At 46.4% G+C, this 72,089-nt stretch overlaps 1 protein-coding gene across 1 annotated transcript; it reads right to left on the bottom strand.

Moving 5' to 3' along the window:
• Positions 1-32,201: 32,201 nt before the first annotated feature.
• EIF4EBP1 (eukaryotic translation initiation factor 4E binding protein 1) lies at positions 32,202-52,518 on the bottom strand. Its single transcript, XM_061177329.1, has 3 exons — positions 52,270-52,518; positions 34,854-35,033; positions 32,202-32,646 (listed from the first exon to the last, which is right to left on the bottom strand). The coding sequence occupies exons 1-3, from the start codon at positions 52,412-52,414 to the stop codon at positions 32,615-32,617; spliced, it is 357 nt and encodes a 118-aa protein (XP_061033312.1). The 5' UTR covers positions 52,415-52,518; the 3' UTR covers positions 32,202-32,614.
• Positions 52,519-72,089: the final 19,571 nt, after the last annotated feature.

The raw sequence follows: 72,089 nt of genomic DNA, 5'->3' as shown, positions 1-72,089 counted from the left end.
GGGCAGAAGGTAAACAAGCTGAGGGTGAGAGTAGAAAAGAAGCAAACAGACATCATTTTCATAATTCCCCCAATTTTCCTTTGAAACCTGCCTAATTAGTTCTTCAGCTCTTCATTAACTTTGGTTCCATGTTGGCTTTTCGCGTGGGAATAGACTGAAAGGAGGTAGAGGGAGGGAAGGGGAGGGATGGAGTTTTTCTTCTCTTTGTACCCTCACTACCTGGCCTGGAGCCTGGTCCGCGGGGCTAGAATTTACTTTTATTTTTTAATTAAACACAATTGTTAGTGAGCTTTCACATACAATATCTCAGATGATGGGAAATGCAGTTATTGCCCGTACTGCCCTAGAACTCCTGCTGCATTTAGCGTGGTGGTGCTGCCAGCTTAACCCCAGTAAGAAAGCTGGGCTCCTTAAAGACAAGCGGGCGAGCGGCAGCTGGGATTGAACTCTGAGGCAGTCTGAGCGGTGCTCTTACCAGCCATGCTGTGCTGCTTCCATTGCCAGTGCCTGGAGGTCACAGCTCCCAGCCCCTTGCGAGAGAGCAAAGGAAATGAAAGATGAAATTGACAGACTCAAGAGCTGAACTCTGAGCAATTGCCTCCCCAGAGACTCAGAATTCTCTGTAATTAACATAGCTAGCTGCAAGGAAAGGGATGTGCATTGCTTTTGAAACTCATCTGGTAAACTTGAATTAAACCAGGGAGAGGGCACTGGCTGGCATCCCTGGGGAAATGGGTTTCCAGACTGCTAGACACTGGGGGTGAGCTAAAGTTCAGAGACACCTGGGCACTGACCCTGCTTTATCTGTCCACACCCGTGAGAGTTTGGCCTTGCTGATGAGTTTGGTGCAAGAACCAGGGGAGCCCCATGTTTGCAAACGGTCCTCTAAAGCTGTGGTTCTCTCCTGAATACCTGGAGGGGCTTTAGAAACTATTCATGCCTTGACTTCACTCCCAGAGATACCAATTACACTAATCTGGGATACAGTCTGGGTATCTGTGTTGTTTTCTTCTGTCTTCATTTTTTTTTAATCTTATTTATTTTTGAAGAGAGATTACATGTGTAAGGCATAGATTTTAAAATGTACACAAGGACAGTACAGTAAGTCTCCATCCAAGCCCTGTCCTCAGCCACTCACTTCTCTCAGAGGCAACTTCCAGAGATCATTTTAAAACCGACAAGAAATCATATATATTTATACATAAAATGAAAATGTAGCATGCACTGTTCCCCACTTTGCTTTTGCTCTGTTATCTGTATGCCTTGACCCTCCTTGCTTTTTAAAAAGTTTGCCCTATTGGTAACATCTTGCACTAGTGTGGTACATGTGTTACAATTGATGTGCAAATATTGACATGTTACTATTAGCTAAAGTCCATAGTTTACATTAGGGTTCACTCCTGGTGTTGTACATTTCATGGATTTTAACAAGTGTATTAATGACATGTATCCACCATTCCAGTGTCACACAGAATAGTTCCACTGCTCTAAACACCCCCTCTGCTTCACCTATTCATCATTCCCTTTCCCCTCACCCCTAGCAACCATAGATCTTTTTATTGTCTTCATAATTTCCAAGTATATGAAAATTATACTTGGAATCATACAGTCTGTAGCCTTTTCAGATTGTCTTCTTACACTTAGCAATATACATTTAAGATTCTTCCACACCTTTTCATGGCTTGATAGCTCATTTCTTTGTCTAGTTGAATAATATCCTGTTGTATGGATGTAGAGCAGTTTGTTTGCCCATTCACCTATTGAAGGACATCGTGGTTGCTTCCAAGTTTTGGCAACTATGAAGAAAGCTGTTATAAACATCTGTGTACAGGTTTCTGTGTGGACATAAGTTTTGAACGCATTTGGGTGAATTGCAAGGAGTATGACTGCTGGATTGTGTGCTAAGAGTATGTCTCATTTTGTACGAAACTGCCAAACTGTTTTCCAAAGTGGCTGCACCATGTTGCATTCCCACCAGCAATGAATGAGAGTTCCTGTTGCTCCACATCCTTGCCAGCATTTGATGTTGTCAGGGTTTTGGATTTTGGCCATTCCAGTAGGTATATATGCATCTCATTGTTGTTTTAATTTGCAGCTTCCTCGTGACATAGGACGTTGAGCATCTTTTCATGTTCTTATTTCCCATAAGTACGTAAGTCTTCTTTGGTGAAGTGTGTGTTCAGGTCATTTGCCCATTTTTAAATTGGGTTGCTTGTTTCTTATTGTTGAGTTTTGAAAGTTCTTTGTGTATTTTGGATACTAGCCCATTATCAGATACGTGTTTTGCAAGTATTTTCTCCCAGTCTGTGGCTTGTTGTTTCATTCTCTGAACAGTATCTTTTGCAGAACAGAAGTTTTTCATTTTAATGAAGTCCAACTTATCATTTTTTCTTTTCATGGATTGTGCTTTTGGTATTGTATCTAAAAGTCATCACTGAACCCAAGATCACCTAGATTTTTCTCCTGTGTTGCCTTCTAGGACTTTTACAGTGTTGCATTTTACATTTGGGACGATGATCCATTTTCAGTTAATTTTTGTGAAGGGTACAAGGTCTGTGTCTAGATTCCTTTTTTTAATTTTTTTTTTTTTTGCATGTGTATATCCAGGTGTCCCAACACCATTTATTGAAAAGACTATCCTTCCGCAGCTGAATTACATTTGCTCCTTTGTCAAAGACGTGTTGACTCTATATACCCAGAAACCTGGGTATTTGGGGGTATTTACCTCCCACCCCCAGGTGATTCTAATATGTAGCCAGTGTGTGCATTGTTAATATAAGTTCCTCTGGGAAGGTAATGTAAGCCCTGGATATAAAAGGGCAGCGGCTTAAGAAGAATCCACCTGCTTTCTTAATTCTGAAGGGGAAAGTGTCACCAGCAGCTGCATGTCCTGTTAAAACCCCAGCTCCAAGGAAAAGCCACCCCAAGGTGTGTTGCCTCTGCTCCTACATAAACTGCCTTACTTGCTTTAAGAGGAAGATTCCTAATTAAATAGGTTGGGAACGTATAGTGTGTGTGTGTGTGTGTGTGTGTGTGTGTGTGTGTGTGTCTGCAGCCTCCTCCTTGCAATCCTTAAACACCTGAGATCTGCACGGGGGTTGAGTATGGCCAGGTGCTCTGCAGGGCATGTGGAAAGCTTAGGCTGGGAGCCACAAGAGAAGGAGAGGAGGACAAAACGTGGATGGAGAAGGGAGAGGATGCAAACTCTCCCAGACTAGAGAAAGTCCCCAGGGCTGTTACCAGCTAAGGGCTTCATCAGTTCCTGTCAAATCACCCCCTTGGTAGGGATAACATGCAGAAGCAAGGCCCTGGTGGGGAGAATGAAGTCAGGGCTTCGATCCTGGGAGGTTAGGAAGACAGAGCAGGAAGAACAGGGCTGGGGAAGCAAGGCAGCCTTGATGCTGGTGGCAGAGCTGAGGGTCTGTAGCCGGAGGCCTGGTCCAGCCCTTGGGCCACCCAGGCAGGAAGGAGATTACACAGCGGAGAGGAAGCCAATGCCAGGGACTGGGGGAAACTGGGACCAAGGCAGGAGCCAGGTGGGAACCAAAAAAAAAAGGTTGGTCCCTGGCACCTGGCACACAGCTTTCAGTAAGTGTCTGTGGAAATAATGAGTGAATAAGTGAATGACTTTGAAGATTTAATCACTTTAAATCACCCTTCCTGTGATCATCATCATATAATATCTCTCCTTTATGGGGTTCACATCCGTGCTAAATGGTTGCCTATAGGGTAAATATTATTCCCATATATTATGGGCTGAATCATGCCCCCTCAAAAAGAGATGTTGATGTTCTAACCCCCAGGACCTCAGAATGTGAGCTGATTTGGAAACAAGGTCTTTACAGAGGTCATCAAGTTAAAATGAGGTCATTAAGATGGGCCTTAATCCAATATGATTGGTGTCTTTGTAAAAAGAAGTTTGGTCACAGAAACTGATACACACAGAGGGAAGATGATGTGAAGACCCACAGGCCGCGTGACTGGAGTGAAGCAGCTACAAGACAAGGAACCCCAAGGACAGCTAGCAACCTCCCAGCTGGGAGAGGCGAGGAAGGATTTTCCCTAGAGCCTTCGGAGGGAGCATCGGCCTGACACACCTTGATTTCAGACTTCCAGCCTCCAGAACTGTGAGACAATTCTGTTGTCTTAAACCACCTACTTTTGGGTACTTTGTTACAGCAGCCCACAGAAACTAATACACCATCTTAAGGTGAAAAAAATTGAGGTGGAGTGATATTCTGTAAATCGTCCAGGTTCACCCAGGCAGGAAGGGCCACTATTGCTATTTGAAATACAGTCTTATTTCTCCAAATCTTTCTTCCACTCTACTATGAAAGTGTGTTGTGGATCTCAAGAAAAAGATGTTTCCCAGCCATGTTTAACCAGGCCCATGTAGACCCACTTCATCATTCCCATCATGATTCTGCAGCCTAGCATAAAGAGGCCCTTCTCAGAGGTCAGTACCTCCATAGAGCTTATTCCCATCTGGTGAGCCACTCCTTCCTGCTCATATAAAAGGAGATCTTCAGTACGACACTTGACCCAGTTTCATTTGGGAATGAAGTACAGAATCAGGACATTTACTGTAACAGTCATTCCAAGGGAATATTCTCTTAAAGACAAGGTCAAAATGGGGTTAAACTCAGAACATAAAAACCAAGTCAACAATGTTCCCTGCAAATCACTAGCCTCCAGGGCCACCCCTAGGGGGACAAGCATGGAATTTAGTCCTAAAGAAGGGATTGACAAATACACACTACTATATGTAAAATAGATAACTAATAAGGACCTACTGTATAGCACAGGGAACTCTACTCAATACTCTGTAATGACCTATATGGGAAAAGAACCTTAAAAAAGTGGATATTTGAAAAAAAAAAAAAGTGGATATTTGTATAGGTACAACTGACACTTTGCTGTACAGCAGAAAGTAACACAACATTGTAACTCAACTATACTCCAATAAAAATTTTAAAAATAAATAAATAAATAAATGATAAAATACTCTTAAAGAACAGAAGTAGGGCTGTGTACAGGAGCTCCCCTGAAGTGATGAGGAAGGGGCATGTCTAAAGAGTGAGCTCATGGAAAAGTGTCTTCTTTTCCAAATACAGAAACCAAGAGTGGGGTGAAATGAGGATGGAGTCAGGTGGAGTGGGGATTGGACTGGGACCCCACAAAGGCAAGGGCAGGAGGGTCCTCAGCCGTTCCTGCCAGCTGGTGGGAGTCTGCGCTGGCTTTAACAGCCATGCCCATGCTGGGTGGCTGCCCTGGGGGACAATCCAGGCGGCCACTTCCTCACCATCCAAGAGGACTTCCCTCTGGCAAGAGCTGTAAGCACCTCCTCCCCATCTGTCCTCACTTGCCCTGACTTCCCTGCAGAGGCGAACAGCACTGAGCAGGCAGGCACATAGCAGGCATTCACTGAATGAATGATGGCGTGCAATTTGCAAACCATCTAGAATGCGAAAACCACAAAAGCACCAAAATGGCACATCCATCAACGGAGTCTTCCCAGGCTATGTTCCTTTTCACTTGAAGGTGTGAGCAGACAACCACTGTATCCAAAGGGAAAATGAATGAAAAGTGAGCATCATGTAGAGTTTACTGATCAAGTAAAACATAACCAAGAAAATGGCATGTTGCCGCCTCTATATAAGTGTTATTATACTGCAGGGTGAATGAGCTGCAATGGTCAGTCACGCTCATAGATGACTTCTATTGGTAATGTTCTTACCCAGAACACCAAGTTTCAGAGTTTTGTCTGCTTGCTCTTCTGCATTACTTATAATTGACATCAATGATGACGCGTTTCTCTGTATTTCCCAGCTCTCATTTAATCAAATATCCATAGCATCTTGAAGTAGAACTGGAAAATTAGAAGTGTTCTATTTGAGCGTCTACTTAACACAGAAAATTAAACCCCACAATACACACACACACACACACACACACACACACTGTCATCAAGCAGCTGCCACCAGCTCACTTCCCCCAGGTTAGATGCCCTAGGAGAGAGCCCAGATGTCAGAAACTCCAGGTCTCTGGCTGTGGGTACCTGCTCCCAAGGTCATGCTCACCTACAGGGAGAGGAAATGAAGGGGAGGAGAAATGTTACAGGGAGAAACCTTTGGGGGAAAGTCTTGGATATGAGAAATAAGATGAGATGTTTAGAACTGGGGGCGGGGGAGAGGAAGAAGAAAAGAGATATCTTGATACCCTACTCTTCCTTCTAACCCATCTCTGGCCCCAAACGAACTAAAGCAGATATACATTCCCAGGCAGCCTTGGCAACAGTTAGCTCCGTGGCCAGGAGAATTCTCTCTCCACCTGTCTGAAAATATTATCTTGCTGTTGCCAGATGTTACTCTAACCAGAGACAGAGCAGTCCCAGACTCCAGTGACAGATAAAAGGTTCTTATGAGCAAATACCTGGGAGGCAGAATTTCCTGATGTGAATGAGTTTCTGTCAAAGTGCAAAAAAGATTAGATATCTTTTTGGATAGAGCCAGCCAGATGGCAAAGAATTCAAGCAAGAACAAAACAAAGAGGAAGAAAAGGTCAGGGAGGAAGAACTACAGACATTGGATTTTCTGATTCAGCATTTGGCTAACAATTGATTCTATTTCCAAAGGCAATTTGAATGTTTTTGTTCTGTGAGTTTTCATGTGTTTCTAGCCTCACCACCTTTGTGTCAAAATACCCCCAGCCTGATGGATTCCTTTTCCTTTCTAAGCCATGAGACCCTGTGGATCTATCTGACAGTGTTCCTTGCTGTGTACCTTGTACTGTACTTTGGGCATATTAACCTCCTCTCTTACTAAACCATGAACTCCTTGCAGGCAGGCAGCATCTGTGCCTAGCTTCTGTCTTTTAGATAATTTGGGGTACAGCAGAATGGGCAGGAGGGATCTGTTCTCAGGGATCCCCAGGACCCAGGACCACTCTCAGGTTCCATGATTCTCTAGAAGGACTCACAGAACTCAGAAAAGCAATGATATTCACAGTTGTGGTTTATGATAGCAAAAGGATACAGGTTACAATCAGACAGGTAAAAGACACATAAGGCAGAGCCCAGAAAAGAGACCACACATGACCTTGTAGTTGTCCTCTCCCCATGCATTTACACAGTGTGGAATTCTCCCAGCAAACAATGTGTGACAACACCATGGAGCATTGCCATCTGGGAAGCTCACCTGAGCCTTGGTGTCCAGCATTTTTATTGGGGGTCAGTCATGTAGGCATGGAGGGTCCACAGAGTCGAATTTGGTTTCTTAGTCTCTGGTCACTCCAGAGGTCAGACTGATAAGGTCCCCACCATAAATCACATTGTTAGCATAAAGAATCTGGCCATGGATCAGGGCCCCAGGTAAACAGAGATACCTGAGATCAGGCAGGATATTTCAAGGGTTTAGAGTATATCTCCCAGCAGCTGTCAAGGGGCAGAACTTCTCTGGAATGTGTAGGGTTTGGACAATCTGGACCTGCTGAGTCAACCTTTTATTGTACAGGATCAATGGAAGATAAACTCTTCACCACAGGTTCATGTTCTGACCAATCACAGGGGGTTTCTAAGCAGGCCCACCTAGGCTTACAAATGAGAACCAATTCTGGCTGAGGCTGAAGTCTACCTAAATGAGAACAGAGAGCTTCCTCATGTTGAACTTTCTAAAAGATTCTGTTTAAGAAATGAGCATGTTTGCAAAACAACATCTCTCACCTTTGTTGAAGTTTTTACCTATGAATTTCATGATTCTTGGGCAAACAGTAAAAAGGACTTATGTGAGCCCTATGTTTCTATACGCCAGACATACTTGCTTTCTCTAAATGCAGTGGGATTCTACTGTAATAAGGGTTGAAAACATAAAATGGAATAACCCAGATCAAAAAGAGAATTCAAAATACCTCTGAAAGAAAGTGAGTGGGAGTTAGTGGATGGATAAAGTAAGCCAAGAAAGAGATGGCCAGGATGAGCAGTTCTCAAAGTGTGGGCTGTCGGTAATGTCATTATTATATTTTCATGATAATACTAAGATCCTATTGGCCATTTTCATTTGTTGACATTTGCATTGATGGTCCAAAAGCAATGGTGGGTAAAACTGCAGAGGTCTCATCATGAATCCAGGCAGAGGTACCATATTGTCCCAGAAGTCATTGTATTATTCACTCCCATGCACCTGCAGGAAAAAAGTCAATTTCACCTAAGGATGTTACAACAATTGTTACAGGTTGAAACAGTAAAGTTACTAATTGTATTAATTTTGACTTTTAAGTTTTGGTGTAGAATAGAATATGTATACAGAATTATCTAGAAAGGCTACTAAAATACTCCTCCCTTTTCCAGCTACATATCTGTGTGAAGTCACATTTTCTCTAATACTTCAACCAAGATTGAATGCAGAAGTAGAAATGAAGACCCAGGGGCCTTTTATTAACCCAGACATTAAAGAGATTTGCAGAAAAATGAAACAAAGCCACCCTTCTCACTAAACTGTTTTGATTCGGAAAATGTAGTTATTGTTCATGAAAAAAATATGCTTTTTTCTGTTAACATGCAATGATTTTATTATTGTTATTTTTAAATCAGTGAATACACAATTATTTTTTAAATTTCTCGGTTTTAATTTCTGATTCAGTAAACATTGACAGATACAATCCAGATAAGTAAAAGCTCGCTAGCATGCTCAATAATATTTAAGAATGTAGAGTCCAGAGACCAACATGTTTGAGAACGTCTAGCCTAGATCATGCTTCTGTCTGTCTGTCTGTCAGTCTACCTGGAGATCTTGAGGGCTGAGTCACCTCAAGGGGTAAGACTGAGAAATGAAGCTGAAAGCTGAGGATTAAAGACAGGTCTATATGGGGGATGGTTGTATCCCACCCACTCCTTCCCCATGGAGCACAGACAGATCTTTCTAGAGCCACTGCCTCACTCTGCCCAGGACTATCCTGGATTTTTACTGAAAGTCCCACAATCTGGGAACTCCCTCCCAGATGTGGAAAGTCCTGGTTTTCCATTGCGAGTGCAGGAGATTGGGGGGAATGTATAAAACCCATACAGTGACCCCCAAAATAGGGACTGAAGCGGCACTATCTTTAATGTCAAGTGGACGTGGCAGAGATTATTTGCCTTCATAGATGTTGTCATTGTCATTCACCTCTCCTGACCGCTGATGTTGGTGACCACCATTTGTGGTTCACTCATTAGATCCTCTGTGGTTTCATCCCCGAGCGATGAGATTCCAGCGTGCAATTCGAATGCACTGGAACTTTGACTTTGCCCGTGAAGTAATGGCTGTGCTTTGTATTGGGATAGTGCTTGTTTAACATTTCACACGGTGAATACTGTGATCGTGTTTTCCAAGAGTTCACGTCATCAAAATGCGAACAGTGAACTCACACCCGCATGACCCAGACATCACTGAACGAGACTAAACAGCTGTGTTATTTTAATGACAGACGGAAGGACGCATACAACTGGATCAGGGAAATAAATAACCAAAGCAGGGCACACTGCATGACATGCCAGAAAGAGTTTGGTCACTGTGGAGGAGAGGGCACGAAAGTACTCCTAGAGACTGGACCTCAAACGTCTGGGATGAGACAGGCAAGTACTTCTAAATCCATCCAGTTTTTTGCTTCGCCAAAGACACCAATGCTCAGTCAAAAATAGTGACTGCTGAATTATCTTGAGTACACCATGCAAAAAAGCTCATAGTATTGTATTCTTCTTTTGATTGCTCTATGAAATTGAGTAAAGTAGTAAAATTACATTTTCTGATTAAGAAGATGCAACTGAAATGACCTGTGGGCAAACAAAAGGGAACATTCTGATAAATTTTGTGTTGGCCCCTAATGCTGTAGCACTTCACTCATTCTGTAAAATCTTACCAGGGATTATGCTTTTTACTGTGTATCAAATGAAGCATCAAATTGTAGCAACTAAAAAATTCTCCCCCTAGTTCTTAGGCACTTTGATTTCAAAAATGGAATTTCAGATCATTTTAATCAACAATCCTGTCCAAAAAAAACTCAGCTTCCCTCCTCTAGCTGCGTATTTGGCAGACAACACAAATGTAAATTTTGGCAAATTCCATTTCCTGCGTAAACTTCTTACCAAAGAAAATGAAAGATCTCAGCTGTCAAATGTCCTTCACACTTCGTACAGAACACTGCTTAAAAAAAAAAGATGTGATTTGCTTACCTGTGTGATACTGAGGCTTTCGTAATGAAAAGTTTTTGATCACTTTCCAGGTTCTTCAAAACATGCGGAAGCACTTAGATTTCTGATATTTTGTAAGGAGGTCTCTTCTTGCCTACAAGATGGCTATTTTTGTTGCCAGCCACAGAAATTAAGTTAAAAGATTGTCCTCCCATATAATCATGTTCTCTAAATGTGGGACAAGAGGAACGTGGAAACACAAGAGTGCTTGGAAACACACTGGGGATGAGAATGGAGAAAAGGATTACAGTAAAACAGAAATGTATGTGCTGTTTCTGCAAAACAGTTTGATGATCTGTGAAGAGCCCATAAGCGTCCTAGAAAAGGTGAGACTCACCGCATCTGAGTTGTTTGATGTGAAATGTAGGTAGCAGTAAAAAGTCACACAGAAAAAAAGAAATGACTCATTTTTGGGAAATAAGACTACTTCCAAACTCAAAAATCTGTTACTGGAAAGGAGCAGCCAAGTTAAATAGGAGTTTCTTATTTTGTTTGCTAAAACCATAACTTATTTGAAATCCAGCTTTGATTTCACAAGTTCAAATTACTTCTGTGTTTTTAAAGTATTTTTCCCCCACAGAGAGAGATTTAATTTATGATGACACCCGACGTGCTTCAGAGTGTTTTAAAATGATGGACATTTTGGAGATGGCCAGCCTATATGATGAAATTATAAATGCAAACGACCTGATTAGCAGAGAGCTGGTCCAACAGGAAAAGTCCATAGATACAAAGTGAATGGGAGAGCTGCAAACAAATTCCTACAAGTCTACAAACCTGCTAGTGCTGGTAAGTAAAAATCCTAACTATCCTATGGCCAAATGCCTTTGTTGAGGGGTTATTTAGCTTGAGGCCATCACATTGGCCTGACTCCAGAAATCAGTATAATGTGGGCTTAATAAGAGCACTGCGAGGCAGTGAATTTTGACAGTATTCAGTTTTACTACTACATAAAAGAAAAGAAGGCTTTTTATTTAAAGCTGTAAGCAATTCAAGGAATTCCCAGGTGGTCCAGTGGTTAGGACTCTGCGCTCTCACTACCGAGAGCCCAGGTTCAATCCCTGGTTGGGGAACTAAGATTCCACAAGCCACGTGGCATGGCCAAAAAAAAAAAAAAAATAAGAAAAAGCTGTAAGCAATTCAAAGAAGCATTATTGGAAAAGGAAACAGAAAGAGTAAAAATATCCAACTGTATCAAGGGACGGAAAACATATGTCATTGTCATTTTTATTAAATATAGGTAATAACTACTTAATTATTCCTATTGTGTTTCCCTTTTTTAAAAAAAAACCCTCACATTTAGGCATCTTAGGAATACACAATAATATAGCCTAAAAAATGAAAATATACAATAAATAGTTTCCAAAAAGGGGTAAGATAAATTGTTGTATCAAAAGAGAGAAACATTATAAAAATATAATTACATTTTCTTACACAGTATTTGTTTAATTACTATCAGTTAATTTTAATTATTTATTTATTAGTAATTCTTTTACTATTAAATACTACTAATTGCCACTGTTCTCTAGTCCTACTGTTATTTTAAGTAATAGCATGTATGTAACAGAAAAGTAAATATTACGGAATGACCTAGAGTTGCAAATAAACACCTGTTTTTCGTATTTTTGTGTTAAATTATAACACACTTAGGTATAATTATTTTATATTATACTACTATGGGTTTTGGGGGCCTGTTTTTTGGTTTTGTTTTGTTTTTAGTCTGGTGCAACTGTGTCCCAAATTGAGGCTCTAAAAAAACTGATTACCCTACCATTATCACCAATACCGCACTACCCAAATCTTCCCTATATAAATCAGAGAAATCTGGGGGGAAGTTAGGTTTCTAGTGGGAATACTGATGACCCAGAATAAGGCCTTTTCTCAGGGCTGGAGATGGAGGAGGCCCCCAATCTCCCAGCTGACTCCTCTCTCAGGTGACGTAAAATCTGCCAGTTCACAAGCCCTGCTTTGCCTCATGCAACAGGCCTGGTAAGAATCCCTCCTGGGGGGAGAGGCCTCTCTGGGAACCAGGCTGCTTACACAGCACCAGAGGAAGCCTCCCAGGCTGCACAGTCCTTTTACATTAAATGTGAACAGGAAACCAGAGATCGTCAGGTATACAAAGAGAATCAAGTATCTTCATTCTGAACAAGATGGTCAGAACGGCCATCATTAAACACTCTACAAGTAACAAATGCTGAAAGGGTGTGGAGAAAAGGCAGCCCTCCTACACTGTTGGTGGGAATGTAAATTGGTGCAGCCACTATGGAGAACAGTATGGAGGTTCCTCAAAAAACTAAAAATAGAGCTCCCATATGATCCAACAATCCCACTCCTGGACATATATCCAGACAAAACTATAATTCAAAAAGATACATGCACCTCAACGTTCATAGCAGCACTAGTTACAATAACCAAGACATGGAAACAAACTAAATGTCCATTGACAGAGGAATGGCTAAAGAAGATATCGTACATGTATACAATGGAATACTATTCAGCCTTAAAGAAGAATGAAATAGTGCCATTTGCAGCAACATGGATGGACCTAGAGATTATCATACTAAGTGAAGTAAGTCAGACAGAGGAAGACAAATACCATATGATATCACTTATATGTAAAATCTAAAATATGACAAATATGTACCTATCTATGAAACAGAAACAGACTCACAGACAGAGAACAGACTGGTGGTGGCCACGGGGGAGACCTCTGGGGGAGGGATGAAGTGGGAGGTTGGGGTTAGCAGATGTAAGCTATCATATATGAAATGGGATAAACAGCAAGGGCCTACTGTATGGCACAGGGAACTATATTCACTATGCTATGATAAACCATAATGGGAAAGAATATTAAAAAAAGAATGTATATATATGTATAATGGAATCACTTTGCTGTACTGCAGAAATGAACACAACATTGTAAATCAACTATACGTCAATAAAAATGTTTTTTAATAAAAATTAAAAAAAAAAAAGATTTTAAAAGAGATTTTTTAAAAAGAAGAAGAACCAGAAGAAACAGAAAAAACTCAGGGAGCAAGGAAGCACTTTTAAAGCATCCTATTCAAAAAGATACTTTCCATCCCCAAACAATGAAAACATGCCATTAAAAAATACATAATCAGAAAGTCAGAGACTTTAAGTATGACTGATGAGGGCTGAGAAAGTTCAATAAAAGTACCAGAGAACAAAATAGAAGAAATCTCTCAAAACGCAGAGGAAAAAAATAGAAATACGAATAAAGAGACATGGGGACTAATTCAGGAAGTTCATCTAATAAATGTCTTAGAAAGAGAGCAAGAGTTTAAGAAACAATCAAAGAAGTAATAAAAAGTAAAATTTTCTCCAGATGAAGGTTACAGGGGCCTACTGAGGGTACAACTCAACAAATGAAAAAGACCTAGACCTATTCTTGTGAAATTATAGCGTATGAAGGATAAAGAGAACACCCTGAGAACTTCCACTGAAGAAAAATAAATTACCTGCAAAGAAACAAAAATCAGGTACTCTTCAGCATCACTGGTGACTAGAAGATAACAGAGCGATGCCTTTCGATTTCTAATGGAAATAACTTTAATTCTAAAATGTATCTACCAGGAAATAAGTGACCAACTGTGAAGAGAGAATAAAAGTAATTTGAGATGTTCAAGGACTCAGAAGGTTTATATCCCATGCATTGTTTCTTTGGAAGTTCTGGGAGCTCTCCAGGAAATAAAGGGAAAGGGAGAAGATGGAGATTCAATAAAATAAAAAATATTATGGAGAACTTAGAAAAGGGTTAGGAGGTAACAGTGGAAGGAAGGAAGGAAGGAAGGAAGGGATGGAGGGATGGAGGGAGGGAGGGAGGAAGGGAGGGAGGGAGGAAAGGGGAAAGAAAAAGAGAAAGAAAGAAAAATAGTTAGAAACTTTAGGGAAAAAATCTAAATACAAACATGGTCCAAATAAGAGGTGAGATGAATTATAGCATAATTTGAAGCAATGATCAAATATATATTAAAAAAAAACTGTATCTTGCTTTAACAACATTCTCCTTTGAGTGACAAAGGGATCTGCAGGTAGGGATGTATTTTCTCCCTAGAGACCCCATCACCATTCCAAAGAGACTCACATCACTTAGCCAGAATTTAGTAGCATTTACTTAGAACTGTTTGCTGGTTTTGAACTTTTAGAATCAACTTTTATTGTGGTTACAGGAAAGAAAGAAATGTGATCAACCTGAAGATGGTAAACTTCAGTGTAAGTGACAGAAGGTGGGGAGTGGAAATGGGGAAAGGATGGGGGTAGGAATCCTGATATCTTAATCATAAAAATGGAGTTGAAAGTTGCTGAAACAAGAATTAATGATTAAATGCATTATTCAAAGTTGTAAGGCTAACCAGTAAAAGAACCAAAAACAATCGCACAAATATTAAACAATAGAAGATGTCAGGAGAGAGAAGGTGGAGAACTCATTAGCTAAAACCTCCTAGTGTGCATTAGGTGACAGCATTAACAGTCCACCAAAGTGGTATGAAAATTACTCTCAACTGAAAACATCTCAACCATCAGCAGCCACAGAAAAAAACATTATCTGAACTTCAGCAGCGCCACACAAAAATACAGGTGCCATTGACTCCCCTCCAAGAGTCTCCTGTTTGGGAGAGGACTGACCATTAGCACTGGGAAGTGAAAGCTCAGCTTCCCAATAGCACCAAAAAGTTCAATTAAATCTTCTATACTTTGACACTGAAGCTCTAAACCACACCCCTCTTTTGTTAAGTTGGTTATAAAGGTTTACCTCTGTCTATTCAGTGAGTTACTCACTGCTGAGTACTCCCACATGCATAGTAAACTTTTCTCCTGTTGATCTGTCTATTGCCAGTTAATTTGCAGGCCCTCATGTAATAGACCTAAATGGATAGAGGAAAAGTTTTCCCCCCAATAGTTTTGGTAATAAGGATGGGGATGGTTGGGACTCCCCCAGCCCACAGCTCAGCTATTAGGGGCTCTGACAAGCCAGCACAGGTAAGAGTAAGCTTTCTTACCAATCAGACTCCCAGATCCCTGCTCAAGGTCTGGTCAAGGGAAGGCAAGAAGAGCCTCTGTTTCTCTCTCTATTTTTAAAGGGGGATTTTCTAAAATTTAGATTTACAGGATAAAATTTTTGCTTAAAACTAGTTCTTTGGATATTTGATTCTTAGAGTTGGACCAGCCCCTCCCACATATAGCCATTCTCTCTGCCTTGCATGTTACCACTTTGTATTGTCCCGACTAAAAGTGTTTTGTGTCCTTCGAGCTTGGCTTTGGAAGCCAGAGTGTTCTTTCTGGCTTTTCCCTGCTAAGGGGCACAAACTGTTGGGTCTATGTCTAGAGATAGCCAATTGCCAGTTTGAGGGCCCGAGCTTTCTTACTGACTGTCCAGCTCCCCTGTGATTGTCTAAATTCAAATTCTTTTCTATCAAATTGCCTTTGTGGTGCTGAGAATTGCCATCTCAGTATCACCCATCTGGTATCATGGATTGGTGGGTCCATGACTGAAGGCAATTGATAGGGTCAGCAATTCTCAGTTACACCCCCAGAATCTACCATTGAAATTAAAATAGAGGATCAGGAATTGGATTTTTTTCAGTTGATACTGGGGCAACTTTCTTTACCATCTGCTCTAAAAACGCTTGCAATCACAATCCCTTCCTCTTTGCCTATGAGATGTAATCTCCTACCACCCGGAACTATCTTCTCAGGGTCTCCTCTGAGTAAGTGCCAATTACTGCCCTCCCCGCTTCTTGAACTCCTGCTGACTATATGCTCAGCCACTCCAGCACCAGCTGTTTCCTTTCTTATTGACGTGACTTACTGAGGATAATTTAGAATTTCAATGGCTTCTTTGAGAAAACTTAATATCTCTCAAACTGGATCCTCTAACACCTTTCTCTTCTCATTCTGCCCTTAAAATCCCTATAGTCACTTAAGCTTTAGGCTTCCTGCTCCATCAAGGGCGCTCAAGGGACTCAGGGACCCCCAAAAGCAGCCACCCCAAACTAAAGAGGCTAATCGCAAATAGACTGAATATTTCATCCACTCAGATGAGCTTGGGAAGACACCTAGACAGCTGTGTGACGCCTCCTCAGCCCCTTCTCCAAAATTTAGTCCACAGCCTCCTTAAGATTACGTATCAGGGCAAATGAAAATCTTAAGAATCTCCGCTACAAATATTCGTTAAAAAGCTTTAGCCCTCATATTGAGCAGCAAACCTTAACTTCTTCCATCTGCCAGAAGCACAACTTGGATAAAAATATAAAGAGATGCAAAGGTGAGAATGAATTCTGATATAAACCAGTGAGTTTTGTGTTACTGTTTATGCCTAACTCGGCTAAACTTTTAGAATGAAAGCCAAAGATCTCTACTTGCATCTGTTTGTATGTTTATGTAATTATGTTTATGAGGTATTTTCCTACCTCCAGATGGTACGCCAAATTAATTTATAAAATCTTTTAAAGGAGCTGTATTCTAATTGGCTTAGAGAAAAATAAGCACTTATATAAATAAAATATTCCTAAAATTCTCAGAAATATAGAAATTAGTCCAAATGCTTTTCAAGTTCATATGATTTGGGCAAATAAGTCTAGTTCGATATAATTGATTTAATAAAAACAGGTATTTCTTCAGAGTTGTCAGCATTAAATACAGTCCAAGCAAACATCTTTATTCTACCTGGGTTAATTAGTCAAATAAGCTTATAGTATATCTACTGTATGTTTAAGATTATAAAATTTATAGATTTGAATTTAATCAAATTGAGTCATTGTTCCAACACACTTTATTTGAAAAATAATTATGTTTTTTCATATCTGCCTAAAAATAGTTTCCAAAACCTTTTTGGTGACTTGCAAACTTAGAGTTATACTTCATGAAGTAACAGATATTCATTAAAGATATGAATCATTTCTAAATAAGAAACTACTAAAACATTTATTCTAAGTTTCTATACTTTTAAAAGAAACTAGAGATATTTGGATTAGTTATTTTTTAAAAGAAACTAGAGATATTTGGATTTGTTAATAAACATGTTCTTTTCCCACACTGAAATTGTTGTTTTTTTCCTTTAAAGAAGCATATATCTATAGAAATTGTGAAATGGTATATATATTCATAAAATTTGCTAATCGCTATAAAATGCTGACACATGACAGACAATTCACAATGGTCTACTTCCTAGTTTTCTCTGCATAATAAAGGTTACTCATAGTTAAAACTTATAATTAATATATGTAAATGAAACTACTAGAAATAATAAGAGTGGAGAGAAACAATTTTGTATGAAGGAATGTAAGATGTATCTTTGTTAAGGGAAAAAGAAAGTAATTTTGTCCTAAAGTAATTGTTTAGAGGTTGTTTAAAGGTTGTTTCACAATGAGAAAGACAAAAGAATAGGACAAAAACCTGAATGGACATAGAAAGCTATAAAAAGTATGCGGGGGAAAAAAAGTGCTCAAGCTGGCTTAGATCAAATAGATTTATCTGTGAGGGTTTAAAATGAGCTTTAATATCAGTAGGTTAGGGACTTCCCTAGTGGCACAGTGGTAAAGAATCCACCTGCCAGTGCAGGGGACACGGGTTTGAGCCCTGGTCCGGGAAGATGCCACATGCCGCGGAGTAACTAAGCCCGAGTGGCACAACTACTGAGCCTGCGCTCTGGAGCCCACAAGCCACAACTACTGAGCCCATGCGCCGCAACTACTGAAGCCCACGCACCTAGAGCTCGTGCTCCGCAACAAGAGAAGCCACCACAATGAAAAGCCCGCGCACCGCAACGAAGAGTAGCCCCCGCTCGCCGCAACTAGAGAAAGCTCACGCCACGCACAGCAACGAAGACCCAACACAGCCAAAAATAAATAAATAAATAAAATTTATGAAAAAATAATATCAGTAGGTTACTGATGTAAAACTAGACTTTTCTGTCTCTTAAAATGACTAAAATTCTTGGGTTATTAATCTGCTCTTCATGAAAGATTATAAAAGGTTTTTCTTTAGCTCTTAAAATAATCTATCTAGGAAACAGATTCTGTGACTAATCAGAATAATCTCCTATGTTGTCTTTATCATGTTCTCAATAATTTAAGAGAAACAAATTTTCTTATTAGTTAAAGAGCTAAGGTTTTTTCTTGATCAAAACTGTTACCTCCTATATTTACCTTTAAAATATTTTATCATCACTTTGGTTAAATAAATAACAAAGTATTTTTTCACAGTGACCTATGATCTTATTTAATCAAGTGTTCAAACTTTTTGACATTTTTGACAACTTTTGATATTTTGCCTTCCCCCAAAGCAAATTCTAAATGAAATCTTTATCTCAAGCTGACTTAGAGATTTCCCAGAGGGAATCTGTAAAATCTCAAGGGATTTGTTTCACTTTCTAAAAAAAAGAAATGTTAGAACATAATTAGGTTTACTTGATAAGTTTAATTGTATAAAAAGCATTGTCAAATAAGAAGAGATACTGAACCTTCCCTAGGTTATTTTTATATGGGTAAATGTTGTAAATGTAAATATTTCAGGAATTATATGCAATTCCTAGAAATTTGTCAATGACCTTGCTGTTCATGACAGGTCCTTATGCTGTTTTGCCTGATAGCAGAAAACAATGGTATAATGCTATCAGTCATAATTCCAGAAACTATTGAAAATGTTGTATGTCACAGAAACAACCAAATTTCTTAGTCAGTTGCATTATGTTTATAATGAACTCTCATTAGATCATAAACCACGCCCTTTCTAAGTTTTTCGTCATTCACAGATAGTTATGGGTTTACCCTTGTTCTTCTCTGAAAGCACTTGCAATCAGCTACAGACCAAAGTGAAACTTCAGCAAAAATAAACTGTCTCAGAAACCCAGGAAGAAGACAATGCCCTGTCTGGGGTACAGGTTTTTGATAGCATTATTTAATTCACTTTGAGATCATACCACTGGACCAAGTCAGGTTTTACAAGAACTCTAGTGGAAAAGCCAATGAGTTCATGAAACTGCTAACCCAAGAACAAGCAGAACAAGAACTAATTACATGGGAGTGAATGAAGTCATGGAGAATAATTATGATTTTTTATGGATTTCGTTTGGAACATTGCATGTTCTTCAGTGTTCTATTTTCTAGATGTAAGGAACTCCTTTCTCTTTTCTCTTAAGCTATCCATAAGTCATAACAATTTAGTAGATTACACTTTTGTAAACAGAAATAAAACATGATTTTTTCTTCCTGCCTGATTCCTCCAGAATTCAGAAACTCTTATTGAGTATTCTTATTTTCATGTCAATATCATTATTTACAGTTTCAGTAAGAATCTATCCTCCTGGTATTAAGACATGACTAGAAACATTAGTTACATAATTGAGGCTTTGACTGGAAAGTCGTATTTGAGAATGATGTGCGTAGAATAAGGCATGAGCACTCAGTTCTGTGGAAGTAAGGTTGCGTTTATGGAGCCAATGCTTACAAAGTCCTCTTGGAAACACCAGCCTGGTACCTGACTTTCAGGGTTCCCAACCTTACAGGTAATTAAGGAAGGTAACTTCCTGGCAAGCCCAAGAACTATAAGATATTCAGGGGACTGCAAGAAGAGGATTCACACAAATCTGTAGGTTCTGCATGTGAAGTCTAATGACAAGTTCTTGGTTTGGCTTCCTGGTCTCAAGAGGCTTTAGAAGTGCAATCTGAGACTCCTTAGCTTCCAGCAAAGCAAACTTTAAAAGGCCTGTGTGGTCAGTTACTCCTCTTGCTGCCCTTATGAATAATCAGGCCAAATTTAATGAGATAAGACTTATTTTTGTAAGCAAGAATAATCTTACTTTGTTTATCTATGACTAAAGAAGGAGGTAAATGTAGAGAGATGTTCCAATAGAAAACTATAACACACCCTTGTGGGTTATCAGATTCTAGTCCTGTTTGTTTTCTTTGAGGTTTTATTATCTACCTGTAAACTGGACTAGATCATGCCATCTTACACATTTTGTTGGTCTTTCCCAAATTCTCTACTCTTCTAGCTTACTTTGATATTGAGTTATGACCCTCAAAATGAACATTTTCAATTTCTCTCCCACCCTACTGACTTGGTGTCACTGAAATCAGACCTGACTGCCCAGATCTTCCTGGAAGTCTCTAGATTGTCTTGTAACTGCCCTTTTCCCCAAGGATCTGAAAAAGTCCTGCAAGCTGGAGCTGGTTGACTTGATAAAAACTTCCAAGGACTGATCGACCCATCAGGTCATGTGTGGGAGGCCATGAATAAAGACATTCAAACTGAAAACCAGAAAATCCATTAGATTGCCACTGGCATCCTCACCCCACCATCTGAACATGCTTTGAACCCAATGTTTAACCCTTTAGATTCAGAAACTGGGCTTATAGTCTGCTCCAACCATTCATCTTTACTTTTCTTCATTCTAATCTGTTCTTCTTTCCCTTTGAAGATTGCTCATGTCCCAATTTCTAAACTGAGTCTTCTCTTCATAGCAATCAACACAGCTTTTTGTCTGTGAAACTTCTTGAGAAATTTCAAAAGGGGGAAACGAAGGAGTTAACAGCTTACCAAAGTGGCATGAAAACTTTTTTCAGTTACTTTAAACTGGGGGCGATCAACCCCCACAGAAAGAAACATCATCTAAACTCAAGCTGAGCCTCCCCAAAATACAGCTGCCATTGACCCCTCCTCCCCTGCTCCCTGTTTGGGAGAAGACTGGCCCTTAGCTTTGGGAAGTGAGAATTCAGTGACCCTTTAGCATCAAAACAACCAACAGACCCTTTCGTACTTTCCCATTAAAGTCCTAACCTCCCCCTTTTTTGTTAAGTTGGTATATAAACCTTTACCTCTGGCTACTCAGCAGGTTACCTGCTACTAAATATTCCCGTGGCATAATAAGCTTTTCTCCTGTTAATCTGTCCATTGCCAGTTAATTCACAGGCACCAATTATACAGACATGAAGTGGGTAGAGCAGGGGTCTCCAACCCCCAGGCTGCAGACTGGTAGCGGTCTGCGGCCCGTTAGGAACCAGGCCACACAGCAGGAGGTGAGCACAGGCGAGCGAGGGAAGCTTCATCTGCCGCTTCCATCACTGCCCATCACTCCCCATCGCTTGCATTACCTACTGCCTGAACCATCCCCCCCAACCTCCCGTCTGTGGAAAAATTGTCTTCCACGAAACCGGTCCCTGGTGCCAAAAAGTTTGAGGACTGCTGGGGTAGAGAAAGTTCTCCTCCTACCAAAGATGTCAAAAATTGTCTAAAATTGACAAGTCAAAGAAACAGGGAAGTGCATTGTAAGTGTATTGTCTATAGTTACAAAGGTAACCAATAGAAGACCTCAGAAAATAGGTGCAAGAGATTGTCTTGGGGGAACTGGAAATGGGGTTTGGAAGGGAGAGGATGAGCAAGTCATTTGTTTTTCGTTATGAACTTTTCCATTGATACCTGATTTCTTGGTGCGCACATAATAATACTTTGATAAAAAGAAAATGAAAGTAGTGAAAGCAGAGGAAAGTAATGCCTGAGGACAGGTGTGGACACTTTCACACACTCCACGGAGTCAAGCTTCTCTCCTCACCATCCCCCAGGCCTTCCACGGATGTAGCCCAAAACTGTGAGCCTGAAACATATACATCCCAGGGGACTCATACCTGGGCAAGAGTCCCAGTAGAGCCTGGAGGGGATGTGGAAACTGACTGAGACTTCAAAGTCCAGACCCTGGTGAAGTACACATTCAACTGCAAATGTTTCTGCTGTGCACTCGGACAGGCCCACAGTCGGCGGTATTCATGTGCTAATCAGAACTCACAAAACAATGTTATCCATCAGCAGCTAAAATCAATACAAATTGTTAGTGCAGAGAAACTTTCAAGAAGCCAAAAGGGAACAGACTTCAAAGGGACCGCATCTAGTTTATTATGGAAAATCTGATTTCCCCACCTCTATCAACTGTGTTGCCTTTCTTTGGACTATCAAAGGATGTGTACACCAGATAAATCTAAGTTTGCAAAGCTTCACCTCCACACGCAATTTTCACAGGCTTTCATCAACCTCCACAGGCTTGTTGAACCGTAGGCCCTGCCCTATTTCATGCACATGTGCTTTTCTCAAAGAAAACCCCGAAACTGAGGGATATACCCAAGAGGTTCCCAAATTTTCTGGGTTCCTGGTGTTCTCAGTGTCTCAGTAATTTGTTCTAGCATTCCAGGCCAAAAGAAGTTTATTATTAAGTAGTTGGGTCCCAAATAACTTAATACATATTTATATTCTAACTCAATAACCAGTTGAAAAAATATACACATAAATTGAAAAAATAAATTATTCTTAACCACAACTACTTACTACTGGGATGTGTGCCCTGGGTGCACCTGTTTCGGGGTACCACCACCCTCATTTCCTGTTCGCCATTGATTTTTTTCACATGATACTTTATTTGTATCACAGTGGAGCGGGTGGGGGGGGAGAATAATTTTGCCTCTACCCTTCTGAATTCTTAGCTGGGACCCCTGTAATAAATGACAGATTAACAAGAGAAAAACAAACAGAAGTTTATTAACATGTATACCCCATGTATACATGGGAGACACCCAGAGAAAATGAGTAACTCTCTGAGGTGGTTTAAAATTCAGGCTTAAATGCCATCTTCATAGGGAAAAGAAAGGCAGGATGTAGACCTCTTCAGGGAGACTAAGTGATTTTTAGGAAAGATGAATGGGCCCTTCGAAGAACAGAGGGGAGATATAATAGTTTGTGACAAAGTTTGGGTATGGTGTTGATTTCTAGTCTTTTCTCCAGTGACAAGAGTCCATCTTCCCTGGTGGATGAAACACCCAGTGAGGTGATTTAGGACAACTGAGTTCCTTTTGGAGGATCTATCTTTAGGCAGATAAGGAGGGTCCAAGGAAAGCCTTTCCCCTGCATTTGCAGTTTTTCAAGCTCATGCAGCTCAATAACCAATATGCTAAAGTGGCATATTTTGTCCTGAATTCCCTACAGTCATATTTTGGGGTGACACATTGTTACCATTCAGCAGCTGCCTCAGAAAACACAGGTTCAAAAAGATATGGTGTCATCAATATATAGAAATAAAAAAATATATATATATAGAAATAAAACTGTGATTAAGGATGAATTGCGATGTATGTATGCATATATATGCATGTCTCATTTGAAAAGATGGGCACATCTATTAAAATGGCATCATATAAAAATAGAAAATTTTATATAGATGTGCATGAACATGCCATCATATGATGATCCTGCTTGACTTCCCTAACCTAATACATTCACAACAATTCTTTACAATCTTTAAAATACTTGATTTGTACACATTGTATATTTATGTGTATATGGGTTTCCAACCTGCTCTCCCTGAAAGGGTTCAGACCCAAGTGTGTACATGGAGGGTCTGATTGGTGTAGGTCTGGCAGGGGTCTCAACATAAGCATCTAGGGAAACACCAGGGAAATAGCTCCCCTTGAAGGAAGGGCAAACAGATCTGGCTTATATACAAAGGGTCACAATAAGAGGACCTGAAACAGGAAGGTCAAAGCCAGTAGGAGGTACTGGGGCAGGTGACATACAGCAAGCAAAACACATACAGTTGGCATCGAATAGAGTTGGGAACACAGAGTGAGGGTCCTGGGGCTGCGGCCCTCAGAAGTCCAAGCACAAAGGAGGCACTGGGCATTAGGACAGTCAGCCAGCAGGGAGCAGGGCCCAAGGCTCTGAGCTGGATTCATGTCTAGGACTCATGCCAAGAGTGCCCTAGATGGCAACTAAGTCACCACGATGGGACTCGGGCAAAGGACAAGAGAGTTTAACACCTAGCCAAAGTATCCAGTGGTCCATGATGCCAGGATAAGTCTTGAAGCAAGCATGACTGAGGCTGGTTTTAAAACTATCGGGGTGGGGGGGCTTCCCTGGTGGTGCAGTGGTTGAGAATCCGCCTGCCAATGCAGGGGACACGGGTTCAAGCCCTGGTCTGGGAAGATCCCACATGCCGCGGAGCAACTGGGCCTGTGAGCCACAACTACTGAGCCTGCGTGTCTGGAGCCTGTGCTCCACAACAAGAGAGGCCCGCGCACCGCGATGAAGAGTGGCCCCCGCTCGCCGCAACTAGAGAAAGCCCTCGCACAGAAACGAAGACCCAACACAGCCAAAAATAAATAAATAAATAAATAAATAAATAAATAAGAAATGAAAATTCTCAGGCTCCACTGCAAGACCTAGAATCAGAAACTCAGGGGGTTCCACCCAGCAACCTGTGCCTTACCAAGCCCTCCAGGTCATTCCGACGCCCTCTAAAGTTGAGAAGCGCTGGGACTTCCCTGGTGCTCCAGTGGTTAAGACTCTGCGCTTCCACTGCAAGGGGTGCAGGCTCGACACCTGGTCGGGGAACTAAGATCCCGCAGGCCATGTGGTGTGGCCCAGAAAAACTTGAGAAGCGCTGATGTGGCAGGGTGATGAGGAGGGACAGTGTTGGAAGCTCAGGTCCCATCCTGAGCGCTACGAGGGCATGGACCTACTGATGCTGGTACCAATTCCAGTGTGTGGGGAGAGGGTTTCCCCATACCACCAAGCAATTCTCAGGGTGACCTACAATTTAATTCTGACACTGTCTACCTGGAGCTGGCATCAGCTCCCACAGGTTAGGGTCTCAGTCCTACAAGACTGTCCCTCCTCCCTCACTTCAGACGCCAATAGCAAGTCCACGTTGTCACCTGTGCCTCTGACCGACTGGGTAGAGATCAGAGGTTCCCACGCCCCGTACCCCACTCGGGTTCCATTGATTTGCCAGAGCAGCTGACAGAGCTCAGAGAAATAGTTTACTTCCAGATGGAAGGGATGCATAGGGCAAAGTGTGGGGAGAGGGTGCAGCGCTTCCGTGCTGTCTCACAGCACCCCACTCTCTCCACATCTCCATGTGCACACCAGCAAGGAAGCTCTCTGAACCCTCTCCTTCTGGGTTTTGATGGAGGCTTCATTACATAGGCATGATTGATTAATCACTGACCACTGGTGACTGAGTTCAGTCTCCAGCCCCTCTCCCCTCTCAGGTCACGGGTGGGACCGAAAGTTCCAACCTTCTAATCATGTGATTGGCTCCCCTGGTGACCTGTGCCCGGCATCTTTAGATTTCACAAAGTCACCTCGTTAACTTACCAGTAGACACCTGTATTACTCTCATCACAGGAAATTCCAAGGGTCTTAGGAGCTCTGCCTTAGGACTGGGACGAAGATTATTTATTTATTTATGCCACACAGCGTGGATCGAGGGACACCCGGGCCCTCGGCAGTGAAGGCACCGAGTCCTAACCACTGGACCGCCAGGGAACTCCCCATATTTATTTAAATCACAGCATGCAAACAAGATGCATCCTTCCTCCTCCCGTTCTTCTGGGAGCTTGTGATAGAGCCTGTTTAGAATGCGTGGGTTACGCCCTAGGGAGTTTCTCTGGGGAGTCCCCATGGAGAGCTTTCTGTTGAAGGCCAGAAAGGTGGGCAGGGAAAGAGTGAGGGTAAATTTTCCCTTGCTCTGGTCCTATCAAGTCCTAACCAGGCTGTGGTAGGTGGTTGTTCTGTTGGAATTGCAGGGGATGAACGGTAGTGAGGAGCTGGGTGTAAAGGAAGCTGTGTGGTACAGGAACCCCCAACCATCTGGGGAAGGTCAAGAGGACAGCAGTTATCTGAGGAGACTCAAAGTAGGGGACCCCTGAGAGTGAGCTTGCTTCATTCAGGTGTAGGAAGAGACGAAATCTTTTTTTGGCACGGCTTGTAGGATTTTAGTTCCCCGACCAGGGATCGAACCGGGGCCACAGCAGTGAAAGTGCAGAATCCTAACCACCGGACCACCAGGGAATTCCCTTTTTTTAATCCTTTTTTTTTTTGGCCCACACAGCTTGCGGGATCTCAGTTCCCAGACAAGGGATCGAACCCATGCCCCCTGCAGTAGAAGTGCGGAGTCCTAACCCCTGGACCGCCAGGTAAGTCCCAAGAGACAAAATCTTGACCTCCTTTCTTTCCCCTCCTCGACAAAAGGAAGGTTCTGAGTGAACCATCAACTTTCACGCAGTTACTCCAGGATTTAAGTGTTCACGATGCAGGCCCAAGAGCCAGGGTCCTCTGCCATCCCCTCCACACTGAACCCAAATACCCCTCTGGTCACATACACGGTGTGTGGCACCCATACGTGAGTGTCACACACGCAAGCCAGCTGTCTCACGGGTCAGGATCAACAGCTCTCCCTCCTGTTTCCGATGGCCCATCCTCAACCCTGCAGGAACGTGAAGGAAGCTGTAAGTCCGGAGCAAGGAAGAAGAAGCTGGAGTCCCCAGGAGGCATAGAGGAGCCTGAAGGTTCTGCTTGGAGGTGCTAAATAGGACATTCTGTCAGCGGAGGGACTATCCACTCACTGTTGAGTGGTATTTCCAATAAAATTTTTTTTTTGGCTGCATCACACGGTTTGCCGGGATCTTACCTCCCCGACCAGAGATCGAACCCGTGCCCCCTGCAGTGGAAGTGTGGAGTCTTAACCACTGAACCACCAAGGAAGTCCCCAATTAAATCGTGACTACAGCGAAGAATGGTGCTGCCATCATGTCCTCTGCGGTTGGAGCGCTTCCATACTTAGGGCTGAACAGGTGAAGGGGATGAACCACAGGACACACACTCTACAAAATGCCCGCACACAAAGATCTCTTTTGCCCCTGGGCAGCGGGATGGCCCCTTGCCCGGAAAAGGCCAATCTAGGCTGCCATCTACACAGGTTCGGAGAAAGTCATACTACTCTCTCCCCAGATCAGACCAGGTCCACTGGCATAATTGGTCAGTGAATTGAGTAAAGGCGTAGCAAGTTCATCAGGTTGCAGAGTATTTGGGTGTCAACGCCCCTCTTGTCAGACATCAGAGCCTTCTAGCTTGCTGTAGAGGTCCCTCGTCTGTTAGAGGCTCAGCTTGGGAGCCAGGAGACACAGCTCTGGGTGGGCTTCCGGTGATTCTCAGAGGGCTCAGAAGCTGAAACTGTCCCAGGAGTTGGGGGATTGCCTGAGTGACAAGTACACTTATACCCAGGATCTCAATGCAAATCGGAACCTCTCCTACAGAGGCTCAGAAGCTTTTAACACTTCCAAGTCCTGCCTGTCCTTTTGGAGGGCAGTCTTGCTTCTCCCAGGTTGGGGTGGAGGGACTAGGAGAAGTTTGAACACAGGCACCACCCTTTGCTTTTCTTCACCTAAGGGAATGAATGGAATGGAGTCACTTTGAGAGGGATGCTCCCTTCCTTGTTTTAACGGAGTCTTCCAGCAGGAGGCAGCACTGAGTTGAATATCGTAACTGGAAACTAAAAACCTTCATTCCTCTTCAGAACAAAATGACAGCTCAAAGTCTTCCTTTTAAAACTGTCTCCCTGTGCTCTGGCCTCTGAACAGTTAGGGGGAGGAGGGATGCACCTCTACTTTGGTCATGGGACCTCCTCTCTGCCACTCTCCCTGCAGGACACATTCATGTCATACTCTTCAGAATGTGTGCATTCAAGAAAACCTTTTTTTTTTTTTTTTTTTTTTTTAAATTTCGGCTGCACCGGGTCTTAGTTGCGGCAGGCCCACTCCTTAGTTGCGGCATGCGTGTGGGATCTAGTTCCCTGACCAGGGATCCAACCCGGGCTCCCTGCACTGGGAGCGTGGAGTCTTGCCCACTGGACCACCAGGGAAGTCCCAAGAAAACCTAATCTTTAAGAGCCACACTTTTCTCCAATTAATCTGCAGTTTCCTTACCTTCTCACACTCCTTTAACCGGCTGCAGAGAGGAGAAAGGCTTTGTTCTAGTTAATTCCAGAAACTGAGGTGTCTCTTGCCTATCGCTGGGGTGCTGGCTCTTCCACACGGGATTCATTGTCCTAAAGCAAGGGGTGCGTGTCCTCTGAGGGGGTCAGGGAGGCCTGGACGCGCTAAATCCTGAAGCTTATTTTGAGGAGGCCAGGTTTGTGATTTCAGCAATGAAAGCCGGATGCACAAAGCAAGAATCACACTTGCCTCAATCGCTAAAGGCATGTTGCCTCGCCAGGTCGGCTCTGGAAAGCAGGGCTTTGCTTTGCTCTCCAGTGTCTAAAACAGTGCCTGCACATAGGCACACGGTAGGCACTCGATAAATAACCTTTGCACAAATGAGAAAATGCTACCAATCTCCTAAAGCCCAGACCTCAGTTCCAACCAATATGGTACAAAGGGCATGGGCTTTGGGCTTCCCTGGTGGTGCAGTGGTTAAGAATCTGCCTGCCAATGCAGGGGACATGGGTTCGAGCCCTGGTCTGGGAAGATCCCACATGCCATGGAGCAACTAAGCCCGTGCACCACAACTACTGAGCCTGCGCTCTAGAGCCAGTGACCCACAACTACTGAGCCCTCATGCCACAACTACTGAAGCCCGCGCACCTAGAGCCCGTGCTCTGCAACAAGAGAAGCCACCGCAACGAGAAGCCCGTGCACCACAACGAAGAGTAGCCCCCGCTCGCCGCAACTAGAGAAAGCCCACACACAGCAAGGAAGACCCAATGCAGGCAAAACATAAATAAATAAATTTATTAAAAAAAAAAAAAACAAAAAAAAAACACATGGGTTTTGGAGCTGGACAGAGTTGGAATCCTAATTCTGACACACACTAGCCATGGACATGTGTGAAATGGAAATAAAAACACCCACCTTATGTTATTGGAACCATAAATAAGATTGTAGTAAATCTCCAGACATAGAGAAGGCATTCAACCAGTTTGTCCCCTCAATAATCTAATCCTGTGCTACCTCAGTTTACCTGGTGCTACCCAACACACTTCAGCCTCACATGACACCCTTACACACACCATGTCCATCCCAGACACACCCACGCTCACTGGGTCCCCTCTACGGCCTCCATGTCCTCTGCACTCTTCACCTGCTCCTGTCCCACTGGCCTGTCACTCTCACTCATTGGCACTTAATCATGCCTCCTGGGATTATTTCATACTTTCTCAGGTGTTTGTCTTGAAATTCTCTTGTATTGCCTCAAGGCCTGGCATCATGCTGCATGTGCATGAGGTTTAGCAAAGGCTCGTTAAATCAGAACGAGGGTGGACTTAGCTGGAAAAGACCCCATGCTGGGTCTGTCGATGAAGCCCGCCCTTCCTGAAGTACTGGTTTCAGACCATGGGACCTCGTGCTTGGCCCTGTGTCCTTGGGCCTTTTTTTGAGTCCTTTAGCGGTGACCATCACACTAGAGGGTACCAGTAGAAAGATGGCCTACGATGGAACCTCAGTCTGGCTACCTGGGAGTTGGAGGGATGCCCACAGCTGTGCCAACAGCAGTGCAGATTGGAAAAATCATTTGATCAGGCCCCTACGCTCTGCTTGTGCTTGCTCGGAACATTCCCCAAGGTTCTGTTTTGGCCTTCTCACTGCTTACTCTGTGCCACCCCTAAACTGGCATTCCTTTCTGGGTCACTCAGACCATGATTTCCTCCACCTCACCAAGAGGTCAGAGGCTATACCTCTTCCCATCTGCACTACCCTGGGGTAGCCTCTTCATTCACGTTTGGAAAACCCAACAGCTTTGACATTCCTCCAGCTAACATGCTCTCCTGGCCCCTGTACCTCAGGCCATCCATGATCCAGGAAGGCCCCCCCCCCCACATTAAAACCCTACCTGTCGGGCTTCCCTGGTGGCTCAGTGGTTAAGAATCCGCCTGTCAGTGCAGGGGACACGGGTTTGAGCCCTGGTCCGGGAAGATCCCACATGCCGCGGAGCAACTAAGCCCGTGCGCCACAACTACTGAGCCTGCACTCTAGAGCCCGCGAGCCACAACTACTGAGCCCACGCACCACAACTTCTGAAGCCTGTGCACCTAGAGCCCGTGCTCCGCAACAAGAGAAGCCACCGCAATGAGAAGCCCGCGCACGGCAACGAAGAGTAGCCCCCGCTCGCTGCAACTAGAGAAAGCCCACGCGCAGCAACGAAGACCCAATGCAGCCAAAGATAAAATAAATAAAATTAAAAAAATAAATTTATTAAAAAAAAAAAACCCCTACCTGTCCTACAAAATCCCTTCTCCTCTGTGAAGGTTCTCCGATTCCCTTAACCCATGGCATCAACACAGCCTCCGCGCATTGGACAATCATGTAAATATTGCTTTATGACATTTCCTGGTGTCCTTTTACCACTCACAGTACCCCTCACCTCTGGATCAGGTTGTAAGCTCCTTGGGAAACACACAGTGTAGCTTAATAGTTGTATTTTCCTGGTTCATAGCATGCGGCATCTGCCCCACAGTTGTCACTGGGTCCTCCGACTGCAAAAACAGAGCTTTGGGTGATGCCCGAGGGTGGGCAGGCCCAACTATGGAGATTTCCTTGAATACCTCAGTGGATGTTAAATTTCCTAGATTATCTCAGTGGATGTTAAATCGGACCACGGGGGCCTTACCTCCCCAACGAGATTTTAACTTCCTCGAGGACAAGGACTGTTTCACAGACCTTTGCCACTCCACAGCACCCAGCCAGGATGATGCTCAAGAAATACCTGGGTTTTCTGGAAGAGATACTTTTGTTCTGTGGGAAAGGCTCACAACTTGTGAAGAATTTTCTTATTGTCAGAGAGGCCAACTTTTATACCCTGTCCCTTGGATCCTGAGAGGTAGGACCAAGAAGGGGAATGGACTTGTGATCATGTAAACTTGTGAGCAAGGCCTCTGGTTGGATGTCAGAAGGGGAGAGAGGGAGACGCTTCTAGGGGAAAGCTGAGCGATTGGGAAGACTGGGCTAATCTCTAGTTTGATCCTGGTTGGGGCTTTAGTTGTTGCCTTTGCTCTGGTGGTGGTTCCTCCACCGTCTTACTCCCTAGCCACGGGAAAAGGATGTGCTGCATGCCTGGAGTCAACATGTCCCCACGGCTGGGTCCTTCTGCACACTGTCACCAGGCACAGGGATTCCAGTTGCCGTCACAGTCTTTGCCAGGAGAGGAGACTCCAACTCAGCTATAGAAGAAAACCAGGCAAGGGACCTGGCCACTATGGCTTTATGCTCCCCAAACGGCAGGTTGACAAGTGCTAAGTCCAGAGCTGGTGAGGTCCAGGTCAGCCATGCCCTCTTGGTCAAAGGCCATCCACCCCCCAGCATACCCTGTGATGAGAAACACCTGCTGCTTCTCAGCAGGGACCTCTACCCGGCATTCAAGGCCCTTAGAAATCTGGCCCCCATTTTTTGGTCATTTATAAGCCACCCCTACCCTCACAAATTGCCTGCTCTGGCCAAAGCGGGGAACTTGATGTCTTGTCCTTGTACAGCCTGGTTCCCCAAGACCACCTGCCCTTGGCAACATGGGCCCCTGCCTCCCCCCAGCCAGTCGTTCTCAGGACCCAGCTGTAGCATCACCTCCATGAAGCCTCCCCTTGCATGGACCACTCGCTGGTTACCAACTCTATACAACCTCTTTTATGCTACCTTTTCTCATGGGCAAATCTTACATTTCAGTGAAATCCCCAAGGCAGAGAGCTTCTCACGTCCATGTTCCCCTGGCAGCTCATACAAAGGGACACTTGACAGACACCAGGGGCACGTGGATCAATACGTCGATGTCAGCGGGGGGTCAGGGTCTCCTTCCCTTTGATGCTTGCAGGGGAGGGCCCGCAGAGCTAAGGTGACTGAGCCACTGGACACGTTTGGGGGGGACACAGCCTAGAAAAGAGGTAGCACCTAGCACCGAAAAACAGGAGATGGAGAGTAGTACAGCTCCAACCCTGCCCCGATGACATGTGTCCTGGGCCAGCGTGCGCTGTCACCTTCCCGAGCTGGACGGTGAGGCCAGCACGTGTTCTACTCACCCCACGGGATCCGTGTGCCAGTCAAGTGAGATACTGTGTAGGAAGTGCTTGACAAGCATGGCACACACAGGAGTTGGCATTAGCTATCCACATGGAGTTGAAAAGAGCTCAGACAGGGGGCCAACTCTTGGCTCTAGGGCGAAGGTGGCTTTTATTTCCTTTCTTGGGAAGGGAGGGGGAGGGGAGCTTTCCCACGCACCAACCTAAGGAAGGGGTGGGTGCGCCCCCCCGGAGGAGGGGGCTGGGAGAGCCGGAGGACTCCTTCGTGTCCACTTGCTGGCCCTGGGCTGCAGGGTGTGCCTGAGGTCACTGCCCTCGGGGTGACAGCTCCTGCAGGGCTGGAGGCACACGGAGGTATCTGCTGGTGTCCACGAAGGGGGAGGGGGAGCAGGTGCCCTGAGTGAGGGAGCAGCGGGCTGGGCTGACGGCTCCACACCCGACGCCTGCCCAGGATGGTAACTTTCATAAGGCCTGGCTGGTGTGACTCTTCTCCCGAGACGGGCCTCTGGGGCCCAGCAGCATTGCTCACTCCGACGGCTGGCCCTTCAAATGTCCATCTCAAATTGTGACTCTTCACCTGGGGAGAGAAGGGACAGAGGGCCAGGTGAGCCGTGGGCATGTGGTAGCGCTGACATTCTAGAGGCCAAGAAGAGGCGTGGTTTCCCATTCTGCTGTTCCCACAAGGAGAGCAGGGCCAGGTTTGTGCTTCCAAGGAGAATGGAGGGAGAGCAGGAATTCCTGGAAACACACGTCCAGCTGTGCTCCCTCCCCCAATCCCAAATGAGGCACAGAGATCACGTCTCCCCACAGGAGAGGTGACAGCCCTGAATTTTGTATAATTTGTATTATCTTTAATAAGAGTGAATGGCTCCTTGTGATTTGAAATAAATACAACTTCCCAAATATTTCTTAAACATAAATCCTTTCTGAGCACATGTCCCAACTTCTGGTTTAGAAAGTGGTACCCTAACCTACTAGGCATACATCCGATTCCCCACAGAATAGCCTGATCCTGTGATATAGAAGTTATTTGGGTAATTCAGCCACTCACTGCCCTTGTCCAACTCTTACCATTAAAATTTTCAAGTAATTCATGCTGCGGCAGCTTGTTTTCTTTTTTCTTTTTTTTAAAATTAATTAATTAATTACTTTATTTGGCTGTGCGTGGTCTTAGTTGCAGCCCTCGGGATCTTCGTTGCCGTGTGAGGGATCTTTTAGTTGTGGCTTGCGGGATCTAGTTCCCTGACCAGGGATTGAACCCGGGACCCCTGCATTGGGAGCGTGGAGCCTTAACCACTGGACCGCCAGGGAATTCCCTTGTTTTCCTTTTTAATGGAACTGCCTCCTTCACAATCTCCTGGCCAACGCTGCTCCAAGGTTCCACAGGGCAGGATGCCTGCTGTGAGCTCCACAGGGGAACAACTACCCTCGTCTACCCACAAATATGTGGGTCCAAGGGCAGGAGCCTTGGCGTCTCATAGCCAGTAAGCAAAATGGAAAATCATGTCCCCCTCCTCCACTACACCCCATCCCAACAGTCATGCAGACCACTAGGCTGTTACTGTGGGGTCAGAGCTGTTGGCCTGGGGCACTGCTGGGCTAACCCGCATTTGTTATGGGCCAGAGCAGTTCTAGAAACTGGGAGGGAAGAGGGTGTGCAAGTGCGGGCGACGGACAGCCTTCAGGTAGTGGTGACGCAACCATTTCAGGTGTTGACAACCTCAATCCTCAACTACCAGTCTTTGGTTTAAGCGGGGGACCAACCACGTGACTCTATCCCTCCTTCTCTCCACCCTGTAACAGAGGGCAGGGAACTGCGCTGCCTGGGGCCGTCCTTCCTACTGCGCTCTCTGTGCCCGAGTCCACCTCCCTTCCCTCCACAGCTCTCCAAGTCCAAAGGCAAGGCAACTGGGGCCCGTCTTGGGAGGTGGGGTTCCCGAGTTAATAATGAACCACATCCTGCAGGCGATGGGTTCTGGGGAGATGGGTTCTCTGCTGCTGTCAGCAGAGCCAGCCCAGCCTGAGGTCCCAGCTGCTTCCTGTCTGGGCTCGGTGTACCGCCTCTGGGTGAAGGGCCAGCGGCCTCCAGGCTGACTCAGGTTGTCTGCGAGTGCTTATGCTGCGTCCTCCACGTAGCGGGAGCGCTCAGATGCTCCGGCCCGCCAGCCCCGATGCCACAAAGAGGGCATTCACACACCTCTGCCGGGGTGGCTGCTCTGATCACTTGGCAGGGGGTGTGGGGAACGGACACCAGGAAGGACCCAGCTACCCCATGTGGAACCTGCAGAAACAACTGGTTGCACTGTTTCTACCGTCTCCAGAATCCGCTACGGACACCCTAACAGAAGGCAGCCCGGATGCCTTTCTGATCCCACAGACATGTAATTTCCTAGAGGGCGAGGACACTGTGGCTTTGATAAGTCACCTCCTGCCCACAAATACCATGGGTGGGTTCCGAGTATCACAGAAACGCTTCAGGGACAATTACACAAACGTTATCAAAGTGCTTATCAAAGTGGCTGCGTGATCCCCTGGCGTTTCAAGCAAGCTCCCCACTAATGAGATTATCTGAGGCCAAATCGCCTTTCCTCCGGTTCCTGGGCCCCTTTCCCGGGGAAAGTTGGTTCCGATGAAAGTTCTACACTCCAGTCCCTACGCGCACCCTCTGGACTCTGGGCTGTTCCACGCAGGGGCATCATTCCCCTCCCTGGAACTCCCCCTGAGCGGATGGGACCACACGCATTCCCTTCCCCAGGGAGAGCCTGGCCGACCCCGGCCACTCACCGCCCGCCGGCTTGTCCTCTGGGCTGCTGCTCAGGTGGTCCTGGCTGGCTTCTGTAGGGGGCTCACCACCTACAGGGCTAGTGACCCCAGGAATGGTGGGCAGGTCCCGCGGGGGCGTTTTGGTCACAGGTGAGTTCCGACACTCCATTAGGAACTTCCGGTCGTAGATGATCCTGGTACCTGGCAGGGGGCAGGGACATTGATAAAGCCATGGCGGACTCCCCAGCTGCCCCCCCCCCCCAGCCTGCTGTTTTCCCCCATGTCTTTGAGGTGTGGCTGCAGCACAGGTGGCAGGTTTTCCTGCAAAAGCCCGGACGGAGGAGTGAGGCTTACTCATGCCTGGCTGCAGCCCAGGACCCTGATGCCACCAAACTGCCCCGGCTCCCCGTCCCGCGGGCGATCCTCTGGCCACCTGACCGCATCCTTCCTCCCCTGAGCTTGCTGCTCAAAGCCCACCAACTCACTCCCCGACTCTGTGCTCGGTGTCACCACTCACGACAATCACATCCGACAGCGGAGAAAGTGCATTTTTTATGCATTTTTCAATTCTGTCCTTACAGCACCCTCGTGGGATATCCAGAATATTTAACTCCATTTTACAGAGGGGCAAAGAGAAAAATCAAGTGATCCCCCCAACCAGTAAAAAATGAGAACGCTTCCTGTCTGGACTCAAGCCCTCCCGCCCCACGCCTCTCTTTACTCAGCCCAAAACCCCTGAGATACCCCCACCCCCAGCATCCTTTACCTATCCGCTCCAATGCGTCCCTGCACTTCAGGGCTTCTACACAGGAGACAGGGTGACTCTCCTTTCTCAAGTGTCACCCTAGGGTGAGGGGCCATGTCTTATGATTCACTATCCTTAAAGCACCCAGGACCCCTCCTATTAGGGCAGCTGCCTGGGAGACTCCTTAAAAAGGGAGTGTTTTCTCAAGCAGAGGACCCAGGAGCCTGGTGGGAGGCCAGCTGATTCCTGAAACAAGAGAGAAGACTGAGAAGGTTACTCCCGTTGGGCCCTTGTTTAATCCTGATTATCTCGGAAGCACCAGCGTGGTCCTAGTAACATAACACCTCCCGAACATTTGCTGATGGCTCCCTTCTCAACAAGGAGCAGGCCCCAGGCTCCTAGCCATCACCAGGCAGAGGAATCTAGCCAGAATTTAAAACTGTCTTGTTGTCATTATGTTTCTTTTTATAGCTACCTTCTATTTACGGCAAGTGAGTCTGGTTTTTCCATATGCAGTTGTGATATCAAGCTTCCTTTTAATATATACAATAGGATATAATTGAATATGGTAATAGTACATGTTATATATTACATGATATATGTAATAATAAAAACTAAATTTAAAAGAGAAGGTGATATAAAGGGAAATATTAAATATATGTACAAGTAGAATGCGAAGTATGATAAAGACCGCAGATGAGGGACTTCTCTGGCGGTGCAGTGGTTAAGAATCTGCCTGCCAATGCAGGGGACATGGGTTCGAGCCCTGGTCTGGGAAGATCCCACATGCCGTGGAGCAACTAAGCCCGTGCGCCACAGCTACTGAGCCTGCGCTCTAGAGCCCGCGAGCCACAACTACTGGGCCCGTGTGCCACAACTACTGAAGCCCACGCACCAAGAGCCCGTGCTCCGCAACAAGAGAAGCCACCGCAACGAGAAGCCCGCGCACTGCAATGAAGAGTAGCCCCCGCTCGCTACAACTAGAGAAAAGCCTGCGTGCAGCAACGAAAACCCAATGCAGCCCCAATAAATAAATAAATAAATAAATAAATAAATAAATAAATAAATAAATAAATAAAAAGACTGCAGATGAGGGAGAGGGATAAGTTAGGAGTTTGGGATTAACATATACATACTACTATGTATAAAATAGATAACCAACAAGGGCCTACTGTATAGCACAGGGAACTATATTCAATATCTTGTAATAACCTGTAATGGAAGAGAATCTGCAAAAGAATAGATTTATATATATATGTATTGTATAACTGAATCACTGGGCTGTACACTCGAAACTAACACAACATTGTAAATCAACTCTATTCCAATGAAAAAATAAATAAAGACTGCAGATGGACGGCGAATGGCCCCAGTTTAGAAACCAGGATGCAAGGACTTCAGGAATGCCCTTCCTTATCAGTAGCCCTGAAATACGTCCCTCACTTACCGGCTCTGCGGAGCAACATTCCAACAGCTGAGACTCATTTCTCCACGTTGAGCACTGCCTCTCTGTTAACCCTTGGAGCCAGGAGAGGGACCGGTTTGCATCTGAGCTCTGATGTGAGTTAATAAGACTGGGCTCCAGTGCTGAGGATGACCCGGGCTGCTGGAGAGCAGAGGACGGTGAGAGATACCCAAGCTGAACTTTGCCTCCTTGCTGAGTTGGCCCAGTCAGACTCGGGCCAGTCTAGGCGGCCACCCAGTCTTGCTCTCCTCTTCTGAGAGGCAGTATTGCTGAGGTTGACAGCCCTGCTCTTCATCACCAGCAGGACAAAAGTTCAGAGCTCCCGTCTCCCAGGGGGAGGCGTGGACAGCAAAGCACACAGAACGGGGCTGTACGTTAGGCTCTGCTATCAACCAGTCGGGTGGCCCTGTGCGCCTCACCCTCTGTGCCTGCCCCCGGCCCCCCGCCGTTCGGGCCTCACCTGTACCATGAAGGGCTGTGTGCCTATGAGCCCAGTGGGCTACAAATGGAGAACAACGGAGCCCTCTCCTTGAGGGAGGACGTCCTGGCTTCAGAGATGGGACCATTTTTCTGTTTCTTAGTTCTCACGGCCTGGCACTTTACTGCACGGCATGTGGAACTTCCCTGACCAGGGATCGAACCCGCGCCCCCTGCAGTGGAAGGGTGGAATCTTAACCACTAGACCACCAGGGAAGTCCATCATTTCTTTCTTTATTTTTATTGAAGTATAGTTGATTTACAATAGTGTGTTAGTTTCTGATGTACAGCAAAGTGATTCAGTTACATATATATATACACACATACACATATACATAGATACATATATATATTCTTTTCATATTCTTTTCCTTTATGGTTTATCACAGGATATTGAATACAGTTCCTTGTGCTATACAGTAGGACCTTTTAAATCTATTTTATGTATAAGAGTTTATATCTGCTAATCCCAAACTCCTTAATACCACCTTGGCTTTTTTTGTTGGTTTGTTCACCACAGAGTAGGGAACTGACCCCATTGGAGTTGAACCTAAGAGCTGGAGATTCAGTCGTCTCAAAAAAGAACTTGGAGGTCAGCAGCTTCTGGGGAGGTTCTTTAAAGGTCACTAGCCCTCAGTAATTTTTTAAACAAGTGTGGTAAAATAGAAATAACATAAAACTGACCATCTGAACTAATTTTAAAATGTACAGTTGAGTAGTGTAAGTACATCTGCATGGTTGTACAACCCATCTCCAGGACTGTTTTCATCCTGCCAAACTGAAACTCTATCCAGGAAACAACTCCCCCTCCCCCAGCCCCGGGCAACCACCACTCCACTTTCTGTCTCTCTGAGCTGGACTGCTCTAGGTGCCTCATATAAGTGGAATCATACAGTATTTGTCTTTTTGCAACTGGCTCGTTTCACTTAGCATAATGTCCTCAAGGTTCATCTACATGGTTGGACCCCATGTGGGAATTTCCTTCCATTTAAGGTTGAATAATATTCAATTGTATGGCTATACCAATTTTGTTTATCCACTGACATTCAGGTTGCATCTACCTTTTGGTTATTGTGAATAATGCTACTAGGAACATGGGTGTGCAAATATCTTGAAACCTTCCTTTCAATTCTTCAGGGTACATATTCAGAAGTAGCCCCCAGCATTTGAAAAGTCAGTAATTACGCTTAAAAGAGAAAAAGAAATAAACAATGTGCCCTTTATCCTATGGCTAGTGCACTTATTTAAAAATAAAAATCCTCATTTCAGTTAATAAAATCCATAATCTAAATGCCAGCAGAGGTGGCACCCAAGACAGCCACCATCAGAGTAATTCAGCCAGGGAGGGAGGCTGTAGGAGGGTAAGCAGGGTGTTCAGAAAGTCAGCTGACAAGGCATGGAGCCTGGGAGGGGAGGAGACCACAAAGCCACCACTGACTAATTTGGGGCTGGTGAAGGATAGGAGCTGGAGATGAAGCTGCTTTGGCTTTTTAACCCTTTCTTCTTCCAACCCTTCATGGGATCCACCATCACACAGCTTCAGTGAACAGCGATCTTCTGGAAATTCCCTACGCCTCCCACAGAGGACGCAAACTTTACAAAACACACACAGTCCCATACTGTCAAAAATAGGAAGCCTTCGCTGACAAGGCTGCCGCGGTCTCCCGGAACTGGGACGTGGCCTGCATACGGGGACAGGAAGTGGGAACCAGCAGGGGATGCCACGGTCCCTGCGAGGCTGAGCAGTAGTGGCTGGAGGTGCTGGTCAAGTGTGACCCTCTGGCGCATGGGGGTGTCACACCAGCCGGTCCCCACGTGGCACTCTTCAGCTGAGGGCCTACTTCCTCTCCGTGTAAGGGAAAACGACCCACCTCCACTAGGTTTCTACAAACAAAAGCTTTTGAGGATCTAGGCAGCTTCCAGCTGGTAGAGCCAAGACAGTGTTCCCTGCTGCTTCTCTCACAAGTCGTGCAAAACACCAAGAACAAGGAGAAGCACATGCTCCCACCGGGATGCAAAAGGGGTTCCAACTGTTCTCCAAATCACGATACAGGAGGACAGAAAGTGCATGGAGGAGTGGTTCTAACAGAGAGAGGGAAAGGGTGACCACTAAATGCAGGAAGGTGGCAGTGGAGGTTACAACAGGAAGCGAGCGGGGTCAGAACCTAGGAAGGTTCAGGAATTAGAGGCATCAAGGAAAATGGAGATGGGGGCTGAGAACAGGGAGAGGTGCCACACATTCCTCACCCAGGAGGAGGGGAGACAGGGAAAATAAGTAAAGCTGACCTCCTGAACGGGTGGCCTCAAACCCCCAGCCCTGCCCTGCTTCAGAATCAAGAGTAAAGATAAAGATCTGTAGAAAAGGATTTGGGGAGGGGGGTATCCCAAATGCAAAAAACCAACTAGCCACTAGATTGAGTCCACCAGTCTCCAAAACTCACAAGGGGCTTCCGGTCAGCTCTTAAGCACCTCACTCTTAAATATAAACAGTCAAATGTCTCCATGCATTTCTGAAAAAAGCTCACAACATTTAATGAGAGATTCAAATAAACCAACAGGGACTTCCCTGGTGCTGCAGTGGTTAAGAATCCGCCTGCCAACGCAGGGGACACGGGTTCAAGCCCTGGTCTGGGAAGATCCCACATGCCGAGGAGCCACTAAGCCCGTGTGCCACAACTACTGAGCCTGTGCTGTAGAGCCCGCAAGCCACAACTACTGAGCCTGCGTGCCACAACTAATGAAGCCCACTGCCTAGAGCCCGTGCTCCACAACAAGACAACCCACTGCAACAAGAAGCCTGCGCACCGCAATGAAGAGTAGCCCCTGCTTGACACAACTAGAGGAAGCCTGCGCACAGCAACAAAGACCCAACGCAGCCAAAATAAATAAATAAATAGATAAATAAATTAAAAAAAAAAAAAAAAAAGAATCTGCCTGCCAATGCAGGGGACACAGGTTCGAGCCCTGGTCTGGGAAGATCGCACATGCCACGGAGCAACTAAGCCCATGTGCCACAACTACTGAGCCTGCGCTCTAGAGCCCACGAGCTACAACTACTGCGCCTGTGCTCTAGAGCCCACGAGCTACAACTACTGAGCCTGTGCTCTAGAGTCTGCGAGCCACAACTATGGAGCCCACACGCCGCAACTACTGAAGCCCATGTGCTCTAGGGCCCATGCTCCGCTACAAGAGAAGCCACTGCAATGAGAAGCCTGTGCACCTCAACAAAGAGTAGCCCCTGCTCACCACAACTAGAGAAAGCCTGCACATAGCAACGAAGACCCATCGCAGCCAAAAACAAAACACAACAAATCAAAACCAACAGGAGGAAACAGATAATAAAGAGAGCAGAAGACAAAAAGATAACCAATTAGAGATAGTACCCAAATCCTGGATAATAGGAAGTCAAGAAAGAGAGAAAAGAAAAATTGATCAAAAGAATTTACTTAAATAGAAAAAAAGAAAGAGACTTTTCCCAAATGGAGAGATGAGTCTTTTTTCTTTTTTTTTTTTAAATCAGTTTACTGTTTTTATTTATTTAATTTTTATTTATTTATTTTTTGGCTGCATTGGGTCTTCGTTGCTGTGTGTGGGCTTTCTCTAGTTGCGGTGACTGGCGGCTACTCTTCGTTGAGGTGTGCGGGCTTCTCACTGTGGTGGCTTCTCTTGTTGCGGAGCAAGGACTCTAGGTGCGCCGGCTTCAGTAGTTGTGGCATGCGGGCTCAGTAGTTGTGGCTCGCGGGCTCTACAGCACAGGCTCAGTAGTTGTGGTGCACGGGCTTAGTTGCTCCGCGGCATGTGGGACCTTCCTGGACCAGGGCCAGAACCCGTGTCCCATGCCTTGGCAGGCGATTCTTAACCACTGCGCCACCAGGGAAGTCCCTGTCTACTTTTTTAAAAATAAATTTATTTATTTATTTGTTTGTCTATCTATCTACTTATTTTTGGCTACATTGGATCTTCGTTGCTGCGCGCAGGCTTTCTCTAGTTGCGGCGAGCGGGGGCTACTCTTCCTTGCAGTGTGCAGGTTTCTCATTGTGGTGGCCTCTTGTTGCGGAGCATGGGCTCTGAGCGCGCGGGCTTCAGTAGTTGTGGCACGTGGGCTCAATAGTTCTGGTGCACGGGCTTAGTCGCTCTGCAGCATGTGGGATCTTCCAGGACCAGGGTTCGAACCTGTGCCCCCTGCATTGGCAGGCGGATTCTTAACCACTGAGCCACCAGGGGAAGTCCTATAACTTTATATATATACAACTTTGATTTTTTTTTCAAAACTAAGAGACAGGTTAAATAAGTTATGGATCAGACTTACAATACAATGCTGTGCAGGTACTATTTGGAATAAGAAAAGTGTACACTGTCCACAGTATTTCATGAAAAAGTCACAGAACTGTATTTTGTGTTTGGTTATCTCTGGGGGTGAGATAAGGATTAAGGCAAAGAAAACATCTTTTACACTGAACTTTTTTTTTTTTAAATACAAAACTGTAATAAGGATATAGGGATATTAAGCAAACAAATAAATAAAGATATAAGGTCAGAATCTCCTTTCCTAGTAAGTCAAGTTAAAACTGCTGTGGCTGGAACAAGATAGCCTCCCCACCCCATGAAAGCCCAGGGGGCTCTCTGCTGGGCTGGGGAAGGAGTGGTAAGCTCACCCCTCCAGCACCTCCAGGCCATGTGCACCAGCCCCGTCCACGCTAGACTTTAACTCCAGAACTGTATTCAAGGATCAGGAGAAGTGTTAACACTCACCCACAAAATTGCCAGTCTTTGCTCAATCCCATGCCCTGAGAGTAGGTGTGCTGGGTCGGTCGTGTATTCACTCACTGAACCCCTTTGTTTGTTTTTTGGCGGTGCCATGGGGCTTGCGGGTATCTTAGTTCCCCGACCAGGGATCAAACCTGTGCCCCCTGCAGGGTAAGTGCTGCGTCCTAACCACTGGACTGCCAGGGAAGTCCCTCACGGAACCCCTTTGGACCACAGCAGGCCAGGTATGAGGGATGTAAGGGACTGTTAGATATAGGAACAGCTCCCTGATCTCAGACACACACTTAGTCGGAGGAGAAAGACCTGGAAACAAACGATTACTGTCAAGTGTGTGGAGTCTAAAAACGGAGGCGTAGGTGGGGATCACAGAGGGACAGGGAGAGATCTACCCCGTGTGTACCGCTGGCGACAGAGAATCCAAGCCCCCTGACCCTAAACCCCTGAGCCAGAGAAGCATCCAAATCACCCCAGTTCTGCACTGCCCCAAACTGGGGAGTGGTCCGTGGGTGACTCAGATGGGAGGTACTGGAGGTGCAGAGCAGGGGAATCCAGAACCTGCCACCCTGCAGGGCTGGGGGGAGAAGAGAGGTGGACCACCCCCACCCCCATCACGCTTCCAACCATTTGTGTAGCTGGGATCCTGTTGGGTGCTGGGGGAGACTTCAAGGTTGGGTCTCGAACTACATGTAGAGAATAACTGAGGGTGCCTTCTAACTGAAAGCCCATTCAAATGCATCGCCGTAAGTCCAGCGGGCTGCCGGAGTTCCCAGCTATGGAGAGAAAGGGTGGGAACACTGGAGTAGGGGTTGGTGGGAGAATACAGTGCTGCTCTTCCTGCAGCCTAGTGGTCAGAGACCCAGCTCTCCCACTTGCTGGCTCTACCCACTCTGGGAGTTATTGCTCCATGTCTCTGTGCCTCGATTTCTTCCTCTGTAGAATGGGGATGATGGTGACGACGACAGTGCAACTTCACAGGGTCACTGTGTGGGGCAGCACAGTGGCTGACACAAAGTAAGCCCTAAACAAACAAACCCTAGCTATTACCATGGCCAGTGTGGCTTCAGGTGACATACTTTACCCTTTACTCAGTCCCATCCACACCAGGGATGAGTTATATGGGGGCCAAAACAAAGAAACAAACAAAAAACTGGGACAAATCAGAGGGGAGGCAAGCAACCCTGCGAAGAGACTTGTGGGGAAAGGGCAGGGGTGGAGATGGGGGAGGGTAAGGGCATCCTCCATCCTTTTTTGGTCCACAGAAACATGCTTCAAGAACCACCACAAGGCGACTTCCCTGGGGGCGCAGTGGGTAAGACTCCGCGCTCCCAACGCAGGAGGCTGGGGTTCGATCCCTGGTCAGGGAACTAGATCCCACACGCATGCCGCAACTAAGAGTTCGCAAGCCGCAACTAAGGAGCCCACCTGCCGCAACTAAGGAGCCCACAGGCCCCAACTAAGGAGGCCGCCTGCCGCAGCTAAGGAGCCCGCCTGCCATAACTAAGACCCGGCACAACCAAATAAATAAATAATTTAATTTAAAAACAAAAACAAAAACAAAAACAAAAAAAACCACCACAAGGGGACTTCCCTCGTGGTCCAGTGGTTAAGACTCTGCGCTTCCACTGCAGAGGGAGTGGGTTGGATCCCCGATGGGGGAACTAAGAGCCCACATGCTGTACAGTGTGGCCAAAAAATTAAAAAGAACCATGGCATGTTTGATAACTGGTGTCATCTGGGACTTTAAACTCCAGATGTGCACCAAATGCAAGAAAGGCATTTTTTCTCCAGGCAGGTTTTGGGGTGAGGACAGCTTGTTTGAACATATAAAGCAAGGCAGACCTTCCCTAGGGTCTGGTTTCTGCACCTGTAAACAAGGGCTTGTTCTGGGCTCATTCAAACTATTTTTAAAGCACCAACCCCGTGCCAGGATTTAGAGGTAATCTCTCAGGTCTGTTCCAGCTCTGACACCAACCATTTATTTTTAGGATCTCCTTGTGGGCAGGTGCTTTTCAAGTGTAACTAGCCTGGGGCCGGGGGCGCAGCAGTTCTGGGCTCAAACCCGGGTGCGCCACACACCAGCCCTCACCTCCCAGTCCCAGCTTCATTCCACAGCTCGGTGCCAACGAGACCCGCGCCTCGCAAGAGTGGCCTGAAGATCACATCACCACGTGAGCCCTGCCTGCCTGTGGGCAGGGCGGCGGCGCTCAGAGCCTGACCTGCTAGGTCTCCCGTGGCCCCCTCGACCCCCAGGAGGGAGACACATTGTCCTCGACTCGCAGACAGGAAACTGAGGCTCAGAAAGGCCGGCCCCTCGCAGCCATCCGGAGGCAGACCCAGCCCGTGTCGCCTCCGACCCTAAACACCAGCCTCTGTTTATAACGAGCAGGGCAGCGGGGCCACCGCACCTCGGCCAGCACCGGCCACTGGGGAAGTCGCAGGGGTCCCCAGACTTCTGCCTCCTTTCCCGCCCGTTTGGCCAGAACAGGATGTTCCCTGGGAGGGAGTTCTCCTAGATTCCTTCTTCATCCCCCGCCCCCGCTGCGGTCCCGCCCTCCCCTCGGGGCCAAGCAGCGTCTGGATATGGCTCCTGTAAGTTGAGACGCTGGTCCCTCGCTCTCCCCGGGCCTGCCTGGCAGGAGCGCTCCTCCCCAGGACGTGAGGCCCGACAAGAGTACAAGCGCGTAATTCCTAGAACTGCTGTTCCCCTTCCAGGGGCGGGAAAGCATTTCACAACACGGTTAGGCGGAGGGCGGACGCCTGTGCTCGGACGCGGGCCAGCCGCCCGGGAGCCACGCACTCGGATGAGCTTACAGCCGGCTCACCGGCGATGCCCCGACGACCGCGAGGCACAGCCGCGGCCGCGCGGGCCCGCAGGGCTCTCCCTCCCCGCCCTTGCCTGGGTGGCTGTTCTTGCTGGGCAGTCTGTTTGGCAAACAGAGCCGACCGGTCCGGGAGAGAATCTTGGTAGAGAAGCAGAAGAGGACGCTCCCTCCAAGACTGCCCTTCACGTCTGGCCCCGCCAGCTCTGCAGAGAGAACCAAGATGCCCACGTTCTCGGGGGTCAAGGGGTCTTATGAAGGTCCTGGAGTAACAAAGATGCCACCACAGAGTGGCAAAGGGCCCTCCCTTCAGGCCCCATGAGGGAATAGGCCGGTTGATTCGAAAATTAAGCAGAAGGGACAAGGCTTTTACAGGGACGTTCAGAACAAAATAGCTGAACGAATTCTTCTAGGGCCGGCCCAGCTCCTCCCCGTTCCCTGTGCACCTGGCAGAGCCAGGTAAGGCTGCCTCTGAAACTCACTACCAACAGGGGAGTGCCCGTCTGAAATGCCCCACCCCTGTTGTTGCTGGAAAAGGGAGGGGCCCTGTTTTTTTGAATGGCATCCCCCCAAATTCACATGCAGAAGCCCCAACCCCTAGTACCTCAGTGTAACCCTAATTGGAGAGAAGGTCTTTTAAACAGGCCATTATGTTAAAATGAGGCCATTGGGTAGGGGCCCTTAAACAACATGTCGGTGTCCTTGTAAGAGGAGAGAGAGATTCCACAGAGGAAGGACGACCACCAGGTGCAGAGGCAGCAAGAGGGCTGCAGTCTGCAAGCCAAGGACAGGGCCTCAGGAGAAACCAAGCCTGCCGGCACTTTGATCTTGGACTCTCAGCTTCCAGACCAAGGAGAAAATAAACTCCTGTTGTTTAAACTACCCAGCCCGTGGATTTTGTTACGGGAGCCCTAGCAAATTAATATAGGCCTACTTTCCCCTTTTGTTCAGAAGAGCAGAAGAGAGAAGCCCACTTATACACACCCACTCTTTAAGGCAAGAGACCCAGTTCTTCACCTCCACACCGTGTGCCTCACCGGGCGTGTGCTGAGTGTGAACCCGCCTGCACCCCCGGTGGTCTCCCTCCCACCCACCTGTGGACTGCTGGGCTCAGACACCTGACATCATCCTCTTGTCAGTATTCCAGAAAATCAAGGATGTTCAAATGCGAGTGCTGAGCAGGGCTGGGCAAGCACGGGCTCCTCTGAAGGGTGTACCCAAAGCCCAGCTGCTTGAAGGGGAAAGAGGTAGGCTGGGCGGCAGTTAGTAAGAGAAGGCATGACAGCAAGTGAATGCATGGCCCAGTGGCCTGGCACCATGGCCATCTGTATTGTTTGCTTTCTGGAGCTGGACAGAAGGGCTTGAAAATGGGGCATGGGATCTATGACTCAATATTTTCAGGAAGGTGTCCTCTGTTCTTAAACCAACGGTCAATTCACAGGCTTGTGATTCCTGTCTGCTTCTACACCTGGCCCTGGCTCTGCTGGCCACACAGCAGGACGGGCAGTTAAGTCTCCTTAAAGGACTGTTCTTTGAGGCTTGGCCCTTGTGGAACATCGTCTAAAAGCGCGGTCTGCATAAATCCTCCGATCCCTGTTTGCATATGCGGCTTCCCTCATTCAAAGGAGTTATTTTCCCCTCTCTTTGAATCTGGGCTAGCCCGCAGCTTGCCTTGACTGACAGAATACCGTGTCAGTGACATTATGTGACTTCTGAGCCTAGGCCTTAAGAGGCCTTGCAAACTGCCATGTAAATAAGCTCACATTCTGAATGATGTGAGACCACGAGGACAGAAAGAGAGCCCAACCTTCCAGCTGTCCCCAGCAATGCCCAGACAGGTGGCTAAGGCCATCTTGGACCTTCTAGCCCAGGGCAATCCAGCTGCCAACTGTATGCAGCCAGATGAGTAGCTCAGGCAAGATGATCAAAAAATGCCCAACTGGACCAAAGAATGAAGAGAAATAACAGATTGTTGTTGTTGTTGAAGTTACTAAGTTTGGGGATGGCTTGTTACACAGCAGTAGCTAACTGATACGGCCATTCTCATCAAGACAAGTATCTCTGGGTCTAGTATCTGAGCTCTCCCCGTGAACCTTCATGGGCATAAGCAATGGGTTACAAGGCCCATGTCTTGAGCATGCAAATGCCATGGACAGATGTCACCTATTTCCACCTAGTCAGCAATACTGGCTGCAAACAAGTAAATAAAGAGCAGCAATCCTAGTTTCTAAGACCTTGGCCCCAATACTGACTTGCTCAGTATAAAAAGTCACTTCCTTCCACTTTCTGCTCCATAATGATTGGAAATAATACTGGGATAAGTGGGAAAGTTAAGAGAAAGTTAGCTTCTGCCTCTGGGACTTTCCAAGATAAATAACTATACCTGTAACTGAAAGGACAGAAAAGAAAATTCTAAATATTCTTATTAAGCTAGCTCAGACCCAGGCCTGGTGGTAGAGACACTAGGTTACCCTGAGAATGCTTTCATTGCAGGAGTCTTTTCAACCCTTCACCTTCTAGACATCACATGTAGCTGGTGGCACTGCAAAATAAGCCATCTCTGAAAGAACTTCCTATCTAACCTAGGGAACAAACACGTAAACAAATACACATGATTCACTGCTATGAATCATAAAGGAGGAAGAACACTGGCATGGATCTCAGTAAGATGAGAAAGTGACAGATTTTTCCTTTGTTTGTTTGAACACACAAGGATCTATGCACACAAATGAATACCTTTTGTCTGTTTCACCTTAAGAAGCAATCCTTTTTTCAGTAATGCTGCCCTTTCCTAATTCCTCTTCCAGGAATGACATCAAATATCGACCCGACAAGCAAACGCCTCGCTACTTTATACCAAGAGAACAATATGGTACCATCCTGCTGGCCCTTTCACCAAATTTGGTAATGAAGGACTTCTTTGCTCTTGCACGAAAAAACAAAAAAACTCCTTTTTCAAATAATGAGGCCCTGCCATCTTTGAGGAAAAAAATACGTAAGCTTCTGAAGGCAATTCAAATCCAACAGCTGTGTCTGCATTGTTAGAATGTAAGGCCTACCAGGCCGACTACTTAGAGCGGGCAATTCTCACTTAGTATCATACAGGTTCTCAGGGGTGGCGTGGGGTGTCTGTCTAATTGCTTCAGTCTATAGATAGAACTCTGATGCTTATAATTCTATTTCATGTGTGACTTCATCTTTCTAACTTGCAATGCAAGCCCTCGAGGTCACACTGTCTTCCCATGCCATAAAGGCCTTAAGAACAGGGAGGCCATGGGCATTGGAGGGAGTCTGGGATGCTCTACACCAGGGTCCTCGTCAAAGTCTTTAATGAGGCACATAGTGTGGAATGTTCCAAACGCTTTAAAAGGAAGCTCAGGTCAGTGTAAAAAGAGGCCCATTACAGTTCCCTCCTTGCCTTACTGTCAAGTTCTTTTAACCTGTAATAAAGAGACAATGTGGACTTCCCTGGTGGCGCAGTGGTTAAGAATCCGCCTGCTAATGCAGGGGACATGGGTTCGATCCCTGATCCAGAAAGATCCCACATGCCGCGGAGCAACTAGGCCCGTGCGCCACAACTACTGAGCCTGCGCTCTAGATCCCGCGAGCCACAACTGCTGAAGCCCGTGCGCCTAGAGCCCGTGCTCCGCAACAAGAGAAGCCACCGCAATGAGAAGCCCGCACACCGCAACGAAGAGTAGCCCCTGCTCGCTGCAACTAGAGAAAGCCTGCGCGCAGCAACGAAGACACAACGCAGCCAAAAATAAATAAATAAAATAAATAAATTTATAAAAAAAAAAAAAGAGACAATGTGACTAAGGCCTGGGGACACTGGCTGTACCCCAGCTTCAGTGCCCACTCCACCTCCCCGTCTTCCCGGCACTCTCTGTTCCACGGCCAGACCTGGGAGCTGCCCCAAGGTAAGCTTCCTGGGCACAGACTTTGTTTGTCTAACCAAATAGGGTGCCAGTAACACCTGTAGTCCTACCTGCGTACCTCTGATTAACCTTATCCAGGTCCAGGGCTTAGGTATGACTGCCACCCAAGCAACAACCCCTATAGCTTTGGGGTCAAACATCCAATAAGGAACTGGGAACGTAGAGGTTGGTGGGGGAAGGGTGGATGAAGGTATCTGACCCACTCAAAAGTTCTGCTGGTGTATGGTGTTACTGGAGATTTTTAAGACTTCACAGATATAGAGAACAGACTTGTTGCTCAGGGAAAGGGGTGGTGGGGAAGGGAAGGATTGGGAGTTTGGGATTAGCAGATGCAAACTATTCTAATATATATAGGATGGATAAACAACAAGGTCCTACTGTATAGCAGCACAGGGAACTATATTCAATATGCTGTGATAAACCCTAATGGAGGAACTTCCCTGGTGGTCCAGTGAATAGGACTCTGTGCCTCCAAGGCAGGGGGCACAGGTTTGATCCCTGGTCAGGGAACTAAGGTCCCTCATGCCGCAGAGCGTGGCCAAAAAAAAAAAAAAAAAAAAAACCCTAATGGAAAAGAATATGAAAAGGAATATATATGTATAGCTGAATCACTTTGCTGTACAGCAGAAATTAACACATTGTAAATCAACTATACTTCAATAAAATTAAAAAAAAAAGAACCCACAAGACTCCACAGACTCAAATATTCATCTGTGACACTCCCTGAAGTAAATTTCTCTTAAGTTCTCCAGATACCTAACTTCAGATCAGTCGTTCAGCCTGTGTAGGGTTAATGACCATGGAAAGCAAAGTGAGTCATAGGAATGGAGATGGCTCAGATCATCTGCCCTCATTCTGCCCCAGGGACAAACACTGCAGTGCCGTTCCCAGCAAGAGTGACCAGCAGACACTTTACTCCAGTAGCTCCTGACACCTCCCACCCAGGAAGACTCTGTCAAAAGCCTGGCTCTCCAGACCCTGGTTTAAAGATGGATGCCAAACCCAACCTCAAGAGAAGTTTACCTGGATAGAAGAAGCATCACTTTTGGTCAGACCGCAGAGGACTGAAACGGTGAGGGCCATCACATTCCACTAATTCCTCGGTACTCAGAGTGTGGTACTTACACCCATCACTGGGAGCTAGTTAGAAATGCAGAGTCTTAGGCCCTACCGCCAACCTACAGAATCAGAATCTGCATTGAAATGAGGTCCCCAGGTAATTCGTATGCACATCGAAGACTAAGAAACAGCACTCCAGACAAGCAGAAAGAGGCCAGGAATGACCTCTTCTCATTAGGTCAAGCTCCTCTGCCCTGGGCGAAGGGGCGGCAAAGGGTTGGGGTGAAGTGGGCTTTGGAGGAAGACTCGACAACTTGGCTGAGGCAGAGGCAAGCCTGGATCCTCCAGGTTATGGATTGTGAGCTGTGCCTCCCCGGCTGGACACCCCAGACAAGAAAGACCTGGCTTTAGGCTCTGGGCACTGCTAGCTTCCTTCCTGTTGGCCTCAGAAACTAAGTTACACTCTGATGCCCCTTCTTCTCTCTCTCAACTGAAGACCTTCAAAAGGAGGGAGATTGGCTGAGGTCTGCCCCAAACCCCTATTTCCCAGTGCAAAGTGAGGAGTGGGAGTTCCCTATAAACAACACCCCTGGCGATTGCTTCCAATCTGACCCACCCCATCTAGCAACAAAGCTGCAAAATAGGGCCACCTGAGCCTTCAGGCCTGCCTCAGTGCCCACCCTGAACAGATCAAGCACAGGTTCACATCCTCATTTGAAGGAGCCCCAAAATTGTCCAGAAAGGTCCCAGTAGACACATCATGACACAGAAAAAGCAGAACAGCATGGACTATATAATAAGTTCCAGCATGGAAAGAGAATTTGAGTCAAAGAGTGGCAGGAGGGGTCGCTGGGAACTTTTCCTTGGATCATTTTTAATAGATAAGGCAGCATTTCTCCCCTCTATGCTTGGCTGCTATTTCTTCTTCAATCTGTGAAAACGGTGTGACACTGCACAGTGGGCACGTATTTGGGGCCTCAGTGACGCGTTCCGTAGAATAAGGTGGCACCGTTGTACAAGAACGTCTAAGATCGCTAACAGCTCTAACGTTGTATGTTTTGGATCAAACAGCTCCGGGCCTCGGATCTGGCTGTGCTCGCTGGTGGCGGGACAGCTGCCTGAGAAAATAAGCATGTGGTCCCGACGCTGGCAGGCGACGAGGCTGCAGCCCCGTCCGCGCGCGTCCGCCCCCACCCGTGGGTCTCAGCGGAGCGCCAGAATCTGCGGCGTTTTTCGAGTAGTTTGGGAAGGACCGGTGGAAGAGGGGGTAAGGGGAGGGGAGAAGGGCAGAAGCGGGTGAGAACAGCGCGAGGACGGGAGGGAAGTGGTGAGCACGAGGGTTTCATCATGCAAACGCGTGGGCAGGTTTCATCAGCGCCCGTGCGCCGGGACTCCGGGGCTGGGAGGGAATGCCAGGCTCCCGAGGGCAGCCCAAGGCGGGCCCCCACCCGCGCCAGCTCAGCTTCCTCTTCCTCATGCATTCTCAGGGAGCTCACACGGTTCCCTCCCCTCCCCCCGGACAGAAGAACGTGTTTTTCTGCACAGCGCTGCCCGCAGCCCCAGGTCCCTTCGCTGAGAACCACACGCCTAAAAGGGCGTTCTGCCACCCGTGTCGCCGAGGCACTGCTGGAGCAGGCCAGCACCCTCAGCCCAAAGCTGGGGGTGCCTCGGGAAGGAAAAAGGGCTCTGCAAGAGTCAGTGACGGCAACAACCTATCCCATAAAAACCCCAGGCCCGGCCTCTTCTTGGTTCGTGGGTCACCATGACCCCACCCTATTCCGCCTCAGAACTGCCCCCAGCACCCAGAAGGGGCAGCACACCTTGGCATGTGGCAGTCCTGGAAGCGTGCGTTTGTTTGGGTAAGACGACTCAGCTGTCTGTCCCAGAAAAAAGGAAACTAATGTGGTGGCATTTGCAGCCGCGGCTCTGGAGTTCGCACCCAGAGGGCGGGCGATGGAAGGCGGCCCCCCGCGCGCTCCCTGTGGCCACCGCCGTGACCCTCACCGCCTCCCTGATGCCCCGTATCCGTTCTTCCCAGTCGCCGCGCCCCGGAGCCCGGTCGCCACGTCCAGCTGGCGGTTCCCGAGCCCTCCAGCTCTGCCCAGTCCGTTCTCCACACCGCCCGCACCCGGAGCGGGCGCCCGGTGACCCCCGAGCCCGTGCCTACCTCCCGGGGTGGTGCTGAAGAGCGTGCCGCCAGGGGTGGTGCTGTAGTCCCCGTGAGGCAGCTGCACGCCGTCGCCGAGGACCACCCGGCGAGTGGCGGGGATGGCCCGGCTTGGGGTCTGGCTGCAGCTGCTGCCGCTGGACATGGTCTCGCGCCCGCTCCGCCCGCAGCCGGAGAGTGGCCCTCGCACCCCTCCGGCCTCGCTCAGCCTCGCTCGGGCCCGTCCCGCCCGAGACCGCCCCTTCCGCCTCTCGGGGTGACGCCCCCTGGGATTTGTAGTCCTGCCGCGCCGCCGCCACGCCCACCTCCCCCGGGCCGAGGGCTCTGCGGTTCCTCCCCCGCGCTGGGTGGGAGGCCTCTTACCCACCCGCTCCTGGGCGCCGAAGCCTGCGCCCCGCCCCTGTTCCTTTCGGGTACCTCGCGGCCACGCCCCTATTCCTTTCGGGTCCCCAGTGGCCACGCCCCTGTTCCTTTCGGATCCCCCCACTGACACGCCCCTATTCCTTTCGTGTCCCCCGCTGACACGCCGGCAGGGACGGGTCGGGTGGGGTTGGTGGTCGGGAAGCTTGCCTAGGTTAATGGTTGCTGGGTCGGGGGCGCGTCTCAGGCTGTGCGGGGATCCTAGCCCATCCGGCCCCCTGTGGGAAGGCTAGTTTCAATACTGGGACATCAGGCCTGAAGGTCCCCTCAGCCCTCCCTGTTTCGTGCTCTAGTTCCTCAGATGAGAAAGTGGGGATTGGTTGGTTGGTCATTCATCGGTTTATTGAGCATTCGTGATATGGCAGGCGTGGAAGAAAGCGCCAAGAATGCACATTCCTTGCCCTGGAGGCTGTGGGAGAAGAACATGGGGACGAACCACCCAGCTGGGTGACGACGAGGGTTAAACCTGGAGCGAGGTGGGGCTTCGAGAGATTGGACCTCGGTGGGGCGGACGTGTGGGGAGGGGTAAGAGTCGGTCAGAGAAGGTGCCTTACACCCTTGAGTTGGGTCCGTCTCCCCCGACGCTGCCTGACGTTTAGTAGGTGCTTCTTGAATGAACGAAGGAAGGAACGAATCCTCAAGGAGATCCCCAAGTGGAGGACAGAAAAGCCTGTGGTGGCCACCTGTTGGAAGGGAAGAGGAGAGAGAAAAGTTTAAAAGGGAAATTAGGGCCGGATTGTGAAGGGTCTTCTATTACGCATTTCTTTTTTTTTTTTTAATAAATTTATTTATTATTTTTGGCTGCGTTGGGTCTTCGTTGCTGCGCTTGGGCTTTCTCTAGTTGCGGCGAGCGGGGGCTACTCTTCATTGCGGTGCGCGGACTTCTCATTGCGGTGGCTTCTCTTGTTGTGGAGCACGGGTTCTAGGCACACGGGCTTCAGTAGTTGTGGCACGTGGGCTCAGTAGTTGTGGCTCGCGGGCTCTAGAGCGCAGGCTTAGTAGTTGTGGTGCCCGGGCTTACTTGCTCTGCGGCATGTGGGATCTTCCCAGACCAGGGCTCGAACCCGTGTCCCCTGCATTGGCAGGCGGATTCTTAACCACTGCGCCACCAGGGAAGCCCGTGGAGGGTCTTTTAAATCATGACAGGGGTGCAGACCTTGTCCTCCAAGAGCAGGAGATATCAGAGATCTTTTAAGCTGGGGAGTGACACGATGATCTTTTTATAATGGACTACAGGAGGGTGAGGCCTGAGGTAGAAAGACTGGTTGGGTTTGGTCACTCCTGAGCTAAACCCTAGGCCTATGCTGTCCAGCATGGTAGCCAGTGGCCACAAGTGCCCACTGAGCACTTGGAGTGTGGTTAGTCCACAATCACAAATACACACTGGATTTCAAAGACTTAGTATGAAAAAAATAATGTAATATATCTCAATAATTTGTTTTGTACTAATTACATGATGAAATAATATTTTGAATATATCGGGCTAAGTAAAATCTATTATAAAATTAATTTCACCTGCTTTTTATTTTTTTTTGATGGGACTAGAAGAAATATATATGTATATATACACACACACACACACACACACACACACACATATGGCTCATAGTATGTTTCTATTGGGTAGTGCTGCTCTAGAATGAGGTGATGTGAAAGCAATACTAAAGATCTCAAAACTGTCCTCCCGGGCTTCCCTGGTGGTGCAGTGGTTGAGAATCTGCCTGCCAATGCAGAGGACACGGGTTCAAGCCCTGGTCTGGGAGAATCCCACATACCGTGGAGTGACTGGGCCCGTGAGCCACAATTGCTGAGCCTGCGCATCTGGAGCCTGTGCTCCGCAACAAGAGAGGCCACGATAGTGAGAGGCCCGCACACCGCGATGAAGAGCGGTCCCCACTTGCCGCAACTAGAGAAAGCCCTCGCACAGAAACGAAGACCCAACACAGCCATAAATAAATAACTAAATAAAATTTTTTAAAAAAAACAAAAAACTGTCCTCCCAGAAAACTATGGAATCATCAAATGTTAGCTCTGGCCAGGTACTTTATAGGTCATCCAGGACAATATTTATCTCCATCTTATTAAAATACAAAGCAAACAAACAAACAAACAAAAAACAGAGGCCCAGAGAGGAACGCGGGTTTGCTTGAGATCACACAGCTGTGAAATGCCTGAGGCAGGACCAGGACCCAGTCTTGCCTCCCTTCCAGGCCAGCCCTGTTCTTACCACACAAGAAAACAAAGTGGCCCATCCACCCCCCCTTGGGTGGGACTGTTTTGAAAAGGTTTGTTTTGTTCCTTATCAGGCCTGCATGTTTGGTTAGAGCAGAGTTTCTAGGGAAGGGGCCTGCTTAGAAAACTCCACACTCACAACGACCTGAGCAAGAGGGCTGCCAAGGGCTGCTGAGGGGAGTCTGAGGACTGCAGGGGAGCCAAAGGGCAGGGACCGTGGATATGGGAAGAATACTAGCCTGGGCCTGGTGCTGCCACCACATAACTCTTTAGTCCTGGACCAGACTGAAGAGCTATTTCCTTCTCTGGGCCTTTTTTTCAGCATCTTTGTTTCAGCATCTGTCAGATGAGGGGGGTGTGTTTGAACATCTCTGAGGACCCTCAGCATTGACATTTTATGTCTTTGACAAACTGCTGAATTCTGTTCCCTGCCCAGACTTTTCACCTATGGTGACTTCTGCCTCTTTACGGAGCAGACACTCATTCATAGGAAGCCTTGTAATCAAGTATCAGCTCCTACGGGCAGGGACCGTGGGTTTACTCTCACTCTTGACAAAGGCCACTGGAATACTTTTGGGTGCTGCTACTAAGAGCCAAACTTACTTATTTCTGTCTTCCCTTCGAGCAAGGGAAGGTCAAAAGAAAGAAAACAGAGTGAGCCAAGGATTGTTTAAGGAGGACATGGCGGGTAGGACAGTTTCCATCCCATCTTGCTCTACTTGACCTGTAGGCAGGGAGGGGCAAGGGTCCCATCTTATCAGTTGAAGGAAGTGGAATTTCTCTGAGTAGCAAGCAGGCACACAGGCCCAGTCCTTGCAGTATGAAATGCTCTGTGAGGTTAACAAATAATATCAGGGGAAATGAAGAGCAGCCCTAAGTGGGCACTGGCCCTCCCTGGAGTCCATCTCAACAAGGCTGTGCCGAGCTGGACCAGGGTGGGGAAGCAGTGCTGGGAGAGGGTCCTGGGAGTGGCTGCCTGGGGAGGATGGAGCAGGAGCCACAAGAGGAGAAAGGCTTCCAGAATCAGGGAGGAATCGCACTCCAGTGGAAGCCGGGGAGTGTAGCGGAGGCAGTGAGAGAGAGGTGAGCTGGTGTGTTTGTTTGTTTGAATCCACTCTTAATGTTATTTGATGCTGAAAATACTCCCGGTTCACCACTGGGACTCCTTCCTATTAGCTAGCATGTCCTGTTGCCAACCCCCCAGTGGTCTTTGGAGGCTACTGTGCTTTCTTGTACAATAAGGGATTCTGGGCTCCTCTTCTGTACTTACCGCCCCAGATGTAGATGCAGCCTTTCTTCATGGAGCTGTGGTTTCCATTCCAGACACATCTGTAACATCACTGCCTGGTGGACTCTGTGAGTGGCTCTGTGGCCCTTGTCCATCCTGATCCTGGCTGGCCGTCTGTCTCCTCATACTATCTCTCTCCTATTTCATTTTTGGATGGCCCTGCTTGCAAACCCGAGCTGATGGCTGACCGACGCACACCTTCATGCCGCGTCTCTGGGCCCCCCAGCATTCAGCCCTTTTGTGTACTCGTTAGCACCGCTTTGCCTCCGATAAACTCGATGGCAAGGCTACTTCTTACGCTAAGAGCTCTTTCTTTTCAACGATCCTCTGTTATCCTCTAGTCAGTGGAGAATCTCCCTGTTTTCTTTTGTATACTTTTTTTTTTTTTTTTTTGGACACACCGTGTGGCATGCAGGATCTTAGTTCCCCAACCAGGGATCCAACTCGTGCCCCCTGCAGTGGAAGTGTGGAGTCTTAACCAATGGACCACCACAGAAGTCCTGCCTATTTTCTTTAACGTCTTTTTTTTTTGGTACCTTTGGACCTCCTTCACCCATTTCTCCTAATCCCCACCCCCTGCCTCTGATACCACCAATCTGTACTCTCTGTATCTATGAGCTTGTTTGTTCGTTTGTTTGTTTTTAAACAGCTCTTTTGTAAATGGTTGAATCTCCGTCTGGGGCAGGAAGATTAGGAATCCCTTGTCGTATAAGAGGGCACAAGAGCCTCTAAAGAACACGGGGCCATGGTGACAGGACACGTGAGCTGATGTGAAGGATTCCCAATGATGAATTTAATGTTTTAGTGTAGTTTCAGGGCTTAGAGTTTGCAAAAAAGTTTTAATGGCTCAGAGCAGGGTCTACAATCTTTACCTGGACTTCAAGAACAGATTGTTGGGCTTAATTCCTTGGGAGTCGTCATCTTCCCATTGTGGGAACAATGCAAGAGTGCTGGAGGGGGTGGGTGTGTTGACCTCTAGGCAGGGTGGTTTGCCTGGGGGGCCCTCCTACGGATGACCCTGGGTGTGTCCACCTGAGATGGGGCCTCACAGGCTTAGAAGGTATTGTGTGTTGGCCAGGAGAGCGGAACAGCTGAGAGCCTTTGGTGGCAACTGAGGAAGAGTGGCACTGCAGTCACCAGGGGCCAGCGGGAGGCCAGATCCTTGGACCTAACCAGCCTTCAGGGATGTGTCCGTCAGGGTCACTTAAATCAGGTAATTTGAGGAGAGTTTAGTAAAGGGATGATCTACAAAGTTGAGGGCAGGTGGTTGGAAAACCAAAAGGGAAATCGTGGTGCCTGGGGCCGGAACTGGGCCTGAAGGAGTGAAGAAGGTGTTTACTGGAATCCAGAGAGAGAGAGACAGAGAGAGGTGGAGAGGGAGAGGCCTCACAGGAGCTGTCACCTGCCATCCTAGCTGGGCACAGGGAAAGAGCTGGAAGGTAGAAACTCACCCTCGCTGGCCTCCTGCCCTTGGCTCTGCTGCCAGGCTCCTTGATGGCCCAGTCCAGCCAGAGGGCAGAGGACAAGGGAGCCCATTGATGCTGCCCTGTGGGCCAACCTCCTGGGGCACCAAGCAGGGGCAACAGAAGATTCCAGCACAGCAAGTAGAGGGGAAATTGGGAGGGGTGTGTGTGGAGCAGCCCAGAGCGAATCCAGGTCCTGAGCAAGTGCGTGAGTTTGTGCGTGTATATGTGTTGAGCCTCACAATGCACTCTTCTTGCTTTGGGGTGAGAGCGGTGACCTGTGTCCCCAGTCCCCTCGAAACAGGAGGGAAGGGGGCAGGGCACAACCTTTAAAAGAATAACATAGCTCGAGGACATGGCGTAACCTGATTAGAAACAAATAGGTCTAAGCTTTGAGCCTCAGTATATGCTCACTGTAACACACCAGCAAGCTAAATGACATACCCACAGGTGCCATGACAGTTCCAAGGCTGACCATAAAGGTCAAAAAGTGGGCGGTGGCCCAATTTCTGGAAATGCCCACCCCTTCCCCAAAATAGCTGGAACACTCCTCCCACTCATTGGCCTATGAAATTACTCACGCCTATAAAAACTGACAACCTCATACCCTGGGGCCGCTCTCACCTTCTGAGATGGCCCACACTCTGTCTGTGGAGTGTTTCTCTCTAAATAAATCCACTCCTTACCTATCACTTTGTTTCTCACTGAATTCTTTCTGCAATGAGACATCAAGACCCTGAGCTTCATTAAGTCCTGAGACCAGGTGTGTGATCTCAGTTAAAAGAACATGGGTTCAAGTCCCAATCTGAGTTGCACGGTTTCACCCTTATGCTCAAGATCCTCAGTCCCCAGATGTTCTCCCCCACCCCCAAATATCTCCTCCACTCACAGGTTGATGCCTGAAATCCCCTGTTTTTAAAAAGCTTTCTGTCCTGAGCTAAAGGTTCCACTAACTGTAAAGTGACCTTCACATTCATGACACCACAAGCAAGGAAGAAAGGAAACGGACACTTCCTGTGTTCTTACTCTGTGCCTGACCCGCATGTGAGAGGTCTGACATTGACAAGACTGATAAATGGCCCCAGGACCTTGAAGGACAAGTATAACAAGTATTCCTAATTCACACATGAGGCTTGGGGGGTAGGGGGTTATCCTGCCCATGCCACAGCCCACATTTAGATATTTTTATAACCTGCTTGGTCCAAAGCCCATACATTTCATCACCACCCCTGTGATTCCCAAACCTCAGAGTGCTTCAGATGAGCTGAGAAGCTTGTGAAATAGGTGGGATCTTTATCTGGGAGCTGGTCTTGATGTGAGGAGAGGGGGAAGCCGTCCCAAAGCACAGGAAAGGATACGGTGGAGGCAAGGGTGGTGTCCAACACCACAGACTGGGCGGCGTAAACAACAGACATTGATTTCTCAGTTCCGGAGGCTTGCGAGTCCAAGATCAAGGTGCTGGCAGATACGGTTCCTGGTGAGACCCCTCTTCCCGGTTTGCAGACAGCGCCTTCTCAGTCTGTCCTCACACGGTGGTGGGGAGAGAGAACTCTGGTCACGCCTCTCTTTTTATAAGGACACCAATCCCATGATGGGAGGGGAGCCCACCCTCATGACCCCATCTAAACCTAACTCTAACCTCCCAAAAGCCCCCATCTCTAAAGACCATCCCAGGACCTCCCTGGTGGTCCAGTAGTTAAGATTCTGCACTCCACCGCAGGGGGCGCAGGTTTGATCCCTGGTTGGGCAGCTAAGATGCCACGGTGTGGCCAAAAAAACCCCCAACCATCCCATTGCCGGGGTAACCATCATACATGCATGAATCTGGGGCTAGACACAAACATTCAGTCCATAGCAGAAGGAACATTGAAGATTTTTGCCAAGAGTGGGTCCACCCCGCCCTTCTGAGTGCTGACCGTGCCTTCCTTCAGCTCCCTAGGAAGGGCTGCAAGGTAACTCCCTCTCTTTCCCCTCCCCTGACTCCAACTGAACCCCAACTTTCAGTCTCCAGCCTCACTGTATCCCACAGAAAGCAGTGCCTTCAGTAGCGACATCTTTGAACTCAAAGCTGATGGCACGGTGTTAATTCCACGGGTTTTGTAAAGAAAACGTCCTGGGTTCACAATCCACTTGTGATCTACGTAACCTTTGCCAATCACTCTGAAATGCAATTTTCTCATCTGTAAAATGGAGGTAACACCATCTACCTGGGTTAAAACGTGTAGCACAACCTTTGGGACCTGGTGGGCTTCCAGTGAGTGCAAAGATCTGTCTAGAAGCCCGCCTCCTGATTTCCCGGCCTGGGCTTCTGCCTGTGACTCTCCATTTCCTTTATCTGAGGCGCAAAATGTGACATTTATTAAGCATCCTGGGGCTGGGGGCCTTGCACTGCCCATAGATGGCTGGCCATCCTGACCTCGGGGTCAGTGGGTTGGCTTGTACACACGAGAAAACGTTCAGACGAATAAAAAGGAAAGGAAGACATGCGGGGTGATGGGCGTGGTGGCGGGGTTTACTCTTCTGAAGCCACCCCAGAGCGTGGGAAGCACTAGGGGAACCCCAAGAGCCTCCCCGCCTTTGTTCCCCAGCCTCTTGGCTGCTGGGCTGGCGCGCCCTCTAGTGGTCCTCCCGCTGCAAACATTTCTTTTTAATTAGATCAGTTTCTTTGACAGTCTGTCCTTGAGGTCACTCAGCAAATTTTTACTGAGAGACTTCTTTGCCGGGGAATATTCTAGGCATTGGAGATATACCAGTAAACAAAACAAAACAAACCCCTGCAGTGTTCTTTCTCTAAACTAACTCTATAGCCGGTTAGTAACTTCCATCTGGATCCCTGAAGCCTGTTATTTGCTCCTTCTTTTGTATTGCCAAAGGTGAATTTTTAAAAACTAGCAAGCGTAGACCACCAAATAAAATGAAACCAGAGCATCGTGTAATATTGGTGCAAATTTGAGGAGTGAGGTTTTTAGCTCAATTTTAAGTGACTTGTCATATCTTAGTGCTTTTTCCTTTGTTATAGATTATGATTCTGCTTTTCCCCTGCTTTTTAGGTTTGTTCACAAGTGTATTTACAAAGAGAGGTTCCTCTAGATCTGCACTATCCACATATGACTATTTAACTTAAATTAATTACAATTTAATAAGATTAAAAATGTAGTTTCTTACTTGCACTACTCACATTTCCAGTGTTTACTACCCACATGTGACTGGTGGCTATCTTGTTGGAAAGCACAGATATATAATATATAATATTTCCATTGTGGAAGGTTCCACTGGACAACACTGTTGCAGTGATGGGGATTCGGCTGTAGGAATGTCGAGTTATGTTAATGTGAAGGTGTAATCCCTCCCCTCCTTCCTTCTGCCTTCTTACCTGCAGTTTGGACAGTGGCCTCTGGCTGCAGGGAGCCAGAGGGGTGTGAGCTGGAAGACTTAACTTCCTACTGTTTGCTGACCCAGTTAGGAGATGTGCCCACCTTCTCTGTTCCTCCTTTTTTTTAAAAATTTTATTTATTTATTAAAAACATTTTTTTTTGTCTGCGCTGCATGACTTGCAGCATCTTAGTTCCCCAACCAAGGATTGAACCCCTGCCACTGCAGTGAAAGGGCTGAGTCCTAAGCACTGGATTACCGGGGAATTTCCTCTGTTCCTCTTTGGTCCAAGTGCACATCAGACCAACCGAGGGAGCAGGTTCCCAGGCTGATCAGCCCTGTGGTTGCTTCTTTGTTGGGAGACTTCAGTTGCCAAAGCTTTGTCTCTCTGCCCACTTGGTCTTGGGTTGCCAGCTCTGTTCTTGACCTCTGCCCTTTCTGGTTCTAATTATGGGCTAGAAGGGACTTGGGGAACCCTCTTATCAAGCGCTTGTACACAGGGAAGCCTTTGATCTCCTCCTACAAGAGGGCAAGTGGGCAATGAATGCCAGGGTGTCTGAAAGTTGAAAGTCTCCACTTCTTGAGCCACTACCATTAACTTAGGAGCAGAGAGAGCTGGACTGAGCGTCCTGGTCCGCGGGCTCTTCCCATTTCTTCTGCTAAAGTGCTCTGCGACTTTGGGCAAGTTATTCTCTCAGCCCAAGCCTCAGTGTCTTCATATGTAGTGAGGGATGTGGGACTTGATGATTGCCAAGGTCTTCTGCAATTCTAGAGTTTGTAACTTGGCCAACGCCTTTGTGACTCCAGTGCACAAAGAAGTTATGATCAAGGTAAAGCAGATTCCCTTCCCAAAGAGTAATCTCCTGGCTCAGATGGTTTCACTCCAGTTTCAAACACCTGAAGAAGAATAAGCAGCAATTTTACACAAACTCTTCCAGAAAATAGAGGAGGGAACACTTCCCAACTTATTTTTAGGCCAGTATTATCTTGATATCAAAACCAGATGAAGACGGTACTAAAAAAACTATAAACCAATATCTCTCATGAGACATAGCAAATTGAATCTATTGTTCTAAAACAATTATAAATATCAGAAGAATTATATACTATGACCAAGTAGGATTTATTCCACATATATAGTCTGATTCAATATTCAAAATTCCACGATATCAAGTGGTCAATAAAGTCTAGATTAAAAATAGTGTCCAGGAACTTCCCTGGTGGTCCAGTGGCTAAGACTCCACGCTCCCAATGCAGGGGGCCTGGGTGTGATCCCTGGTCAGGGAACTAGATCCCACATTCCGAAACTACGAGTTCGCATGCCTGCCACAACTAAAAAAAGATCCCACGTGCCGCAAGTAAAAAGAAAAAAAAAAAGATCCTGCATGCCACAACTAAAAGACCCACATGCTGAAACTAAAGATCCCGCATGCCGCAACGGAGATCCCGCACGTGGCAATGAAGATCCCGCATGCAACTAAGACCCAGCGCAGCCAAATAAATAAATAAATATTTTTAAAAAATGTCCATCATAGCAACAGGTTAATTAGAAAAATCATAATCTTATCAACTAGTACAGAAAAAGCATCTGACAAAATCCAACACCTATTTATGATTAAAAATTCTCAGCAAGTTAGGAAGAGAGGGGAACTACCTCAGTTTGCTAAAGACATCTACCAAAAGTCTACAGCTAACATCATAGTTGATGGTGAAAGACTGAATGCTTTCTCCCTAAGACTGGGAACAAGGCAAGGATGTCTCCTCTCACTACTCTTATTCAATACAGTACTGGAAGTTCTAGCCACTGCAAAAAAGCAAGAAAAAGAAATAAAAAGGCATACAGGGTGGAAAGAAAGAAAGAAAACAGTCCTTATTTGCAGATGTTATGATTGTGTATGCAGAAAATCCCAAAGACTCTACAAAAAAGCTCCTATAACTGCTATGTGAGTTCTGCAATGTCACAGGATACAAGATCGATGCACGAAACAAATCACATTTCTATATACTAAGAACAAACAGGCAGAAACTGTAATTTAAAATGCTATACCATGTATAATTGTTACAAAGAAAATGAGACATCTAGTTACAAATTTAACAAAATATGTGTAGGATCTGTATGCCGAAAATTACTAAATGCTGATAAAGTCAATCAAAGAAGACCTAAATAAATGGAGACATACACTGTGGTCATGGATTGGATGACTCAACATAGTAAACATGCCAATTCTTCCCAAATTCATTTATAGGTTTAATGTAATTCCTATCAAAATCCCAGCAAGATATTCTGTAGACATAGATAAGCTTATTCTAACACTTAGATGAGAAAGCGCAGGCCCTAACATGCCTAAACCAATCTTTAAAATAAATAAATAAATAAATTGGGAGGAATTACTCTACCCCATATGAGATACTGTAGGAGACCAGGATGAAATAAAAGGAGGATCAAATCCTGGCCAGCCCTTTCCTGAAAGTAGAGATGGAACCTCCTCCAAAAAGTCTTCCTGGATTAGCTCCTATACTTACTTAACTAGCCCCTGCATATACCCTACTTGAATTGTATCAAATTATTTTGCCTTCATTAACATGAGAGTTGGTAAGTATTGCTATTTTTCAGCTGTGTATTCAATAATCTACAATACATGGGGCTTGGTGAGGGAATTATTGTGGCTTCTACCTTTTTGCATTTCTCACCAGGCCCAGGAAGGTGTTCCGGACCCAGCGGGTATTCAGTTATTTTGCAGAAAGAACAGACTAAGATGAATATTCTCATCCTACTCTTCTCAGGGCCTCCTGGTCCCCACCAAGCATCTTGTCTCCACAGTGCATCAGGAACCAAGATCCCAGCTCAAGACCTCAGAGGCTTCATCACCTCCCAGCACCAGCTGCTGAGCCCATTACCCAGAGCTGGGCAGGAAAAGCCCGAGGTCTTCTGAAAAGTGATGACATCAGGATAGCCCTCCTTCCCCCTCTGCCAAGCTCTGCTCTGGAGCCCCTGAGGCCACCAGGCCCCCCCATCCTGCTGACATTTCCTCTTCCCGTACTCAATGGCTCATTAGGAGTGGAGGGCTTGGTTGGGGCCCAGGAGAAATGGGAACAGTCGAATGAAAGGCAGGAGCGTGGACCCTTTGGTTTCCAGGCTGGAAGCATTTGGAAGGGGCAGCATTTCATTTTTATATTGAGGAGGTGGAGGAGGTCATGGCAAGATTACTTTGGAGGGACTTCCTTTCTGTAGCCTATAGAGAGGATTCCAGATGCTAGAAGTGGTTAAAAAGACAATCCCTCCATGGGCCCCATGGTGTTTCCCTGGCGATCACAGATGGTGTCTGAGTGCTCTTCCTGTTCCCTGCAAGCCCAGGAATTCCTTATTCCCATCACACCATCCTGGAATGCCTTCCTGGCTCCTGGGGCTGCTGCCTTTTGTCTTAAATGGTATCATGACATAGGAATCACTTCCTAATCTGGGGGGAGATGTGAGTCCAGGCATGTGAGTGGAAAGTAAGCCAAACCAAGCAAAGAAAGTCAAGTAAGAAGTGAGCCTTGGGCTTCCCTAGTGGCGCAGTGGTTAAGAATCCACCTGCCAATGCAGGGGACACGGGTTCGAGCCCTGGTCCGGGAAGATCCCACATGCCGTGGAGCAACTAAGCCCGTGTGTCACAACTACTGAGCCTGTGCTCTAGAGCCCGCGAGCCACAGCTATGGAGCCCGCGAGCCACAACTACTGAAGCCTGCGTACCTAGAGCCCGTGCTCTGCAACAAGAGAAGCCCCCGCTTGTCACAACTAGGGAAAGCCTGCGCACAGCAACAAAGACCCAACGCAGCCAAAATAAATAAATAAATTAATTAATTAAAAAAAAAAAAAGAAGTGAGCCCTAAATGATGCCTAATTGGTCAAGCAAGACCTGGGTGGATGTGCTTGCTGCCAGGGCCCCGCACAGCATGGGGCTGAGCAGCTCACTCCATCAGCGGTCTTCCCTCTGCCATGCGTTTTCCATGCCTCTTGTGCCTTGTGGCCCTATTAGGTCCCTAGGCTGTGCCTTCATGGTCTCTCCACACCCCCTACAAGCTGGGCAGCTTAGCCAGAGGCCCCCAGAAAAGGCTCCCTCTGCATGTCTGGGCAGTTGCTGGCAGGGAAGATGGCTCCCTTCCACCCTTCCACACGCCAGCTTTCTCACAGCCCTCACACAGGCCTCCAGAGGAGGACGGGCCAGCTCACCCCTTGATTCTGTGCTCCCTTTCTACTCTCAGGGAGCCGAGGGAACCGAGAGGAGGGATGGTCCCTGGGGAAGACCTCCCCAGTAGGACGGAGGTCGGACACTGCTGTCTGCCGGTGTGTAATTTGGGAAGTGGTGGAGACATACCATGGGGCTGTCAGGGGGAAGTTTCTGTTTCTCGCTCTCTTTTTACAGAATGTACTTAGGACACTGGGACAAAGGGCGGAAGGGTACAGACAGGAAGGAGAGGATTTGGAAGCAAGCAAGAAAACAGAACAGTCCATTTGACTTGCTGCATTCCTAAGGTTGGACTCATTCTGGTCTGCTCCCTATATGACAGATGTGAGGCAATGCTGGCTGCCTCAAAGACTCCAGAGCGACTATTCGGACATGGGCCTCTTGGAGGTCCTGGTGCCAATGGTTCTAAGGAACTTGGGAAAACTTGACTCATTACAGAGAACTCAGACACTCCCCAAGAGGCTCCCAACTGCCCTAGATTTCCCTGGAGGGTCACTCCAAACAGGCCCCCCACTGGTCTACAATGAGTTTGGCACATATGCACCAATGTAGCTGTAAGAGGAATTTAATATTCCATAAACAACCCTGGTTGAATTAGCAGGTTAGTTTCATGGTTCAGATCAGTCTTGGGAACCTCCAAGCCCTACAAGGTTGTTTGGTGGCAAGCTCCTTTTTGCCTCTACTGCCATCTGTGAAAGCAGTCATAAGTCTGAGTGTGGCTCTATTCCAACCAAACTTTACATAAGGACACTTAAATTTGAATTTCACATAATTCTCATCTGTCACAAAATACTGTTCTTCTTTCGATTTTTTTTTAACTACGGTAAAAACACTTAACATGAAATCTATCTTCTTAACAAATTTTAAGTGTACAATACATTATTCTCGATTATAGGTCTTTTGATGGCTTTTTTAACTCTTTAAAAATGTAAAAACCACTCTTAGCTCTTAGGCCACACAAAAATGGATGGTGGGCTAGAATTGGCCCATGGGCTGTAGTTTGCCAGCCTCTGGTCTAGAAAACATGGACAAGGGTAGCCAGCTTTGAAGATTCTGTTTCAGCACTAACAACCCAGGACAGCAAAATCTGTGTCTTGTGAACCCAAGGGCCCCTAGAGAGGAATCCTTAGTCATTTCTGTTACTTCTCTTTCTGTCAATAAACTTCATTTTTTTGGTTCCACATAAAAACAGCCAATGAAGTTTCACTTTCGTTTGGTCTAAGAGAACAATCTAAGTGTACCAGCAATTTTTTCACAGGCAGAGTAGCACCAAAATGACAGACACTGGCAACCAGCCTCCTTGAAACTGTTCAAGGATAGAGTTGGGGTCCCCTTACTTTGCAAAATGCAGTTTCTCCATCTGTCATGGTGCTTACTGAGGCAGGCAGATGGGTCCTGACTCAGAAAGGGGACTTGCACCTTGGTTTCCATACCTCTGCCAGGTCTTTAGGAAGTTATAGACTTGGAGCAATGTTCTGGTGTCCTCAACCCCACCGCTTCTGCCCCATGCAGGCACTGGGGGTTTCCAACATGGCTCCTTGAACCTTGAGTTCCTTTTTGGTGCACGTTTCCTGATCTCAGATCCTTGATTCCTTTTCTTTTTTCTTCAGAGAGATCAGTCCATCTGTTGCTGTCAGGGAAGCATATTTGAGATGGAAATCTCCTTTTATCTTTTCTACCGTGATCTGATGATTCCTCATCTCCCACTGGTTTCAGAAGGCTGGACTCCTTGAAACAGACCAACTAAATTGGTCAGTGCCTTGAGTAGATTTGCATTCCTGGATTCAGCTCTGTGATAAGGTTATTATTAGGGGTCTCTTTGGTTGGCTGGTCATCACTCAGCTGCTTGAATCTCCAGCATTTCCCTAGACTCTGACCATTGCTCATGGACTCAGGCAGAGAATCCTAACTGGTAGCAGGGTGGGCCCAGGAGTGCCAGGGCCTTGAGCTCCCTGTAACCCCCTCAGATGCTTTTCCACACTGAGGAACAGGTGTTCTTCTGGGGATAAACCTCGCATCTCAGTTCAGTTTGTTTGTTTCCTTAAGGTTTTTCCAGGCGAGCCCAGAACAATTCCAACACAGCCACCCCTCCCCCAGCAAAAAAAAAAAAGCTTTTAAGATCCTCTTCACCATCTTTACACTCAGCAATACTGAACAAATATTTCTCTGAATCCACCAGCTGCTTCATGCCTCTGGATCTCAACTCGTGCTGTTCCAGGCTATTCCATGCTGTTCCCTATGCCCAGAATGCCCTCCTTCCTTTCATCTGGCTGCCAGCATCACTTCACAGGAAAGCCTTGCCTTACCCTGCCCCCTCTCTCAGCAGAGCTAAACACCCTTCCTCTCTGCTCCCTCTGCGTATCTGAATTTATATTTCTCCCGCACCCAGCACAAGCCTATCACTAGCCACATGACAAGGTAAAAAAACAAAAATGAAAACAAAAAAAACCCCCACTGTAATCTAATCATGGCTGACTTGAAGATGGACCAAAAAAAAGGCAACAATGATTAAGAAGTGCACTTGAAATAGGTCTTACATTCTTCCTCTCATCTTTTTCTTTCTTTTTTTTTTTTTGGCCTTGCCATGAGGCTTGTGGGATCTTAGTTTCTCAAATAGGGATTGAACCTGTGCAATGAAAGCCCAGAGTCCTAACCACTGGACCGCCAGGGAATTCCCCATCCTCTAGCCTTAATGATGAACTTTGCTATAGGTGTACAGCAGGCTTAAAAAAAGAGTAGCTAAAAATAGTTTGAGGTCACTACGATTAGCATGACCTTTGAAACACTAGTTTCCAGAACATTTTAGTTATAATATCTTGATAGCAGATACAAAACTAATTTTGGAATTATTGATAGATAAATAAAATTATTTTAAAATATTGTTTATATTTATCCTGTTCTTCTAAGACCTCACTTTTTGTGCCTGTCTTGTAATGAAGTAATATATGTAGAGCACTTTGAACAATGCATTATAAGCAGTCAAATGTTATCTATTTTTTAAATAAAAGACACATTTATTCAGTGTCATGATCAGACTACTACATTTAACAATCAACAGCATGGGTGCAAAAAAAAAAATCTACATTAAAACACTTTGTTGGAATGCTTTATACTTTTCACAGAACAGAAACTAAAATAAACTGTTATACAATTAGTCACAAATGCAGTCCTCAAATATTATCTATTTTAAAATGCTCAAATATTATCTGTTTTAAAATGTACGTGCATAAAATTTATTTTTTACATATAGACATACACATATATATTGAGAGAGGATTCATACACAACAATTTTTTTTTAACTGGGATGAACATTAAAAAACACTTTTTTACATTCTAGACTGTGAGCCCAGTGAAGGTCAGAAAGCACATCTTAACTATCTTTTAGTTTCCTAAGCACATAGTCAAATGCCTGGCATACAGAAGGCATTAAAAACACAAGGAACTGGAGGTCACCCTGAGCTTTCCATGGTGTGTAAGCCTGCCTCCTCGGTTTACCTGGAAGGCAAATGTAGGTCGACATAAACAGAGGACAGCTTTAGAAGTGAGAAAGAGTGAAACAAACAAACGCTTGCAGCCTGCCCCGGGGGGCAGACAGAGAGGCGCTAGGTGGGTATGCCTTCTGTCAAAGGCATAAAGCTGGCAGGAAGCCGGTATTTCCACCTGTGATAGAGGGTCCTGCACCTTTTCCTGTTTCTGCGGGGATCCCACCTTCTATCTACGCAGCGTGGAGGAGCCGGGCATCTCTGCTGCACCACCTGCATCATGGCATTCCCACATAGAGCTGTTGGGCTGAAAAGAAACATCTTTTCCTTTTAAACTCAATTGTAACAACATGATGACTGGGGATTTTGTTTTCACTTTTTGTGGTGGAAGATTTCAAACGCACACAAAAGTAGAGAGAATAGTATTTCCCCTCCCATGTACCCATCACCCAGTTTCCGGAATGGTCAATGCATGGCCAATCTTGTTTCATCTATACACCCACTGGATGATTTTGAAGCTAATCCCAGTGATCCTATCATTTCATCTGTAATTATACAGTCTATATTACTGAAAGAGAAGGGTTTCTTATTTTAAAACACCACAATACCATCATCACACCTAAAAAAGTCAACAATAACTCAATATTATCAAATATGCCGCCAGTGTTCAGATTTCTTGGATTGTATCTTTTTTTTTTTTTTCTCAAACCACGGAAATTTATTTTCTCACAATTCTGGAGGCTGGGAGTCTGAGCTCATAATGTTGGCAGGGTTGGTTCCTCCTAAGGCCTCTCTCCTTGACTTGCAGATGGCTGTGTTCGCACTGTGTCCTCACTGTGTCCTACACTGGTCTTTGCTCTGAGGGCACCTCCCTTGACATGTCTCCCTCGTCCTGTAAGGCCACAGTCTTACTGGATTAGGGTCCCACCCTTTGACCTCATTTAACCTTAATTTTACCTCTTTAAAGGCCCTATCTCCAAACAGTCACATTGGAGGAATTTTGAAGGAATATTAGTCCATTACATGTGTGATGATAAAATAAGGACATTTATATATGTCAAGGACTAAGACAGTTTGCTTCCTTCAAGAAAAAAAGGTAAAATAAACCAAATGTGAAGAACAATACTAGATCCAGGAAATAGGGAACCCAATGTGGGAGACTGATAAAGAGGGTTCCAGGGCAACGCTGTGTAGATTACACCAGCCGAAATGGACTGAGGTGATGGAGGGTCAGGAGCAAGGGTGCTGGGACAAAGCGAGTGTGCATCGAATGATGTAACATGGGCCAGTAGCACACGGATAAAAGAAAGATAATCATGAGAAAAACCACAAGACGTGCATAAATAAAAGGGCGCCATAATACTCTACCTATCTTTGTGATAATAATGATAATTTAAAATTTTCAACTTCTAGAATCAACATGCAAACTTTAATTGTGTTTATAGATGAAATTAGAAGTGAGAGATGGGAGGAAAGGTCAGCTTATTGTGTGACACTGTGAATCAAGATTTGTCTCTAGAAGAAGGAAACAGTTGGAAGCAGATGATTTAAAGTTGCAAAGGTAACCAATATAGGAACCAGTCTTAGAGCCATATTGAGAGAGTTGATTTTCATATACTGGAGTCTAAAACTGGAAAATCAATACATGCTTCAGTGGCAAAGCATTATCTAGAGAGCTGAAATTAACTGTCAGAGCGAGAAAGAGTTAAAAGAACTCCCCTGCCACTTGCCTCTGCTCAGGGTGGAGGGATTTGGGTTGGTGTGTCCTATATTTTTTTACTCAATTTTTTTTTTTTAATGCATTTTAAATTTATTTATTTATTTATTTATGGCTGTGTTGGGTCTTCGTTTCTGTGCGAGGGCTTCCCCTAGTTGCGGCAAGTGGGGGGCCACTCTTCATCGCGGTGCGCGGGCCTCTCACTATCGCTGCCTCTCTTGTTGCGGAGCACAGAATCCAGACGCGCAGGCTCAGTAGTTGTGGCTCACGGGCCCAGTTGCTCTGCGGCATGTGGGATCCTCCCAGACCAGGGCTCGAACCTGCGTCCCCTGCATTGGCAGGCAGATTCTCAACCACTGCGCCACCAGGGAAGCCCTTTACTCAATTTGTAAAGATATTTTTATGGTCGTAAAACATATATAAATAAAATTTGCCATTTTAACCACTTTTAGATGTACAACTCAGTGGCATTAATTACATTCACAATGTTGTGCAATTATTACCACTATTTCTAAAATTTTTCCATCACCCCAAACAGAAATTCTGTACCCATAAGCAATAACTCTTCCTTCCCCTTCCCCTGGTAATTTCTAATCTAACTTCTGTTTCTATGGATTTACCTATTTTAGATATTTCATGTAAGTGGAATCATACCATATTTGTCCTTTTGTGTCTGGCTTATTTTGCTTAGCATGATGTTTTTAAGTTTCATCCATGTTTTAGCATGTATCAGAATGCCATTCCTTTTTAAGGCTGAATAATATTCCATTGAATGGATATACCACATTTTGTTTATCCATTCATCTGTCGATGGACACTTGGGTTATTTACACCTTTTGGCTATTGTGAATAATGCTGCAATGAACACTGGTGCACAAGTATCTGTTTGAGTCCCTGTTTTCAGTTCTTTTGGGTGCATTTCTAGGAGCAGAATTGCTGGGTCAAATGGTAGTTCTATGTTTAACTATTTGAGGACCAGCCAAACTGTTTTCCACAATTGCTGCACCATTTTATATTCCCATCAGCAATGCAGAAGTGTTCCAATTTCTCTACATCCTCTCCAACACGTGTTATTTTCCACTTAAAAAAATTATAGCCATTCTAGTAGGTGTGAAGTCATATCTCATTGTGGTTTCGATTTGCATTTTCCTGATGACATGCTGTTGAGCATCTTTTCATGTGCTTATTGGTTATTTGTATATCTTCTTTGGAGAAACATCTATTCTAGTCCTTTGCCCATTTTAAAATTGGGTTGTTTGTCTTTTTGTCGTTGAGTTGCAGGGGTTTTTAAAAATATGTTCCAGGTATTAAACCCTTATTAGATATATGATTTACAAATATTCTTCCCATCCTGAGGATTGTCATTTCATTCTCTTGGTAGTGTTCTTTGATGCACAAAAGGTTTTAGTTTTAATGAAGTCCAATTTATCTATTTTTCCTTTTGATGCCTGTGCTTTTGGTGTCACATTTAGGAAACTGTTGCCAAATCTAAGGTCATGAAGATTTTCCTCTGTTTTCTTTTAAGAGTTTTGTAGTTTTACTTCTTAAACTTAGGTCTGTGATCCATTTTTAGTTAAGTTTTGTATATGGTGTGTCAAAAGTTCAGAAATCGCAG

The sequence above is a fragment of the Eubalaena glacialis genome, chromosome 20 (assembly GCF_028564815.1).
Source record: "Eubalaena glacialis isolate mEubGla1 chromosome 20, mEubGla1.1.hap2.+ XY, whole genome shotgun sequence".
Classification (NCBI taxonomy): domain Eukaryota; kingdom Metazoa; phylum Chordata; class Mammalia; order Artiodactyla; family Balaenidae; genus Eubalaena; species Eubalaena glacialis.
Note: the sequence above shows the minus strand (reverse complement) of the source record. Positions and strands in the feature narration are given on the sequence as shown.

Bases quoted from the DNA above. Each gene is read 5' to 3' on its own strand.
- EIF4EBP1 (XM_061177329.1), bottom strand. From the start codon at position 52,414: ATGTCCAGCGGCAGCAGCTGCAGCCAGACCCCAAGCCGGGCCATCCCC. The intron at 35,034-52,269 runs GTAGGCACGGGC...GCCCCCTGCCAG, and splicing joins CTTCAGCACCACCCCGGGAG to GTACCAGGATCATCTACGAC. The intron at 32,647-34,853 runs GTGAGTGGCCGG...TTCTCTCCCCAG, and splicing joins AGAGGACAAGCCGGCGGGCG to GTGAAGAGTCACAATTTGAG.